Consider the following 72,089-nt stretch of genomic DNA (forward strand, 5'->3'; position numbering starts at 1 on the left):
GTTGGTGAGTTAGGTAATGCTATCTCCATTTTACTGATGATGAAATTTAGTTTCGTGTTGGTGGATGGCCTGGTCCAAGATGGTAAACAAATATGTGTCTCAAATTTTCTCTGAATCTTAGGGAAAAATCATTTCTTTATTCATTGCTCTGTTATTTATTTTATTCATCTATCCATCTATCCATCCACACACCTATCCATTTGTTCAACAAATACTCACTGAAGACATGTTATGTGCCAGGTAATCTGTCAGGTGCTATAGATACAAAGATAAGCAAGGCTCAAATTTCATTTTCAAAGACTTTATAGTGTAGAGAGTGATGGGGTAAAGTGAGAAAAAGTTAAAAAAAGACACAAAAATAGGTACAGTCTATTTTCCTTGTTTTGTTAAGAGTGGGCTGCTGGGCATCATTATATGGTGAAATGGAGTTAGTTCTTACCCACTCACTCTCCCTGTCCCTCCCCCCACCCCACGTGCAAACGCTGGGGACTTCCCCTTTCATACCATCATCATAGCTTTAGGTATCTAGTCATGTTATCCATCACAGGGGCTTAGGAGTATATACTGGTCTTTGGTTTTTCAGATGTGGCTAAGGCATAGATAAAGCTTATTGTTGCTGGACAATCAGCAGGCAATTTACTGTTAGCTGTTCTTCCTGGATGACAGTGACAAGGGCAGTAATTATTGCTTCTAAGCACATATGATACATAGAAACTACTTAAATGGCTACTAGGTGTTCTGCAAGTCTTGAATCATCTGCCACGTGCTAGTAGCAGCTGGCATTCACCAGGTAGAGGGTCTGCAGTTGCTTGATGTCAACTCTTCTGGCCCTTTCATGTGATCTCTGTTCTTCCCTTTAATCTGGTGGAATTATTAGCCCCTCTAGAGGCAGGGAATCCAGGTCACTTTCTATTTCCCTCAATCTACTAAGCTAAGTCACACCACGGAGTTGCTGATGTTTGCAGATGGGCAAGAATATCATCTTTTTGGTGCATTTTCTTTTTTTGTGCCTGTATATGCGTTCTTTTTTTTTTTAACATCTTTATTGGAGTATAATTGCTCTACAATGGTGTGTTAGTTTCTGCTTTATAACAAAGTGAATCAGTTATACATATATATATGTCACCATATCTCTTCCCTCTTGCATCTCCCTCCCTCCCACCCTCCCTATCCCACCCCTTTAGGTCACAAAGCACAGAGCTGATCTCCCTGTGCTATGCGGCTGTTTCCCACTAGCTCTCTGTTTTACGTTTGGTAGTGTATATATGTCCATGCCACTCTCTTGCTTTGTCCCGGTTTACCCTTCCCCCTCCCCGTATCCTCAAGTCCATTCTCTAGTAGGTCTGTGTCTTTATTCCCGTCTTGCCCCTAGGCTCTTCTGACCATTTTCTTTTCTTTTTAGATTCTATATATATGTGTTAGCATACGGTATTTGTTTTTCTCTTTCTGACTTGCTTCACTATGTTTGACAGTCTCTAGGTCCATCCACCTCACTACAAATAACTCAGTTTCATTCCTTTTTATGGCTGAGTAATATTCCATTGTATATATGTGCCACATCTTCTTTATCCATTCATCTGTCGATGGACACTTGGATTGCTTCCATGTCCTGGCTATTGTAAATAGAGCTGCAGTGAACATTGTGGTACATGACTCTTTTTGAATTACAGTTTTCTCAGGGTACATGCCCAGTAGTGGGATTGCTGGGTCATATGGTAGTTCTATTTTTAGTTTTTTAAGGAACCTCCATACTATTCTCCATAGTGGCTGTATCAATTTACATTCCCACCAACAGTGCAAGAGGGTTCCATTTTCTCCACACCCTCTCCAGCATTTATTTTTTGATTATGGCCATTCTAACTGGTGTGAGGTGATACCTCATGGTAGTTTTCAAATGCATTTCTCTAATGATTAGTGATATTGAGCATTCATTCATGTGTTTGTTGGAAATCTGTATATTTTCTTTGGAGAAATGTCTATTTAGGTCTTCTGACGAGTTTTGGATTGGGTTGTTTATTTTTTTGATACTGAGTTGCATGAGCTGCTTGTAAATTTTGGAGATTAATCCTTTGTCAGCTGCTTCATTTGCAAATATTTTCTCCCATTCTGAAGGTTGTGTTTTCATCTTGTATGGTTTCCTTTGCTGTGCAAAAGCTTTGAAGTTTCATTAGGTCCCATTTGTTTATTTTTGTTTTTATTTCCATTTCTCTAGGAGATGGGTCAAAACGGATCTTGCTGTGATTTATGTCATAGAGTGTTCTGCCTATGTTTTCCTCTAAGAGTTTTATAGTGTCTAGTTTTACATTTAGGTCTTTAATCCATTTTGACTTTATTTTTGTGTATGGTGTTAGGGAGTGTTCTAATTGCATTCTTTTACATGTAGCTGTCCAGTTTTTCCAGCACCACTTATTGAAGAGGCTGTCTTTTCTGCATTGTATATTCTTGCCTCCTTTATCACAGATAAGGTGACCATATGTGCATTGGTTTATCTCTAGGCTTTCTATCCTGTTCCATTGATCTATATTTCTGTTTTTGTGCCAACACCATAGTGTCTTGACTACTGTAGCTTTGTAGTATAGTCTGAAGTCCAGGAGCCTGATTCCTCCTGCTCCGTTTTTCTTTCTCAAGATTACTTTGGCTATTCGGGATCTTTTGTGTTCCCATACAAATTGTGAAATTTTCTGTTCTAGTTCTGTGAAAAATGCCATTGGTAGTATGATAGGGATTGCACTGAATCCATAGATTGCTTTGGGTAGTATAGTCATTTTCACAATGTTGATTCTTCCAATCCAAGAATATGGTATATCTCTCCGTCTGTTTGTATCATCTTTAATTTCTTTCTTCAGTGTCTTATAGTTTTCTGCATACAGGTCTTTTGTCTCCTTAGGTAGGTTTATTCCTAGATATTTTATTCTTTTTGTTGCAGTGGTAAATTGGAGTGTTTCCTTAATTTCTCTTTCAGGTTTTTCATCATTGGTATATAGGAATGCAAGAGATTTCTGTGCATTAATTTTGTATCCTGCTACTTTACCAAATTCATTGATTAGCTCTAATAGTTTTCTGGTAGCATCTTTAGGATTCCCTATGTATAGCATCATGTCATCTGCAAACAGTGACAGCTTTACTTCTTCTTTTCCGACTTGGATTCCTTTTATTTCTTTTCCTTCTCTGATTGCTGTGGCTAAAACTTCCAAAACTATGTTGAATAACAGTGGTGAGAATGGGCAGCTTCGTCTTGTTCCTGATTTTAGTGGAAATGGTTTCACTTTCTCACCATTGAGAACAATGTTGGCTGTGGGTTTGTCATATATGGCCTTTATTATGTTGAGGTAAGTTCCCTCTATGCCAACTTTCTGCACGGTTTTTATCATAAATGGGTGTTGAATTTTGTCAAAAGCTTTTTCTGCATCTATTGAGATGATCATCTGGGTTTTATCCTTCAGTTTCTTAATATGGTGTATCACATTGATTGATTTGCAAATATTAAAGAATCCTTGCATTCCTGGGATATACCCCACTTAATCATGGTGTGTGATCCTTTTAATGTGATGTTGGATTCTTTTTACTAGTATTTTGTTGAGGATTTTTGCATCTATGTTCATCAGTGGTATTGGCCTGTAGTTTTCTTTCTTTGTGACATCTTTGTCTGGTTTTGGTATCAGGGTGATGGTGGCCTCATAGAATGAGTTTGGGAGTGTTCCTCCCTCTGCTATATTTTGGAAGAGTTTGAGAAGGATAGGTGTTAGCTCTTCTCTAAATGTTTGATAGAATTCACCTGTGAAGCCATCTGGTCCTGGGCTTTTGTTTGTTGGAAGAATTTTAATCACAGTCTCAATTTCAGAGGTTGTGATTGGTCTGTTTATATTTTCTATTTCTTCCTTGTTCAGTCTTGGAAGGTTGTGCTTTTCTAAGAATTTGTCCATTTCTTCCAAGTTGTCCATTTTATTGGCATAGAGTTGCTTGTAGTAATCTCTCATGATATTTTGTATTTCTGCAGTGTGAGTTGTTACTTCTCCTTTTTCATTTCTAATTCTATTGATTTGAGTCTTCTCCTTTTTTTCCTTGCTGAGTCTGGATAATGTTTTATCAATTTTTTTATCTTCTCAAAGAGCCAGCTTTTACTTTTATTGATCTCTGCTATTGTTTCCTTCATTTCATTTTCATTTACTTCTGATCTGATCTTTATGATTTCTTTCCTTCTCCTAACTTTGGGATTTTTTTGTTCTTCTTTCTCTAATTGCTTTAGGTGTAAGGTTAGGTTGTTTATTTGAGATGTTTCTTGTTTCTTGAGGTAACATTGTATTGCTATAAACTTCCCTCTTAGAATTGCTTTTGCTGCATCCCATAGGTTTTGGGTCATTGTGTTTTCATTGTCATTTGTTTCTAGGGATTTTTTAATTTCCTCTTTGATTTCTTCAGTGATCTCTTGGTTATTAAGTAGTGTATTGTTTAACCTTCATGCGTTTGTAATTTTTACAGATTTTTTCCTGTAATTGATATCTAGTCTCATAGCATTGTGGTTGGAAAAGATACTTGATATAGTTTCAAGTTTCTTAAATTTACAGATGCTTGATTTGTGATTCAAGATATGATGTATCCTGGAGAATGTTCCATGAGCACTTGAGAAGGAAGTGTATTCTGTTGTTTTTGGATGGAATGTCCTATAAATATCAATGAAGTCCATCTTATTTAATGTGTCATTTAAAGCTTGTGTTTCCTTATTTATTTTCATTTTGCATGAAGTGTCCATTGGTGAAAGTGCGGCGTTAAAGTCCCCTACTATGATTGTGTTACTGTAAATTTCCCCTTTTATGGCTGTTAGTATTTGCCTTATGTATTGAGGTGCTCCTATGTTGGGTGCATAAATATTTACAATTGTTATATCTTCTTCTTGGCCTGATCCCTTGATCACTATGTATTGTCCTTCTTTGTCTCTTGTAATAGTCTTTATTTTATTTTTATTTTTTTTTTATTTTTATTTTTATTTTTTTTATTTATTTATTTTTTATTTTACAAATTTAATCAGTTATACATATACATATGTTCCCATATCCCCTCCCTTTTGCGTCTCCCTCCCACCCTCCCTATCCCACCCCTCCAGGCGGTCACAAAGAACCAAGCTGATCTCCCTGTGCTATGCGGCTGCTTCCCACTAGCTATCTACCTTACGTTTGGTAGTGTATATATGTCCATGCCGCTCTTTCACTTTGTCACAGCTTACCCTTCCCCCTCCCCATATCCTCAAGTCCATGCTCTAGTAGGTCTGTGTCTTTATTCCTGTCTTACCCCTATGTTCTTGATGACATTTTTTTCTTAAATTCCATATATATGTGTCAGCATACAGTATTTGTCTTTCTCTTTCTGACTTACTTCACTCTGTATGACAGACTCTAGGTCTATCCACCTCATTACAAATAGCTCAATTTCATTTCTTTTTATGGCTGAGTAATATTCCATTGTATATATGTGCCACATCTTCTTTATCCATTCATCCGATGATGGACACTTAGGTTGTTTCCATCTCCGGGCTATTGTAAATAGGGCTGCTATGAATATTTTGGTACATGTCTCTTTTTGAATTATGGTTTCCTCAGGGTATATGCCCAGTAGTGGGATTGCTGGGTCATATGGTAGCTCTATTTGTAGTTTATTAAGGAACCTCCATACCGTTCTCCATAGTGGCTGTACCAATTCACATTCCCACCAGCAGTGCAAGAGTGTTCCCTTTTTTCCACACCCTCTCCAGCATTTATTGTTTCTAGATTTTTTGATGATGGCCATTCTGACTGGTGTGAGATGATATCTCATTGTAGTTTTGATTTGCATTTCTCTAATGAGTAAAGATGTTGAGCATCCTTTCATGTGTTTGTTGGCTGTCTGTATATCTTCTGTGGAGAAATGTCTATTTAGGTCTTCTGCCCATTTTTGGATTGGGTTGTTTGTTTTTTTGCTATTGAGCTGCATGAGCTGCTTATAAATTTTGGAGATTAATCCTTTGTCAGTTGCTTCATTTGCAAATATTTTCTCCCATCCTGAGGGTTGTCTTTTCGTCTTGTTTATGGTTTCCTTTGCTGTGCAAAAGCTTTGAAGTTTCATTAGGTCCCATGTGTTTATTTTTGTCTTTATTTCCATTTCTCTAGGAGGTGGGTCAAAAAGGATCTTGCTGTGATTTATGTCATAGAGTGTTCTGCCTATGTTTTCCTCTAGGAGTTTGAGAGTGTCTGGCCTTACATTTAGGTCTTTAATCCATTTTGAGCTAATTTTTGTGTATGGTGTTAGGGAGTGATCTAATCTCATACTTTTACATGTCCCTGTCCAGTTTTCCCAGCACCACTTATTGAAGAGACTGTCCTTTCTCCACTGTACATTCCTGCCTCCTTTATCAAAGATAAGGTGACCATATGTCCGTGGGTTTATCTCTGGGCTTTCTATCCTGTTCCATTGATCTATCTTTCTGTTTTTGTGCCAGTACCATACTGTCTTGATTACTGTAGCTTTGTAGTATAGTCTGAAGTCAGGGAGCCTGATTCCTCCAGCTCCGTTTTTCGTTCTCAAGATTGCTTTGGCTATTCGGGGTCTTTTGTGTTTCCATACAAATTGTGAAATTTTTTGTTCTAGTTCTGTGAAAAATGCCATTGGTAGTTTGATAGGGATTGCATTGAATCTGTAGATTGCTTTGGGTAGTAGAGTCATTTTCACCATGTTGATTCTTCCAATCCAAGAACATGGTACATCTCTCCATCTATTTGTATCATCTTTAATTTCTTTCATCAGTGTCTTATAATTTTCTGCATACAGGTCTTTTGTCTCCTTAGGTAGGTTTATTCCTAGATATTTTATTCTTTTTGTTGCAATGGTAAATGGGAGTGTTTCCTTGATTTCACTTTCAGATTTTTCATCATTAGTATATAGGAATGCCGGAGATTTCTGAGCATTAATTTTGTATCCTGCAACTTTACCAAATTCATTGATTAGCTCTAGCAGTTTTCTGGTAGCATCTTTAGGATTCTCTATGTATAGTATCATGTCATCTGCAAACAGTGACAGCTTTACTTCTTCTTTTCCCATTTGGATTCCTTTTATTTCCTTTTCTTCTCTGATTGCTGTGGCTAAAACTTCCAAAACTATGTTGAATAAGAGTGGTGAGAGTGGGCAACCTTGTCTTGTTCCTGATCTTAGTGGAAATGGTTTCAGTTTTTCACCATTGAGGACGATGCTGGCTGTGGGTTTGTCATATATGGCCTTTATTATGTTGAGGAAAGTTCCCTCTATGCCTACTTTCTGCAGGGTTTTTATCATAAATGGGTGTTGAATTTTGTCAAAAGCTTTCTCTGCATCTATTGAGATGATCATATGGTTTTTCTCCTTCAGCTTGTTAATATGGTGTATCACATTGATTGATTTGCGTATATTGAAGAATCCTTGCATTCCTGGAATAAACCCCACTTGATCATGGTGTATGATCCTTTTAATGTGCTGTTGGATTCTGTTTGCTAGTATTTTGTTGAGGATTTTTGCATCTATGTTCATCAGTGATATTGGCCTGTAGTTTTCTTTCTTTGTGACATCCTTGTCTGGTTTTGGTATCAAGGTGATGGTGGCCTCGTAGAATGAGTTTGGGAGTGTTCCTCCCTCTGCTATATTTTGGAAGAGTTTGAGAAGGATAGGTGTTAGCTCTTCTCTAAATGCTTGATAGAATTCGCCTGTGAAGCCATCTGGTCCTGGGCTTTTGTTTGTTGGAAGATTTTTAATCACAGTTTCAATTTCAGTGCTTGTGATTGGTCTATTCATATTTTCTATTTCTTCCTGAGTCAGTCTTGGCAGGCTGTGCATTTCTAAGAATTTGTCCATTTCTTCCAGGTTGTCCATTTTATTGGCATAGAGTTGCTTATAGTAATCTCTCATGATGTTTTGTATTTCTGCAGTGTCAGTTGTTACTTCTCCTTTTTCATTTCTAATTCTATTGATTTGAGTCTTCTCCCTTTTTTTCTTGATGAGTCTGGCTAATGGTTTATCAATTTTGTTTATCTTCTCAAAGAACCAGCTTTTAGTTTTATTGATCTTTGCTATCGTTTCCTTCATTTCTTTTTCATTTATTTCTGATCTGATTTTTATGATTTCTTTCCTTCTGCTAACTTTGGGATGTTTTTGTTCTTCTTTCTCTAATTGCTTTAGGTGCTAGGTTAGGTTGTTTATTCGAGATGTTTCCTGTTTCTTAAGGTGGGATTGTATTGCCATAAACTTCCCTCTTAGAACTGCTTTTGCTGCATCCCATAGGTTTTGGGTCGTCGTGTCTCCATTGTCATTTGTTTCTAGGTATTTTTTAATTTCCTCTTTGATTTCTTCAGTGATCACTTCGTTATTAAGTAGTGTATTGTTTAGCCTCCATGTGTTTGTATGTTTTACAGCTCTTTTCCTGTAATTGATATCTAGTCTCATAGCATTGTGGTCGGAAAAGATACTTGATACAATTTCAATTTTCTTAAATTTACCAAGGCTTGATTTGTGACCCAAGATATGATCTATCCTGGAGAATGTTCCATGAGCACTTGAGAAAAATGTGTATTCTGTTGTTTTTGGATGGAATGTCCTATAAATATCAATTAAGTCCATCTTGTTTAATGTATCATTTAAAGCTTGTGTTTCCTTATTTATTTTCATTTTGGATGACCTGTCCATTGGTGAAAGTGGGGTGTTAAAGTCCCCTACTATGATTGTGTTACTGTCGATTTCTCCTTTTATGGCTGTTAATATTTCCCTTATGTATTGAGGTGCTCCTATGTTTGGTGCATAAATATTTACAATTGTTATATCTTCTTCTTGGATTGATCCCTTGATCATTATGTAGTGTCCTTCTTTGTCTCTTCTAGTAGTCTTTATTTTAAAGTCTATTTTGTCTGATATGAGAATTGCTACTCCAGCTTTCTTTTGGTTTCCATTTGCATGGAATATCTTTTTCCATCCCCTTACTTTCAGTCTGTATGTGTCTCTAGGTCTGAAGTGGGTCTCTTGTAGACAGCATACATATGGGTCTTGTTTTTGTATCCATTCAGCCAGTCTGTGTCTTTTGGTGGGAGCATTTAGTCCATTTACATTTAAGGTAATTATTGATATGTATGTTCCTATTCCCATTTTCTTAATTGTTTTGGGTTCATTATTGTAGTTCTTTTCCTTCTGTTGTGTTTCTTGCCTAGAGAAGTTCCTTTAGCATTTGTTGTAAAGCTGGTTTGGTGGTGCTGAACTCTCTCAGCTTTTGCTTGTCTGTAAAGGTTTTAATTTCTCCATCAAATCTGAATGAGATCCTTGCTGGGTAGAGTAATCTTGGTTTCAGGTTTTTCTCCTTCATCACTTTAAGTATGTCCTGCCACTCCCTTCTGGCTTGTAGAGTTTCTGCTGAGAGATCAGCTGTTATCCTGATGGGGATTCCCTTGTGTGTTATTTGTTGTTTTTGCCTTGCTGCTTTTAATATGATTTCTTTGTGTTTAATTTTTGACAGTTTGATTAATATGTGTCTTGGTGTATTTCTCCTTGGATTTATTCTGTATGGGACTCTCTGTGCCTCCTGGACTTGATTAACTATTTCCTTTCCCATATTAGGGAAGTTTTCAACTATAATCTCTTCAAATATTTTCTCAGTCCCTTTCTTTTTCTCTTCTTCTGGAACCCCTATAATTCGAATGTTGGTGCGTTTAATGTTGTCCCAGAGGTCTCTGAGACTGTCCTCTGTTCTTTTCATTCTTTTTTCTTTATTTTGCTGTGCAGCAGTTATTTCCACTATTTTATCTTCCACCTCACTTATCCGTTCTTCTGCCTCAGTTATTCTGCTATTGATCCCATCTAGAGTATTTTTTATTTCATTTATTGTGTTTTTAATCGATGCTTGATTCGTCTTTAGTTCTTCTAGGTCCTTGTTAACTGTTTCTTGCATTTTGTCTATTCTATTTCCAAGATTTTGGATCATCTTTACCATCATTATTCTGAATTCTTTTTCAGGTAGACTGCCTATTACCTCTTCATTTGTTAGGTCTGGTGGGTTTTTATCTTGCTCCTTCTCCTGCTGTGTGTTTTTCTGTCTTCTCATTTTGCTTATGTTACTGTGTTTGGGGTCTCCTTTTTGCAGGCTGCAGGTTCGTAGTTCCCGTTGTTTTTGGTGTCTGTCCCCAGTGGCTAAGGTTGGTTTAGTGGGTTGTGTAGGCTTCTTGGTGGAGGGGACTACTGCCTGTGTTCTGGTGGATGAGGCTGGATCTTGTCTTTCTGGTGGGCAGGTCCACGTCTGGTGGTGTGTTTTGGGGTGTTTGCGGACTTTTTATGATTTGAGGCAGCCTCTCTGCTAATGGGTGGCGTTGTGTTCCTGTCTTGCTAGTTGTTTGGCATAGGGTGTCCAGCACTGTAGCTTGCTGGTCGTTGAGTGAAGCTGGGTGCTGGTGTTGAGATGGAGATCTCTGGAAGATTTTCGCCGTTTGATATTATGTGGAGCTGGGAGGTCTCTTGTGGACCAGTGTCCTGAAGTTGGCTCTCCCACCTCAGAGGCACAGCACTGACTCCTGGCTCCTCAATTTGGGATGATTTGTTGTCTATTCATGTATTCCACAGATGCAGGGTACATGAAGTTGATTGTGGAGCTTTAATCCGCTGCTTCTGAGGCTGCTGGGAGAGGTTTCCCTTTCTCTTCTTTGTTCTCACAGCTCCTGGGTCTCAGCTTTGGATTTGGCCCCGCCTCTGCGTGTAGGTTGCCGGAGGGCGTCTGTTCTTCGCTCAGACAGGACAGGGTTAAAGGAGCAGCCTCTTCAGGGACTCCGGCTCACTCAGGCCGGGCGGGAGGGAGGGGCACGGAGTGCGGGGCGAGCCTGCAGCGGCAGAGGTCGGCGTGACGTTGCACCAGCCCGAGGCGCGCCGTGCGTTCTCCCAGGGAAGCCGCCCCTGGATCCCGGGACCCCGGCAGTGGCAGGCTGCACAGGCTCCCGGAAGGGCGGTGTGGACAGTGACCTGCACTCGCACACAGGCTTCTTGGCGGTGGCAGCAGCAGCCCCAGCGTCCCACGCCCGTCTCTGGGCTCCGCGCTTTCAGCCGCGACTCGCGCCCGTCTCTGGAGCTCCTTTACGCGGCGCTCTTAATCCCCTCTCCTCGCGCACCAGGAAACCAAGAGGGAAGAAAAAGTCTCCTGCCTCTTCGGCAGCTCCAGAGTTTTCCCGGACTCCCTCCCGGCTAGCTGTGGCACATTAGCCCCCTTCAGGCTGAGTTCTCGCCGCCAGCCCCAGTCCTCTCCCTGCGCTCTGACCGAAGCTGGAGCCTGAGCTCCAGCGCCTCCCGCCCCGGCAGGGGAGCAGACAAGCCTCTCGGGCTGGTGAGTGCCGCTCGGCACCGCTCCTCTGTGCGGGAATCTCTCTGCTTTGCCCTACCCAGGTATGTGGGGAGTTTCTTGCCTTTTGGGAGGTCTGGGGTCTTCTGCCAGCGTTCAGTAGGTGTTCTGTAGGAGTTGTTCCACGTGTAGCTGTATTTCTGGTGTATCTGTGGGGAGGAAGGTGATCTCCGCGTCTTACTCTTCCGCCATCTTACCCGGAAGTCAATAGTCTTTATTTTAAAGCCTATATTGTCTGATATGAGAATTGCTACTCCAGCTTTCTTTCGATTTCCATTTGCATGGAATATCTTTTTCCATCCCCTCACTTTCAGTCTGTATGTGTCCCTCGGTTCAAAGTGGGTCTCTTGTAGACAGCATATATATGGGCCTTGTTTTTGTATCCGTTCAGCCAATCTGTGTCTTTTGGTTGGAGCATTTACTCCATTTACATTTAAGGTAATTATCGATATGTATGTTCCTATTCCCATTTTCTTAATTTTGGGGGGTTTGTTATTGTAGCTCTTTTCCTTCTCTTGTGCTTCCTGCCTCGAGAAGTTCCTTTAGCATTTGTTGTAAAGCTGGTTTGCTGGTGCTGATTTCTCTTAGCGTTTGCTTCTCTGTAAAGGTTCTAATTTCTCTATCGAATCTGAATGAGATCCTTGCTGGGTAGAGTAATCTTGGCTGTAGGCTTTTCCCTTTCATCACATTAAATATGTCCTGCCACTCCCTTCTGGCTTGCAGAGTTTCTGCTGAAAGATCAGCTGTTAACCTTATGGGGATTCCCTTTTATGTTATTTGTTATTTTTCCTTTGCTGCTTTTAATATTTTTTCTTTGTATTTAATATTTGATAGTTTGATTAATATGTGTCTTGGCGTGTTTTTCCTTGGATTTTTCCTGTATGGGACTCTCTGCTCTTTCTGGACTTGATTGACTATTTCCTTCTCATATTAGGGAAAATTTCAATTATAATCTCTTCAAATATTTTCTCAGTCCCTTTTTGTCTTCTTTTTCTGGGACCCCTATAATTAGAATGTTGGTGTGTTTAATGTTGTCTCAGAGGTCTCTGAGACTGTCCTCAATTCTTTTCATCTTTCTTCTTTATTCTGCTCTGTAGTAGTTATTTCCACTATTTTATCTTCCAGGTCACTTACCTGTTCTTCTGCCTCAGTTATTCAGCTTAATTCCTTCTAGAGAATTTTTAAATTCATTTATTTTGTTGTTCATCATTGTTTGTTTGCTCTCTAGTTATTCTAGGTACTTGTTAAACGTTTCTTATATTTTCTCCATTCTACTTCCAAAATTTTGGATCATCTTTACTCTCATTACTGTGAATTCTTTCATTCTTTTTCACATAGACTACCTATTTCCTCTTCATTTGTTTGGTCTGGTGTATTTTTACCTTGCTTCTTCATCTGCTGTGTGTTTGTCTGTCTTCTCATTTTGCTTAACTTACTGTGTTTGGGGTCTCCTTTTTGCAGGCTGTAGGTTCGTAGTTCCTGTTATTTATGGTGTCTGCCCCCAGTGGCTAAGGTTGGTTCAGAGGGTTGTGTAGGCTTCCTGGTGGAGGGGACTAGTGCCTGTGTTCTGGTGTATGAGGCTGGATCTTTTCTTTCTGGTGGGCAGGACCACATCCGGTGGTGTGTTTTGGGGTGTCTGTGACCTTATTATGATTTCAGGCAGCCTCTCTGCTAATGGGTGGTGTTGTGTTCCTGTCTTGCTAGTTGTTTGGCATAGGGTGTCCAGCACTGTAGCTTGCCGGTCGTTTAGTGGAGCTGGGTCTTATTGTTGAGATGGAGATGTCTGGTAGAGTTTTCGCTACTTGATATTACATGGAGCCAGGAGGTCTCTGGTGTACGAATGTCCTGAACTCGACTCTCCCACCTCAGAGACACAGGCCTGACTCCCGGCCGGAGCACCAAGACCCTGTGAGCCACCCCTTTGGGAAGTCTGAGGTCTTTTGCCAGTGTTCAGTGGGTGTTCTGTAAGAGTTGTTCCACACGTAGATGTATTTCGGATGTATTTGTGGGGAGGAAGGTGATCTCCATGTCTTACTCCTCCGCCATCCTGATGGTCTGTCTACCATATATAGCTTTTTGTATAGTTATGATTGTGAGGTGCAAAATTTTTTCTGAATGTAATAGTGATTTTCTACATTATTTGCCTGTATGATTACTTTCAGTCAATGTGTCAATTTTCTTTTCCCTATGTTACTTTTGTTCTGATTATTTTATTGAATACAATGTTATTCTGTTGACTTTAATAATAAAAATATATTTGTATTTTGCATATCTTTTAAATTTTTTCAAATTATTTATATTTTCTTTATAAAATATTGGTATGTGACTGATTGTTATAAATTGAAAATAAAGTGGGTCCTTCACATTAATTAGAGAAGGACTGATCTAGAATACAAAGGAACCAAAGAAAATTACCAATAAAACAAAAGATAATAGGAATATTGGCAAAAGTTACAAACAGGCAATTTTCAGAAGAGATGAAAATTCTAGCATGGGGGCTTCCCTGGTGGCGCAGTGGTTGAGAGTCTGCCTGCTGATGCAGGGGACACAGGTTCGTGCCCCGGTCCGGGAGGATCCCACATGCCGCGGAGCAGCTGTGCCCGTGAGCCATGGCCACTGAGCCTGTGTGTCTGGAGCCTGTGCTCCGCCACGGGAGAGGCCGCAATAGTGAGAGGCCCACATACCGCAAAAAAAAAAACACCACAGCAACTCAGAATAACATAACAGATAAAGAAAGCTCTTTCATGCTGAAGTGACTATTCTCCAAGTCATCAGAGACTGTAGCAAATCATTTCGGGGGAAAAGGCAAAGAGAGAAAAGACAAGAGAATTGTACTGTTCAGCTTTCAATAAAAAGTATTGTTCAGGTTTTTTTTTTTTTTTTTTAGTATTTAGCTAACAAAATTAGTTCAGGAACACACTTCTGGACAGATTATCAAATACCTTGCCCACTTCTGTTTGACAACTCCTTGCTTTCCTTTGTTTCAGTGCAAATTTTTCATTTTCATCAAGTGAGTCCATGAAATGGGATTGATAATATGTTTGACTAGGACTCATTGTGTCTGATAAAACAGATTTCAGTGCTCTGTACTAGCATGCTGCATTACAGAAAAGTCACTTGCACTCAGATTAAGTAATATTTATTGGGTGGTATACTCTTAAAATGGAAGTAAATCCCTTTCTTTCATACCTGTTTCTCTGCCAGTTTTTCCTCTTCTTTTCTGTTTTTGTTTTCAAAAAACTGAGCACCTTTTCCCTAAATGGACTCCGGTAACCTGTCAATGTGAAGAAACAGTCCATACCCTGGTGATGGAAGGTCTATTCTTATCCCCAGCCTATTGGGATATACCCTCTGACCTGTCACTCTTCTCTGTAAAACTAAGACTAATTTAAAGATAAATTGTCCGGAGGTACTGTGAAGCAGAAGCAAAGATAAAGTTAATGGGAATGTGATTCGATTTATAAAAATCTGATTTACGCACAACTTTTCAGTAGCACATTTATAACATCAAATGAGGAACATCTGTAGTAAAGGAAACAAATTCCTTGAGATTTCATTATGAAAAGAAATCAAATTGTGAGGAAAGATGAGATATATAGGCAATTACTCAATATCAACATGGCTGACAAGTTCAACTATAACTGGTTAGAAAAATATAATTAAATTCCTTGAACCATAAGCTTGTTCACTTTTTTTTTATCTCGACTGTCTGGGGGGAATAGAATAGTGATTGTATATTGTGAAGCAAGGACAGGTTTTGTTACTAGAAACTTCACATCTTTCAGAAGAGCTGTGATGGTGAGAGTTACACTTTATTATTGGATGATATCAGCCTCTTAGCAGAGACATTTATTGTTCACTAAGCATCCTTGTTCTCTCTCACAGTCTTGGCTTCCTTCCAGTTACCTGCAACCATGTGACTTTCTAGCCAACTGGTTGGGGTGGAAGTGACCTTGTCACTTCTGGGCCAAGGCATTTGTGGACAGGTATAAGTTTTCTACTTTTTTGCCACTGTGAACACCAAAGCAGAATCTTCACCTGCTGAGATCCCCAAGTGAGTATATGGAACAGAAGCCTTCACTGACCTACACTGACCTGTAGATGAATCAGAAATAAACTTTTGTTGTATTGAGCCACTTAAGTTTGGGGATTAATTTGTTACTGCAGCGTGAATCAGTGTGTACTGATTAACACAACTGCATAGATATTGCTAATTCAGACTTCATACTAATTTTATTGCTCTGTTATAATTTTTTTTTTTTTTTTTTTTTTTCAGTACGCGGGCCTCTCACTGTTGTGGCCTCTCCCGTTGCGGAGCACAGGCTCCGGATGCGCAGGCTCAGCGGCCATGGCTCACGGGCCCAGCCGCTCCGCGGCATATGGGATCCTCCCAGACCGGGGCACGAACCCGTATCCCCTGCATCGGCAGGCGGACTCTCAACCACTGCGCCACCAGGGAGGCCCCTGTTATAATTTTTTGAAGTATTTAATTTTACTTTTTAAAAGCAGAAATATTTTAGAGAGGTAAAGAGAGTAGGAAACTACCATAGTTTCTAACTTTTAATTCAACTTTATTTTAAGGCTTTTATTTTTGTTCCAGGAGTTGTTTAATGGTATCATATTCAATATCACTAGATACAGGTAAAAATGTGAACACTTCTACCAGGGTTTCAGTAATTTCATCAACTTAGCGTTTTATTTCTTTAGGTAGAAACATCTTTCAATCAAGGCATCTTTCAATCAGTCCACATTCTCCAGGGTTGCTATTAAATTTGTGGAAGAGGAAGGAACAAATTTTTTGAAAGAGCTCTGAAAATTTATAAATAGGCACTGGGTTGTTAACTTCAAGCCAAGTGAGAGAATATATAGTCTTGCTAAATTTATATTTCAGATATTCTAGTAAACATACCTATTGTTTAGATATGAATTTTTATTCTGCTGCTGAAAGAGCCAAGAATTTAGGAAGTGATTTTTAACACAAAATCCAATGTAAAAGGCAAAACCTTGACATAATAATTTCAAATGTGGATGCAGTGTACATTAATTTGGTAATGTTAGGTTGCAAAATGTACATTTAATTTCTTAATAAGTATTTATTGAAGTTCTCAAGAATATTAATTGTTTGAACTCATCATCACCAAATTATTATAAAGCCCAAAGTCAGGGCATTATGTGCAACGATTCTTTAAATTCCACAACAACATGAAGAAAAATTTATCATCATTAGCCTTAGGCTTAAATGAAGACCTTGAAGCAGAGGAAGGTATAGTAACTTGCCTGAGGCCACATGGCTAGGAAGTGATGTAGTCAGGCTTTGGATCCAGGATACCCAGTTCCAGAGCCCTGTCTCTTAATCCCTACACCTTACTAAATCTATTACTACTTGTCAGGTATTGTATTACACATTCATGGATAATATTTTGATTACTTCACTTATGAGGTATGTATTAATATCCTAATTTTCACAAGTAAGAAGACTGAGGGAAGAAAATGTTAAGGTAAAATCAGCTATACTCCAATAAAAATTAATTAAAAAAAAAGAGAAATGTTAAGGAGCTGGATCCTAATCATACAACAGCAAATATTGTGGTAGGAGTTGACTTCGAACCATGCTTAAAGAGGAATGAATTTGATTTCCAAATGATGATGCAGATAAAAACTCTGTGTTCAGATATATACACATGACACAATGGAAGGTCCTGTGCAAACAATAAATTTGGCAATGACTTTGTGGCCCTCTAAATACATTATAGTTCCCATTCATATATTTAGTAGGGCTGTCTGATTTCAAAACAAAAACAAAACAACTATATTCCCATTTAAATTTAAATTTTAGATGAACATAATTTTTTTTAGTATAAGTGTCCATACAGTATTTGGGACATACTTATATAAAAAATTGTTTGTTTATCTGAAATTCAAATTTAATTGGACCTCCTCCATCTTATCTGGCAATCCTATTTTCTAGAAGTTTCATTACTTGTACTTTCATTTTGTGATTATTTACCACATTCAAGGTACAGCTCCCTTTTGTTATGTCTTTGGAGTAAAGGTATTATAAAACTCTATAGTTCATTATTGCTGTTTATTTACCTAAAACAAATGGGGAAGGTGGGATGAAACAGTTTTTAATCTTTCCTTTAGTATATGAAATATATAAACACGGACATTCATATAAATTGCTTTTTTGCATTATTCTGTAGTTACAGTGTGTCAGTTCCTCCTTCATCTACTTATAAAATGTAGATATAGATGCTCATAGAGCAAAACCCCACATATTTATTAGTATTTCATACACATGTACTTGAAAGATAATATGATCCTCCTTGAAGTCAAATACATTTAACAATAGATATTATTAGATTAGATTTTTGATGGTCTGACTGTTGTTTTGAGAACATCACTGAGAAATTTTGTTTATGGATCAGATTCTGAGACTGTCTCTTAGTTTGAATATAATTTTTCTTGGAAATCTTGACTGCTGTTCTTGTATGCTCTTTCCTTTTTTTTTTTTTTAAATTGCGGTACACGGGCCTCTCACTGTTGTGGCCTCTCCCGTTGCGGAGCACAGGCTCCAGACACGCAGGCTCAGCGGCCATGGCTCACGGGCCCAGCCGCTCCGCGGCATGTGGGATCTTCCCGGACCGGGGCATGAACCCATGTCCCCTGCATTGGCAGGCGGACTCTCAACCACTGCGCCACCAGGGAAGCCCCTCTTTCCTTCATTTTTAACAAATCACAACGTAGTCAGAGTACAAAAACACTTTAGAACAAAAGTTTGATGAAAAATAGTAAATTATCATTATCTTGGATTTTTTTTTTCATTTAAAAACCTGTCCTTTCTCCATTTATGGAGTTGGGGGCTGTAGAGGGCACTAATTTCTGTGTCATAGCAACAAAAGCCCAATATACCTGACAAAGGAACAAAAAGTAGGATTGGAGACTTGTGGTTGTTTTGGAAAATAGTTTCCAAGATGTGCTTCATTCATCTCTGTTAATTATTAAAATCAGCTGACTGACCCTGTGACAAGAGTGACTAATTTCCAATTTTCATTTGTTCTGGCTCATCTTCTTCTCTGAAGTTCCTTGTTAATGTGTGAAAATAACTGGTGATGCTTTTCATTTTCATTGGAATGGTTAAGCTCATTGCTTGGACTGATGCAAAGTTTGTGAAAAGGAATACATGACGCTATATAAATGTGAACTTTATAATAATGAAAGTACATGAGGAGAAGAGAAAAGAACCCCAAATTTTTCATTGCAGAAGTAAGAAAGGGAAAAGGTGAAGCAAGTGCTTTAATCCCAGAGAGTTGCATCTTACTCCTTCCGTCATCTGCTCTCCCTCAAGTGGTCTTGGGCTGTGAGAGGCTAAGAGTGGAGTTTCTTCTTATCTACACAGTATCAAAAATCCACAGATTTAAAAATCTGGTGATCCTCCTCCCTGTCTTTTTTTCTGGAATTTCCTTGATGGTCTGTGAAATTTACTGGGCTGAAATTGAAACTCAGGAATGTTAATTATTTACCTAAGAAAAAATATCTGAAAATAAGATTTTTCATATAAATTACAGAATAAAATGTATCTAAATACCTTTTTGTTTAATTTTAATACTTCAGGATTGCACTTTATCTGCACATTGTATGTATTTCCTTATAACTATGACTGAGTTTGTTAAGAAGAATTCTAATGATGGCCTGTTTTATTCAGAGAAAAAGGTCCCAGAACAGTGTTTGAGAGCACCTCTCCACAAAAAGGGAGAAATCCCTGTTAAGTACAACGTCTGTTCATCTTCACTAGGAAAGCGTTTCCTAGGCTCTTCTCTTCACTAATTCTGGGGAGATTGGTCAGAAGGAGGTTAAATTGCATGGCTGTATATTTATATCAGTGTCTTTATCATCTATATCTAGATTTTGCCATAGTCAGTGCAGGTTTACATAAACCTTTTCAGCTCTGAAAGGATTCTTCACATTAGGAAAGGAGGGTAAATCATCCTCATTGCTACTTAGGAGAGCTTCTTTTCTACTTCTGTGACCCAGTTAGTAGGCTTCATCGTAGCACACCAGAGACTGACAGAATTTGGGAAATTCACTTCCAAATGCATGGACTCAAGAGTAATCTTTGCAAGTCAGAGTACATCGGTACCTGGGGAAACATTTCGTGAAATCATGTGCACTGGGTAGCTTTTATGGAGCTCATTTTCAAATGGGAACATTAGGCAGGAATCTGGCAGAGAAAATGTAATCAGGATTTATAATTAAATGAGAACAGAATTTATAAACTTGATTATAATTGTAGGGTTTCTAGGCCCTTTTCCAAATATCGGCCACATGCACTGCGACTACAAAATAAGAATTTGTATACTAAGAATTCTTTATTATGATTTCAGTTCTGAAAACTTTGACAGGTTTAATCTCAAACTGAAAATATTGCAATCCTTCTAAGGAAAGTTTGGTTATGGGATATTTCTGGTAGATCCAGTCTGGAAGTATTTCAAATAATTACATAACTCAAAATAACTTCTCAAACAAAAATTCATTGTTTTTCTTAAGAATGTTAGTACTGTTCTCTTTAAATGAAAGAATTTTTGAAAGATAAAAAGTTTGCTTATTTTGTAGGTACATCTTATTCTGGTAGGACTAAAGACAGCTCCATCTCCCTCTTTCATTTATTTTATTGTTGATCTTCTTAGGAGTTTAGAAACAATAATAGAATTTTTTGGAACTAGCAGCCAGGGAGTTGTGGGCCTTGGGCATTGTGGCTGCTGAGAAAGACAGATAAGCATGGCCCTGACTAGCTGCTGTAGCAGGTAGGGCTTGGAATTAGGTGACTCATTACTCAAGACTGGTAGTCTAGCTTGTATAGCATTAGCCAACATGGTGAAAGAACAGTTTAGTGGTTGAGAGTTGGGTTTTATACCTAGCCTGACCTGGATGTGAACCCTGGCTATAATACTGACCAGCTGTGAGAATATGAGTGTTACTCAACTTAAGACTCAGTTTCCTCATGTGTAAAATGAGGCTAATAAAGCCAAATTTCATAATTATAAAAATTATAAACCTCATAAAGAGGTTTAAAATTAACATGTAAACATATATCCCTGATACATAGTGGATGGTCAAATAATGGTACCTATTTTCATTTTTGTTATTTCACTGAAAAGTCCTTGGCTGAGTTTCTAGCCATCTATATATCCCATGTATTCTTTTAAAGGACATTATATTTCCTCTCTGATTACATATAGTGTGTGTGTGTACCTACTTGTTAAGATATACAAGTAGGAACTAGTGTTTTACAATGGGGACAGAACAAAGTATAGACATTAATTATGGCTCTGTTTTTAGATTAAATATAGGAAACACCTTTAAAACTTAAGATCCTTGATTTTACTTGTAAATAAAATCAAAATTATTGATCACCTCAAAGTACTCTGACTTCAGGGGCCTTAAAATCTGTTTAGTGAGGCAGAAGGCATGAACTCGTGAAAAGTTAAAACAGACAGAAGACAGTACATTACCAGTGGCCAAAGGAGTGGATGGGAGTGAGAGACCTTCATGGCCACAGGCAGAGCCCTGGGCTAGAGAAACCTGGGGGCCCTCGACAGCAGCCCTGAACTTAGAACTCTGCTGGGGTATGTGGGTAAGTGTGGAAGTCAGGCATCGGGGAGCTCTCACAGACAACCTCTTACCCAGCCAGGACACTAAGTAGAACATTCATAGTACAAACCAGTAGTGATCATGAAGATCTAAATAAACTTAATGGAAATTAATTAAAAATATATCAGCCTCTTTATAAAAAAGAATGTGGATTCATGCATTTAAAAAGATTTCTTATGGCCTATCTTGGAAATGTGATGCTGAAATAGAATAGTTTTTGAAAAGTATTCTGGCTACTCCCACTGCAGCCTGAAGTGCAGAGACTATAGGAATCCCTGGGCGGGGCTGGTGGAGCTACTATCACAGCAGGAAGACCCTGGCAGGGAGAGTGCTGTGGGTTTTGCTGTCTGTCACACTTTATTGATGGGATTCTTGCTACCAAACAGAACATTTCATGACATATCCAGTTTTTGTTTTATTTTGTTTGGCTACCGGGAATATAAGGGTAAATTATATAGAGCATGTTGACTTGGTGTTTGTTGTTTTCATTTCCTGTACCTCTCAGGTTGTAGTGATTCCTTTCTATTACAGTGGAGACACACGCACATACACACACCTTTCTAGAATACATATATTATGAATAATTTATTAGACAGATACATAAATGTGAGGGTGGCAGGAGTAATAAAGAAGAGTTCCTGGAGTTTTGCATAGTTTGTATCTGAACTTCTGAGGAATCTGTCCTGTGAGTTCTTTCAGGCAGTTCTGTGTCTTATTCGACATTGTATCCCAGCACCTAACAGAGGGCTTGGCATATGGCAAGTACTCAACAACTAGTAACAATAGTGAAAATACATTTTAATAGAGTAAGTCACCAATAAATGAATAATAAAATAAGAATGAACATTCACTGAATGCTTACTCTTCTTAGTGTGGGTGGGTACTGTGTAAAATAACATGCACATATTATTTCATTTAATCCTGAGGTAGGTAGTTTTGACCAAACTTAAATGATTAAGTAATCATTTAAGAGCCTTTAATTAACCTGTCTGGAGAAACATAACTAGGATGTGCCAGAGGAAGATGGGAACTAAGTCAGCTCGACCAGAGAGCCCTGGACTTAACTAGGCAAACCCTGCCTCCCTAAACAGATAAAGAGATTTCATTAGTGAATCTGTTGATGCAGAGGAAGGTCTGTCCCTATAGCTGCAACTTTTCTGGAATGACAAGTAAGGGTCCAAACATAAAAAGTACGATTTAAAAATTATATATATAATACTCTCCAGTTTATTATGTAGACTTTTACTTTAACCTGACCTGAAATTTGTGTTATTCATGTTGACACTAATTTTTTCTCTATGTATATATATATAGATATACACACACAAACACATGCACGTATAATATATGTGTGTGTGGGTGTGAGTGCGTTTACGTGTGTATGTGTATTTGTGTAAATACCATCCCTAAAAAAATTATAGACCAAGGACTCCCCTTTAAGTGGCATTAAATTTAGAGAAAAAATGAAATAGGAAAACTGGAGGTAGGAATATTTGCATAGTATTTTGCCTTGTTTGCTAACTTTTAGTTCAATTTTTAGAAATATAGATAGTTACAGCATGCTAAGCTTGGAATTACTCTTTTCTCTATGCCCTTCTGTGTGAACAGAGCAGAAAGTGTGAGAAGGTTTATTTTGATCTCCCAACAGAGGGACCAGTATCTCTCATACAGTCAATTGTTCTCTTCTTCTTGGAACATTTTCTGAGGTTCTGGAACACTGTATTTTCTGTGTTCTCTGTCTTATTAGCTATTTCATCTAAGTTGCCATTGCTGGCTCTGTGTCCTGGGCTTGAATCCTCTCGGGTTGCTGCCGGACTCTGTCCTACACCACCTCCCTCCCTTCCCTTCTCCAGCTGTGCTCTCTCTTTGGGTGGCCTTGTGAATCTCATAGCTTTCAATGTCATCTACATCTTCACAAACTCTATTTCCAGTCAGTGCTTTTACCACACCTCAAAAATGTAAAAATATCTTACTGTGTATTTGACATCTCTTTAACGCAGACAATGAGAACTTTTGTTTTTCTCCTGAAACCTGCTTCTCCCTTAGTCTTTTCCATCTCATTAAATAGCACCACAGTATACCCAGTTAGTTGCTCAAGGCACAAACCTACGAATGATTCTCAGTTCTCCTCTTTTCCTTCTAAGCCAACATGAAGTCCTCAGTAGGTTCTGTTGTCTTTCTCCTTCATATCCTTAATTTTCATTTCATTTCCAACACTACTTCCTTGGTCTAGGCCACAATCTTCTCTTGCCTAGAATAGCCTCTTATGTACTTTCCCTGCGTCTGTTTTTCCTCATTATCATTTAAGTATCAGGAGTAATCTTTTAAAATGAGTAATAGACTCATGTCTCTTCCCTGTTAAATCAACTCAAAGGCTTTCATCAGTCTTAGAATAAAATCCAAACATATCGCCTCGCCTGGTTTAGAACACCCTGTATAAATCTGCTCTCTGCTTACCTTGTTTACTTCATGTCATACTAATAACCTCCCTCCTCCTTCCCTCCCCATCTTGGTCACTGTTTTTGCCATACTGGTCTTCTTTCTGTTCCTCAAAAACACTGTGTCTCTGCCTGACTTAGGGCCTTGATCCCAGCTGTTACTTATGCCTAAATGCCCTTTCACCCAACCTTTGCTTGCCCACCTTCTTCTTGTCATTCAGATGTTATCTTAAACATCTTTGGTTTTGAGAAGACTTCCCTGACCACACAAACTAAAGTACACACCCAGTAATTCTCTCTCACACCACCCTGTTTAAATTCTCTCCATAACACTTAACATGTTCTGACAGTTTCTTACTTACATTATTTGTACATGTATTTGTTTGTTCATCAGTGTTGTCTCCACTAGAATATAAACTTCTTGAGAGCACAGACCTTATCTATCTTGTTCACCACAGTACCCAAAGGCCTAGTTAGTGCATGTCATAGTAGACCCTTGGTATGTATATGTTAAATATTGATAGAATGAAGGCTTGCGTGTTGAATTCAAGATGTTTTTGAATGGATCCTCTGTAGCTCTTAGCTGGCTCCAGCCCTTTAAACCATGGATCTTGGTTTATAAAGGAATAGATGGAATTGGGTGAGTTTTCTGGCAGGTACTAAGTATCCCACTGTGGGAGCTAACAGGCAGTTTGCCTTATGCCAGCCTGAAAGGCTACATAGAGTTGTTGACTCTGTGATCCACCCATAATTCTTGAATTATGATCCACCCATAATTCTTGGCATCTGGAGTACAGAATGAGAAAGTAATGATAAAAAATTGATATTCACCAACCATTATGTACTAATACAATATCCCAGGGAAATTAGGCTGATAAACACTCTGATTCAAAAATCCTCATAATCTAGCCCTCTAGGAATTCAAGAAAATCATCAGGCAAACAAACAAACATAAACTTAGTTACCAACATACTAATATTAAAGAGTCTATAGTCACAGTTTTCTTGTTGTAAGGGTTGTTCAATCAATAATGTGATCTAAAAGGCATCCTCAGTAAGAGTTGACTAAAATGAAGCTCTGTGGTTGGTAGAATTTGATGTGGCTTTTGCCACCTGCTAGTAGTCCTGTGATTATGTTTTCTTTAAAAAAAGAGCTCTTGCAGCTGTATAATTAGTGGATTTTAATCCTGAGGGATTATCTAGGTGGGACTAATGGGATCCCATGAGCCTTTCAATGGCTGGGAGTGGCGGTAGAAGGGGAAGTCAGAGAGATTCAAAGTATGAATAGGACTGATGCCCCATTCCTAGGTTTGAAAAGGAGGTGAAGGGACATGTGAAGAATGTGGGTGGCCTCCACAAACAGAGAGCAGTCCTCGGCTTACAGCCAGCAAGGCAATGGGGATCTAAGTCCTATAGCTGCAAGGAACTGATTGCTAATCTCCTGTTCCCCCTCTGCGCTCTGGAGGATGGCCTCCTGCTTGCTAGTAGCTGCAGACTACCTCTGGCCTGGCCAAATCAGTGAACTTTTCTGTTATCTGGTGGGCTGGACCACACCTACTTCACCCCATCCCAAGTTTATTCTTCCCTGAGTATTCTCCCTCAGCCCTAGGCAGCATATAAAGTTCCCTTACATCTTATAGTTAATCTTTTATCATAGTTAATCATTCTTTATATTAAACTTCCACTGTTTAACCTACTGTGTGATTTCTACTCCTGATGAAACTTAGAATGATATAGCTGACCACAATGAAATCACTCATTTTAGGGCATTTAAGACCTGTTTTTGAATACATGATTTAATCAAATCTATATTTAAAGTTTCTATAGGTCATTGCCCACTATAATAGGAACAGGAGTTCAGATTATACAGATTTTATCACAGGGAAGGAAATAGTCTTGTATTTGGATTTTTATTCAGAAGGTATTTTATCTCATATAATAGAAATCACAGGAGCCTTATTACCTATGTAGCAAAAATTTCCATGCCTATCTCTGCAGTGCAAGGCAAATTTTCAGAACAAATACATAAATAATTGCTGATGTTTAGAAAGAAGCTTAGCTTACTTACTAGACATAATTTCCAGGTTCTACTTATTTTATAACAAAGTAATTTCTACTTTAGAGTACCAAGTAATGATTGTTTTAAGTAATATGACTTTTATTGCACCTTACTTCTTCAAATTTTACAACTTATTTACTCTTATTTTTAACTTAAGGTCTTGATAGACCTCCTGCTTTTAACATATAAAGTAAGAATGTTTGGGGTCAGTCCTTCTTCTGCCATTTTGTGGTCAATATTGAAAATGCTTTGTGTCCACTCACATGTACTACTTGGGGCTGAAGTTGTCCAGCTGGGGAGGAGTTCAGTGGGAGAATGTGGATGGGATGCAGTGGATACAGTAGGAGAAGGTGGGCTGAAGCCCATTCCATCTTCACTGACACCTGCAATGTTTCTAAGACACGATGCACAGGGGCATATGAAATGAAACTCTCATCAAAAGAGCATATGCAAATAAATGAAATTTCAGAATAACTGAAATCTTCCATTTGTACTTAATCATCACGAAGGGGACACAATGCCCAGTAATAACTCTTACCATCTCCTTTTTTCTCCTTTCCCATCCATTGTCTATGTGTCTGCTTTCAGCCTTTCACTCCCAATATCTCCCCCCAAATGCCTCAGCTTCTATCAGTGTTTGCCTCTTGCTCTCTCCTCCATCTTCCTTCCTTATTCTCCATTCAAGCAAGGGATCACCTTAATGGAAGGTGGAGAAGGAGAAGAAATTTGAAGCTGGCCAAGTTGGAATCCATTTTAGTGGTAGAGTTTTGACTTAAGGCTGGGAGATCTCATTTATTCTTCATTTTAAATTCCGTCACTGATGTTTACCAACAGTACTAACTGCAATGAAAGACAACTGAAAAGTAATTTCCAGTCTATATTGAGTCAAAGTTCTAGAGCAGGAAGGTGTACTGTTTCTGAGCCAGTTAATCTGTGATCACAAAATCTGTTGCCTGGGAAACAGATTTTGAAATGGAGATTAATGGGCAGGACATCCATTAGGGATTGCTGTTGAGTTGTGGGAGGGAGCTGAAAAGCGGGGTTGGTTAGGAAGGAGTTGAGCTTCAGTCAATCTCCATAATTGTGTTAGCTGACTCTTTGAGGAGCTCTAGGGCTGGGATGGCCCTTTAGAGCTTTCTTGGGTGGGGATGAGAGAACATGGTCTTCATGTTCCCACACTGATGTGTGGATGTGAACTGACCCTGGAAGGAAGTATAACTTTGAGCAAGGCAGTTTTCTTCATCTAAGGCAGTCCTCAAAGAGGGCTAGTTTTTTCGTCTTCTGTCAGCATTCTCAACAGCTGGGGGAACAGGCCCTTCATTCCTTAAGAGAGATCCAGGCAGTATATCTGCACATCCATCACATGGGACCATATGATGGCATTTGTCAGCCAGACATGTGCTTGGTCAAACGTGTCTTTACTATTTGTAGGAAATCTTAATAGAGATTTATCATGGAACCCTCTAGAAAAATCAGATTTTATTTCTAGCTGTCAAGGAAATTTATAGAACAGCTTTCCTCGGCTGACCCATTTGTAGAACGAGAGAGGCTACTCCAAGGTTGGAATAGAAAAATTAACAAGATAAAGATATAAATGAACACAGACTGGGCCTGGAGTCCATGACTCCTAGACTATTAGGAAATACTGCTTGTGCAGCTGGAAGGGTGACAGAAGACAGAGGGCAATGATCCTAATTTGGGATAATTTTCTTTCAGGCTTCTCAGGTGACTCCTGTGCCTCCACATCAATTTCTTCCTACAAATGAGCAAGGATTGGTGGTTCAGATGAAGGTGTCTATGTCCCTTCACCATTAGCTGGAAAAGTGGGCACTCTGGAAAGTCTGAATAATAAATATACCCCGCTTTGCTCCCATCCTACATTCCTGAAAGTTTTGTTTGGAATGCCTTTCATGTTTTGGAAAATGTGATCTAAAATTCTGAAGGTCTAAATCTTTCTCACAGAGCTATCAGAAGACACATCATAGTCAATGGTTCTGTTGGCTCAGTTCCTTGTTCAATTATGAGCTCCTTGTGGGCAGAAGCCATGCCTCTGTTCTCTATCCTTCCTGACCAGCATTCCAAGCAGAAAGCAGATTCTCATCAATGTTTGTTGAGTGATTGGATGAGTAAATGAATGGTTATTCTGTACTGCTGTTATGGTCTTGCTACTCAGTACTTTTTTCTCTGAGAATTTAAAAGTATTTTACTAACTGGCCGCTAGCCTCCTGCACAACAGACACAGCTATGTTGGGGCTTAGTATCAGAACATACCAGGAATGTCTACTGTGTATCTAATTAGCTGGAAGCAGAGTATCTTTCCTTAAAGACCATCTGCATTTTTTAAGAGCAGAGGGAGCTTGTGTGGCCGAAGCCTCCAGATTCCAATTCAATTAGGTGCCAGACTGAAGAGAGCTGTAATTGGAATCTAATCAGGCCATCAATACTGGTAAGAGTAGAAATCAGTCAGAGCAAACACATCAGCCTGAAGAACAGAGAGTGCCTGATTTGACCTTTATTTAACCGGAAGGTGATCATGTTGCAGCTGCATATGAGTACAGAAGCTCTGTGTGGCTGTGTTGGGAAGTGGAGGACAGAGTAGAAGTTGCAGATGTGAATGTGAAGTGGAAAGACCACATCCTACTGGAAAAGACTAATAGTGAACATAAAGTAAGGTTAAAAGGAATAACCAAATGGGGATGGCATAAGAACTCCTGAAGTAAGAGTAAGGGTAATGCGGTGGCTCTGTAACTCCTCAAGGGAGAGCTCATAGCTCTATAGATGAGGCTGCAGACACATGACCACAGCATATAGAGAAGTTCTCTCGGTTAAGAAGGTGGTCCTTCCTTATACTTTACAAAGAAAGTAAAACATGTGAGGTGCTTCTTAGGTTTTGCTCTCCCACTTTACACTACAGTGATTCAATCCTCTTGGTATTTACCTATATACATCTAAATAACATGCTTATATTGCTAGCCACTGCCCCCATTACAAAAAAAAGTTTGGTTTCTATCTCCTGACTTTCAGCTATAGAAGATGAGGATTTAACCCTCTTTCATTGCTCCCTTCCCTCACACACATGAATAGGTTGCATTACAAACATTGTAATTTCAGTTAGATCAATACACATTAATATTATTTTGATTATGTAAGAAGATTTACAATGAAGCCATGCAGTACGCTGTGATAAATTTTCCTTTCCTGTCTATATTTTGTCCCTCACCCCATGGCTTGGTGCTTATATTTGTCATGGTTTTTTTTTTTTCTGCCAGTTTTCTTTGCTGCAACTGTTAAAATCTACTCTCAAGGTGTTCAAACACTTTAAATATCATATCAATTTCATTTCCTTGAAGATATTTCACCTGAGACCTGTAATCTGCTCCTGACTGGCTGATGCTTTCTCAATCTGCATCTCATAACCTCTCTGTATTTTGCCTTTCTCCTTGTTTTAATCTCCATGTCCTAGATCCCATATCTTTCTCTTTCCAGGTTTACTCCCTCATTTTGGTAGATCACATTGTCCATAGCTTCCTGAGACTGGATACATAGTAGGTAGAGTTTTTGACAACTCAGTTGTTTGGAAATGTCTCTATTTTACTCTTACCTATAATTAATATTTGGCTGGATTTTTATATTAGAGACAATTTTCTTTCAGATTGTTGTTGAGGAGCCTGATGATGCTCCAATTCTATCCCCCCCAGCTTTATTGAGATATAATTGACATACAGCATTGTGTAAGTTTAAGGTATACAAGGTGTCGACTGAATACATGAATATATTACAAAATGATTACCACCACTGGGTAAGCTAACACCTTCATCATGTCACATAATTGCCATTTCTTTTCGTGGTGAAAATATTTAAGACCTACTCAGCAACTTTCAATTATATAATACAGTTTTATTCATTATAACCACCATGCTGTATATTAGATCCTCACTGATTCTTGATCCTTTGTATAAAGCCTATTTTATTATCTCTGGAAGAATATATTATCTTTTTCCTGAAGTTATGAAATGTCGTGAGGATGTGCACTAGTGTGAGTCCATTTTAATCCACGGTGCTGGATTCTTCTCAGGCCTTTCCAATAAGGCAACTCAGAGCCTTATTTCTGGGAAAATTCTTAAATAGTTATTTGAAGAATCCCTTCCCTTCAGTTTTCTGTTTTTTTTCCTTTTGGGGCTCTTTTTATTATCTTTTCTCTATTTCTGTCGTTTTGTCTTTTTGCAACATATCCTTTATCTTCCAAACATTCTACTGAGATTTTTTTTTCATTTCTGCTGTCACATTTTGAATGCCAAGAACTCCTTTTGTTCTCTAAATACCCACTCCCCCTTTTAAAAATAGCATCATCTTCTTTCTACACAACTATGCTTTTTATTATTTCTTTCTGGCTCATATTGATAGTATTTGTTTGAATATTTTTCCTCTGCATGGTTTCTTTTCCCTTCAGATTGCTTTCTTCCGTTCTTTTTTTCTTTGTTGCCACTTTTCATACTAGATGTTGCCTCAGATATGTAGTGATATCTGCCTCATATTTAAAGATGGGACAATAACAAGCTGATAGGAGCTCTGTGCTTGTGGATGGGCTTCCTTAAATGTGATATTTACTCCTATTGTGATCAGGCTGGCCCTTGCCTTGGGTAACTTGGTAACCCTGGATGTCTGTTTCTTTAGGTGTTTTCTCTTGGGCTGGTCAGATTTCCAGGAGAAATCTCCTCCAGTTTCTTTTTTTTTTTTTTAAGATTTTTCTTTTTAATTAATTTATTTATTTTTGGCTGTGTTGGGGCTTCATTTCTGTGCGAGGGCTTTCTCTAGTTGCGGCAAGCGGGGACCACTCTTCATTGCGGTGCGCGGACCTCTCACTGTGGCGGCCTCTCTTGTTGCGGAGCACAGGCTCCAGACGCGCAGGCTCAGTAGCTGTGGTGCACGGGCCTAATTGCTCCGCAGCATGTGGGATCTTCCCAGACCAGGGCTCGAACCCGTGTCCCCTGCATTGGCAGGCAGATTCTCAACCACTGCGCCACCAGGGAAGCCCCCTCCTCCAGTTTCTTGACTCAAGGGTTTATGTCTGATTGCTAGCATTCTGAGAGGCTAGAGGTGGAAGAAAGCTGAAGGTCTGAATGTTAGTGTGTCTACATTGTAAACTATTTTAAATTGAGCCCCACGCCCACACCCCAGCCAATTGCACTGTAGCTGTGGTTAGTGTTCTACAACCCTGAGACCTTCTGTTACCTTTCTAGAAAACAAACCTCTGGTCTTCTGTCAGGGTGACAGAGGGGCACTGGTTTGTGCATAAGGCTTGTTTCTTACATTTTCAACCAAACTTTGTTTTTAGCTCCATCTTCACCCCAACTTTCCAAGATACCCAGAGCCACCAATTTCTGAGACTCTGTGGGTTCTGCAATGTACGTAATTTTGCTCCTCAGCTTTCCCAATTCGGGATTCAAAAAATATCTCAGGTTGTAATGTCGGTTACCACACAACTTTCTGCTCTTAGGTTTCTGGATCTCTTCCTTTCTCTCTATCCTCGTGGGTTTATGCCTTTAAAAAAATTCACTTACAGTCAATTTAGAGCTAAATCCCTGTGCTCAATACACATTTAGCCAGAAGTTTTCAACTGTGTTACTACGTGTTGTTATAAGCTATCTCTGTACAACTAAGCCATTTCTGTTCAAAATTTATAATCCAAGATTATATTAGACGTCACTGAAGAAAATGAACGGAATTTTCTTTTGGTTTTTGCTACTCTACAAACAAGGAAAAAAATATAAAAATGACTTTGTGCTTCTCCTATGACACACTATACTTGTATTTCTGCTGCTAATATATTAACTCTTTTGTAGTGGAATAGAGTATCTGAGTCTCAATTTCTATCCACATAATGACAAAGATCATCCTGGCTGGGATTTGTGTCTAAGGAGTAGATGCTTGACACTGAGTCTTAAGGGCTAAAAATTAAAGGAAAATATTTTACTTTAGGTAGCTGGAGTCAAAAGGGAAAAGAGAGAGTGAGTATGTGAGCTAAAGTTCTTGTTAAATGTTGAGGGTCAGAATCAGGTAAACCAAAAGCAAATTTTAAGTCCATGGGTAGAAAATTAGTCTGGGATTATATCTGGAAAGCTTTAAGTCATATGAGAAATTTAAATTTTAAATAGAGATGAAGGGGTATTCTTTTAATAGAGTCAACTTTAATGAAATTTAAAATATGGAACTAAATTTTCGTGGATCATTCAGAAACCCCAGGTCAAAAATGAGGGACAGAGCTGAGTGTCAGTGGCCAGGTAGATCTAAAGCCTTATGGAGCAAGGAGACCTCTGTGGATGAATTTGTAGGGTCTGAGATTTGCTTGATATTGGTCATTAACAAGTTGTGCAAGGAGGGTATGTCTGCTTTAAAGGCACAGATGAAAGATATCACATCTGAAATGCTCTCAGTACTAATCTGAATGAGAACAGATTCATGATATCTTTTAGGACACTCCTGAGTGTAAGATGTGTTTAGTCCTTAGCATCACAGCCAGTGAATATAGAAAGAAACCTAAGGCTGATAGAAGGATGGGAGTAATCTACATAGTTCTGAAGTCTGGCCTCTGAGGGGCTAATGGGCTGTATCATTCATTGATTTATTTACTCATTTATTCTTTTAAAAAATGCTTATTTATTAGTTTCTATTTGTCAGGCCCTGTCCTTGGTACTGAGGATATAGTAGTGAACAAGATACATTCTTCTGCCTTTAAGTATCTTATAATTTCTTGAAGAGCTCAGGAGTGGATCAAGTGAAGATTATAATGGGGATTCAGTCCAACAGATAGGAGAGTAACAAAGGGATTCCAGGAAGGAAGTGATACAGGCTAGTGGTAGCGTCATGGACTAGGAGGGCATCCCATTCATCCGAATTCAATCCAGAGAGAAGTGTTCATTTACTCATTCCTTCATTCCTTCACAACATTACTTACTAAACATCTTACAGAGTACCAGGCACTGTGCTAGGGGTTCGTAGATAGACTCTTTAGTTATATATACATGAGAAAAAATGGTTCCTGCCCCCAAAGAGCTTGCATCTAGGAATAGAAGAAGGCACGTAAATGAACAATTATAACATAGGATGTGAAGTGCTACAATAGAGGTAGTACAGGATGCATATGAACATTCAGGAATGACACTTAAACTAAACCTGGGAAATGAGGGGAGACTTCTTGGAGGAAGTGGCATTTATGCTGCGACCTGAAGGGTGAAGAGCTCCTGAGGCAAGGGTGCAAAGTACAACGAATACCCGACTTTTCCTGGCTGGAACTTACATGCCCTTCTGACTGGTGGCTTTTCTATCTTGGCTTATAGGAACTCAAAGAAAGGAAACCAATATTATCCAAGATGTGTTTAAGTTTGTACCTTTCAGAGTTTCTTAAACAGAACACAGGACTTCCAGGTTTCTTGGGTACTGCAGTACAAATAAATCTATCTGTAATATGTTTGTCTAAGAAAACCAGGACTGGTTATTATAATTCATGAAAATTCCAAATGTTTAAGCAGGCATTTGATGAAACTTTTGGAAAACAACTACAACAAAGGCTAATGGCGTGTAAACGATGTTAAATTGCAAGATCTATTTGGAAGCTTTAAAAAAAAAAAACAGTCTATACCATAGTGATATCAAGGGGGTTGTTTGGGGGATTTTGACAATCCTTGCTCTCCCCTTATCCATCGATCCTCAAATGAACATTAGTAGCAATGTACTTACTATAGTAAGCCCTGCTTCAAGTCAAGTCCCCTTTTTTGGACTACGTAGCTGCCCATAAGCTCTTTTTATATAGAAATCTAGAGCTGCCACTGAGTCTGCATAACATAAAACCTATGAAAGAATTTGTCTCAGCAGAAAACTCTGCAGCATTTTCTGATGGAGAGGATTCAAAAGAATACTTACCTACCAAAGCAGGTTTTAATGGATAAATCTAGTTTGGGTTTGGTAACAGATGATTCTAGAGAGTTTGCTTACTGCTTTGAAGTTGTATTTATTGCCATTTTATTGTTTATCTCTTAATCCCATATTTTATGTAAGACCGTTATCTTGCCAAACAAGTTTTGCTAACCATAGTACTTTTTAGCAATACAACTTTCAAAATAGAGGGACAATTACTAAATTCCTGACCTTGTCCAGATGAGCTTAGGAAATGTGTAGGGTCAGAATTGCAAATGTTGAGTAGGGATTTAGAATAACAGCATGTGTTGTATTTTATTGTTACAGTAGCCGACCCCCAACCCTCTTTTGAGTTTCCCTAAACAATTCTATCCTTTTGTCAAAGCAATAGTAAACAATGTAGAATAATATAAAGTGAAGGAAAAATGAAGGATCAAGTTTACCTAGTACCCAACACAGGAAGTAACTTGAAACACTTTCTTAGATATTTTGGTTCTCCAAAGAATCTCTGAGGTTGCATCACTTACTGGGGATCCTCTTTTCTCTCAGTCACTGGCCACACCCTCACTTCTCCCTGCATGCCACAGAGTTCAGTACAGTTATTCCTCTCTCTGTTTTCTTACTTATGGATAACCTCTTTCTTCTATGGTAGGAAAACCAGGCACAGCCAGGAGAGGTATGCTTTAATCCTACTAGAGTGCAGCAAATCTTCTTTTCCATAAAACTCTTCTCTTTGCAAAGGAATTAAGTCAAACCAGACACTAAGAGGGTTCTTGAGGAGTGGCCCACAGGTAGAAGTTGACTAGGCAGAAATGTTGAGAGAGATTGACAGACAGGCAGTGTGACTGCAATGCTTACCTGAGTAGAAGTTTATACCTTTGTGGAATATTTGGAGCAGTAGAGAATCTGGTCTTAGCAAGAGTCTCTGTTTATTACTCTATCCAAACTTCATGCAATCTTTTTTGCATGCTTTGTGTTTAAACAAAATTTTCAAATGAACCTTTGAACTGAATGCATAATTCCTAAGGAATGGAGTCAGAATTTCTGAACCTCATTCCAAGTGATCACGTTTGAATTCATTCCAGAATATCAGGAAATTGGAGAAGCTGGAGCAGAGAGCAGAGAGGTGCTCATTTAGGAAGGTGTGCTTTGTCCCCTTTCCACCTCTGACCTAACCTCCCGGAACCAAGAAAGAGAGTGGGCATGTTAAATAACATTTCAAGAGAAAAGGAGAACGCTTAGTTTACTTGCCTTAAAATATTGTAAATTTGGCATTTTTTCCTATGACTTTCTTTTTTGATTGTCCTACTTTGATTATTATTTATTGAATTACTTTTAGCAATCTCCATTTATCTACTCACTGTGCTTTTTTGGTACATTACTTAAATAGCTCTGAAATTATAACATATTGTGCTAAAAGAAAATGGCAATTTCAATTTGCCCATGTAATGAACATAAATTCCAAGGACAATAAATTGTCACAATCATTTGAAAATTCAGTAATATGGTAATTTAACAATAGGGACTTTTCTGTGACATAGACTGTTCTGCATTATACATTTTAGTGCTACCATCAATTTGGAGAGGAAGCTATCTATAAGAATATAGCACTTGTGTGCTTTTCCTGTCTTTAAGCATGTGACATTAATTTATAGGAAAATGGAATAGTTTTATCTGCTTAAGGAATGAGCAAAGAAGGAAATATTAATGAGTAATGTGAGTCAGGTTACTAATGACTTATTATCTTTATTAGATTTTGTGTTCAAGAAGGTTTACCTAATGACCTCTTAGAGTTCAAAATTATTAAAGAAACTGTACCTGACCTTTCTTTTTTTCTTGTTAGCATTAAGCAGTCCAGTGAAGGCACTCAATACATGCTGAGGTTCTGGCAATATTGCCATTTTCCTATTTTGTTATCTATTTTCTCTCAGTATCTTGATTATTACAGGTGCCTAACAATGACATATTACTTGTGACCTTGAAATCAGTTAAGTTTCAGAGCCCAGAATTCACAGGCTATCAGCTAAAACCTATGGAAATATATTTTTTCACTGCTTCTTCAATTTCCACATTTTCTGTTAGAGGAGATGTGCTTGCTTAAATATCTATTTTGCTAAAGGACAAGCAGGCATTCTAATTTCTGGAAATCTGTGTTTTCGAAATGTTCATTGATGGTGTGAATTGGTGGGACACCGTGAGTGAAGTGGTGACCAAATGATGATGGCTCAGAGGTGATACATAAACAAATCCTCATTACTTTTCATATTTAACCTTGATAGGAGTTTTTACTCTATGATCCATGAGAAGAAAAAAAGTATTTCACTCACATGTTTCAGTAGATTTTCACTGCATGGTTAGTGGAAATTTTAATTGACTTGAAATCAGCAGATTTGGGTCACAGTCCTGACAGCATAATTTTCCAGCAGATCACTGACTGTATGAAGCCCAGTTGTCTCATTTTCAGATCAGGAGTAAAATGTGCAAAGCCTTGCAGAATTTTAGTGAAATTCTGAGAAAATAATGACCTTTAAATATTTTTAAATATCCAATTTAAAATCTATTATGATACATAAAGAGTGCTATGTATTTATTTATGGTGTAAACATTTCCATTAACTAATTTACTTGACTAGAACGAGTCATTAAAAGTTAAGATATGATAAAGACCTATTATTTCTGGAGTGTAGAAGGCACTATACCAGGCACATCATTTGCCTTATTTGACTTGAAAATTTTTGGCTATACATGTTACACTTGTAAATCAATCAAAACAGAAATATGTAGAGTGATTAGTGAAGGCTCTTTGTTACAGAAACGTCTATGACTGCTCTATTTTCTTTATGACTTGAACTCCGTAATGGTTTTTTATCAAGGTAAACATAAATACTGTAATGTGCACAAATCTTCAGTGTATAACTCATAGTTTTATAAATATACAGATACCCATGTAAACACCAAAGGATCACTTTCCAGTAGTCTCCCTTATGTTATTTCTTAGTTGATATTCTTACCTTTCAACAATATACCATATGCTGACTCCTTTTCATCATTGATTAGTTTTGTCTGTCCTTGATTCACAAATAAATGGAACATATGTACTCTTTTGTTGCTGGCATTTTATGACTCATCACTAAGTCAGTGAGATTTATCCACAGTGTTATATTTAGCATTAGTTGATGTTTTTGAAAATGCTATTTAGTATCCATTGTATAAATACACCAGGATTGATTTATCTTCTCTCCTGTTGAAAGACATCTAGGTTGCTTCCAGGTTTTGGCTGTTATGAATAAAGCTTCTGTAGACATCTTGGTACTTGCCCTTTGGTGGACATATGAACTCACGTCTCTAGAAGAGAATTACACTTTTTTTTTTTTTTTTTTTTTTGCGGTATGCGGGCCTCTCACTGTTGTGGCCTCTCACACTGTGGAGCACAGGCTCCGGGCGCACAGGCTCAGCAGCCATGGCTCCTGGGCCCAGCTGCTCCACAGCATGTGGGATCCTCGCAGACTGGTGCACGAACCCGTGTCTCCTGCATCGGCAGGCGGACTCTCAACCACTGTGCCACCAGGGAAGCCCCTGGAGTATAATTGATTTATAAAGGTGTGTTAGTTTCTGCTTTATAGCAAAGTGAATCACCTATACATATACATATATCCCCATATGTCTTCCCTCTTGCGTCTCCCTCCCTCCCACCCTCCCTATCCCACCCGTCTAGGTAGTCACAAAGCACTGAGCTGATCTCCCTGTTCTATGCGGCTGTTTCCCACTAGCTATCTATTTTACATTTGGAAGTATATATATGTCCATGCCACTCTCTCATTTTGTCCCAGCTTACCCTTCCCCCTCCTCATATCCTAAAGTCCATTCTCTAGTAGGTCTGTCTTTATTCCCTTCTTGCCCCTAGGTTCTTCATGACCATTTTTTTTTTTTAGATTCCATATATATGTGTTAGCATATGGTATTTGTTTTTCTCTTTCTGACTTACTTCACTCGGTATGACAGACTCTAGGTCCATCCACCTCACTACAAATAACTCAGTTTCCTTTCTTGTTATGGCTGAGTAATATTCCATTGTATATATATGCCACGTCTTCTTTGTCCATTCATCTTAGGTTGCTTCCATGTGCTGGCTATTGTAAATAGAGCTGCAGTGAACATTGTTGTACATGACTCTTTCTGAATTATGGTTTTCTCAGGCTATATGCCCAGTAGTGGGATTGCTGGGTCATATGGTAGTTCTATTTTTAGTTTTTTAAGGACCCTCCATACTGTTTTCCACAGTGGCTTTATCAATTTACATTCCCACCAACAGTGCAAGAGGGTTCCCTTTTCTCCACATACTTTCCAGCATTTATTGTTTGTAGATTTTTTGATGATGGCCATTCTGACCGGTGTGAGGAGATACCTCATTGTAGTTTTGATTTGCATTTCTCTAAAGATTAGTGATGTTGAGCATCCTTTCATGTGTCTTTTGGCAAACTGCATGTTTTCTTTGGAGAAATGTCTGTTTAGGTCTTCTGCCCATTTTTGGATTGGGTCGTATGCTTTTTGCTATTGAGCTGCATGAGCTGCTTGTAAATTTTGGAGATTAATCCTTTGTCAGTTGCTTCATTGGCAAATATTTTCTCTGATTCTGAGGGCTGTCTTTTCGTCTTGTTTATGGTTTCCTTTGCTGTGCAAAAGCTTTTAAGTTTCATTAGGTCCCATTTATTTATTTTTGTTTTTATTTCCATTTCTCTAGCAGGTGGATCAAAAAGGAGCTTGTGTGATTTATGTCATAGAGTGTTCTGCCTATGTTTTCCTCTAAGAGTTTTATAGTGTCTGGTCTTACATTTAGGTCTTTAATCCATTTTGAGTTTATTTTTGTGTGTGGTGTTAGGGAGTGTTTTAATTTCATTCTTTTACATGTAGCTGTCCAGTTTTCCCAGCACCACTTATTGAAGAGTCTGTCTTTTCTCTATTGTATATTCTTCCCTCCTTTATCAAAGATAAGTTGACCATATGTGCATGGGTTTATCTCTGGGCTATCTATCCCATTCCATTGATCTATATTTCTGTTTTTGTGCCAGTACCATACTGTCTTGATAACTGTACCTTTGTACATAGTCTGAAGACAGGGAGACTGATTCCTCCCACTCCATTTTTCTTTCTCAGGATTGCTTTGGCTATTCTGGGTCTTTTGTGTATCCATACAAATTGTGAAATTTTTTGTTCTAGTTCTGTGAAAAATGCCATTGGTAGTTCGATAGGGATTGCATTGACTCTGTAGACTGCTTTGGGTAGTAGAGTCATTTTCATAGTGGTGATTCTTCCAATCCAAGAACATGGTATATGTCTCCATTTATTTGCATCATCTTTAATTTCTTTCATCAGTGTCTTATAGTTTTCTGCATACAGGTCTTTTGTCTCCTGAGGTAGGTTTATTCCTAGATATTTTATTCTTTTGGTTGCAGTGGTAAATGGGAGTGTTTCCTTAATTTCTCTTTCAGATTTTTCATCATTGGTATATAGGAATGCAAGAGATTTCTGTGCATTAATTTTGTATCCTGCTACTTTACCAAATTCATTGATTAGCTCTAGTAGTTTTCTGGTAGCATCTTTAGGATTCTGTATGTATCTGTAGTATCTGTAGTATCTGTATGTATCTGTAGTATGTGTATGTATCTGTAGTATCTGTATGTATTTGTATGTATCTGTATTCTGTATATTCTGTATGTATTCTGTAGTATCATGTCATCTGCAAACAGTGACAGTTTTACTTCTTCTTTTCCGATTTGTATTCCTTTTATTTCTTTTTCTTCTCTGATTGCTCTGGCTAAAACTTCCAAAACTATGTTTAGTAATAGTGGTGACAATGGACAACCTTGTCTTGTCCTGATCTTAGAGGAAATGGTTTCAGTTTTTCACGATTGAGAACAATGTTGGCTGTGGGTTTGTCATATATGTCCTTTATTATGTTGAGGTAAGTTCCCTCTGTGCCTACTTTCTGGAGGGTTTTTATCATAAATGGGTGTTGAATTTTGTCGAAAGCTTTTTCTGAATCTTTTGAGGCGATCATATGGTTTTTCTCCTTCAGTTTGTTAATATGGTTTATCACGTTGACTGATTTGCATATATTGAAGAATCCTTGCATTCCTGGGATTAACCCCACTTGATCATGGTTTATGATCCTTTTAATGTGCTGTTGGATTCTGTTTGCTAGTATTTTGTTGAGGATTTTTGCGTCTATGTTCATCAGTGATATTGGCCTGTAGTTTTCTTTCCTTGTGACATCTTTGTCCGGTGTTGGTATCAGGGTAGTGGTGGCCTCGTAGAATGAGTTTGTGAGTTTTCCTCCCTCTGCTATATTTTGGAAGAGTTTGAGAAGGATAAGTATTAGCTCTTCTATAAATGTTTGATAGAATTCACCTGTGAAGCCATCTGGTCCTGGGCTTTTGTTTGTTGGAAGATTTTAAATCACAGTTTCAATTTCAGTGCTTGTGATTGGTCTGTTTATATTTTCTATTTCTTCCTGGTTCGTCTTGGAAGGTTGTGCTTTCCTAGGAATTAGTCCATTTCTTCCAGGTTGTCCATTTTATTGGCATATTGTTGCTTGTAGTAATCTCTCATGCTCCTTTGTATTTCTGCAGTGTCAGTTGTTACTTCTCCTTTTTCGTTTCTAATTCTATTGATTTGAGTCTTCTCCCTTTTTTTTTTTTTGATGAATCTGGATAATGGTGTATCAATTTTGTTTATCTTCTCAAAGAACCGGCTTGTAGTTTTATTGATCTTTGCCATCATATCCTTCATTTCTTTTTCATTTATTTCTGATCTGATCTTTATGATTTCTTTCCTTCTGCTAACTTAGGGTTTTTTTGTTCTTCTTTCTCTAATTGCTTTAGGTGTAAGTTTAGGTTGTTTGAGATGTTTCTTGTTTCTTGAGGTAGGATTGTATTGCTGTAAACTTCCCTCTTAGAACTGCTTTTGCTGCATCCCATAGGTTTTGGGTCGTTGTGTTTTCATTGTCATTTGTTTCTAGGTATATTTTAATTTCCTCTTTTATTTCTTCAGTGATTTCTTGGTTATTTAGTAATGTATTGTTTAGCCTCCATGTGTTTGTATTTTTTTACAGATTTTTTCCTGTAATTGATATCTAGTCTCATAGCATTGTGGACAGAAAAGTTACTTGATAGGATTTTAATTTTCTTAAATTTACCAAGGCTTGATTTGTGACCCAAGATATGATCTATCCTGGAGAATGTTTCATGAGCACTTGAGAAGAAACTGTATTCTGTTGTTTTTGGGTGGTATGTCCTATAAATATCAATTAAGTCCATCTTGTTTAATGTATTATTTAAAGCTTGTATTCCTTATTTATTTTCATTTTGGATGATCTGTCCATTGGTGAAAGCGGGTTGTTAAAGTCCTGTACTGTGTTTGTGTTACTGTTGATTTCCCCTTTTTTGGCATTAGCATTTGCCTTATGTACTCAGGTGCTCCTATGTTGGGTGCAGAAATATTTACAATTGTTATATGTTCTTGTTGGATTGATCTCTTGATCATTATGTAGTGTCCTTCTTTGTCTCTTGTAATAATCTGTATTTTAAAGTCTATTTTGTCTGATACGAGAATTGCTACTCCAGCTTTCTTTTGATTTCCATTTGCATGGAATATATTTTTCCATCCCCTCACTTCCAGTCTGTATGTGTCCCTAGTTCTGAAGGGGGTCTCTTGTAGACAGCATATATACGGATCTTGTTTTTGTATCTATTCAGCCAGTCTGTGTCTTTTGGTTGGAGCATATAATCCATTTACATTTAAGGTAATTATTATATGTATGTTGGTATTACCATTTTCTTAATTGTTTTTGGAGATCTTTTCCTTGTTTTGTGTTTCCTGCCTAGAGAAGTTCCTTTAGCATCTGTTGTAAACCCGGTTTGGTGGTACTGAATTCTCTTAGCTTTTGCCTGTCTGTAAAGGCTTTAATTTCTCTGTCGAATCTGAATGAGATCCTTGCTGGGTAGAGTAATCTTGTTTGTAGTATTTTCCCTTTCATCACTTTAAATATGTGCTGCCACTCCCTTCTGGCTTGAAGAGTTTCTGCTGAAAGATCAGCTTTTAACCTTATGGGGAGTCCCTTATATGTTATTTTTTGTTTTTTCTTGCTGCTTTTAATGCTTTTTTTTTCCATTTAATTTTTGATAGTTTGATTAATATGTGTCTTGGCATGTTTTGCCTTCGATTTATCCTGTATGGGACTCTCTACACTTACTGGACTTGATTGACTATTTCTTTTCCCATATTAGGGAAGTTTTCATCTATAATCTCTTCAAATATTTTCTCAGTCCCTTTCTTTTTGTCTTCTTCTGGGACCCCTATAATTAGAATGTTGGTACATTTAATGTTGTCCCAGAGGTCTCTGAGACTGTCCTCAATTCTTTTCATTCTTTTTTCTTTATTCTTCTCTGCAGTAGTTATTTCCACTATTTTATCTTCCAGGTCACTTATCCGTTCTTCTGCCTCAGTTATTTTGCTATTGATTCCTCTAGACAATTTTTAGTTTCATTTATTGTGTTATTCATCATTGTTTGTTTGCTCTTTAGTTCTTCTAGTTCCTTTTTAAACATTTCTGGTATTTTCTCCATTCTATTTCCAAGATTTTGAATCATCTTTAGTGTCATTTCTCTGAATTCTTTTTCAGGTAGACTGCCTATTTCCTCTTCATTTGTTTGGTCTGATGGTTTCCTTGTCTTGCTTCTTCATCTGCTGTGTCTTTATCTGTCTTCTCATTTTGCTTAACTTACTGTGTTGGGGTCTCCTTTTTGCAGGCTGCAGGTTTGTAGTTTCCATTGTTTATGGTGTCTGCCTCCAGTGGGTAAGGTTCGTTCAGTGGGTTGTGTAGTCTTCCTGGTGGAGGGAACTAGTGCCTGTGTTCTGGTGGATGAGGCTGGATCTTGTCTTTCTGGTGGGCAGGACCGTGTCAAGTGGAGTGTTTAGGGGCGCCTGAGACGTTATTACGATTTTAGGCAGCCTCTCTGCTAATGGATGTGTTTGTGTTCCTGTCTTGCTCGTTGTTTGGCATAGGCACAAGCAAAGTAGCTTGCTGTTCATTAAGTGGAGCTGATTTTAGCGTTGAGATGGAGATCTCTGGGAGAGCTTTCGCTGTTTGATATTACGTGGAGCTGGGAGGTCTCTGGTGGACCAGTGTCCTGAACTTGGCTCTCCCACCTTAGGGGCACGGGCCTGACTCCCAGCCGGAGCATCAAGACCCTGTCAGCCCCACTTTTGGGAAGTCTGAGGTCTTTTGCCAGCGTTCCGTATGTGCTCTGTCAGAGTTGTTCCACATGTAGAAGTATTTCTGTTGTATTTGTGGAGAGGAAGGTTATGTCCATGTCTTACCCCTCTGCCATCTTGAAGGTCTCCTTGCCTTGACTTTTGAGTAAGAACTTGTCTTTGGTGATAGTTACAGGCTACCTGGGAGCAGTTTCTTTTTTTTTTTTTTTTTCCTGCTCTACTGCTTACTCCATAGGTATTCATTTAATGTCACATTTTCTAATTTGGAAGCTATTCTCATGATTATATCCTCAGGGTAGAAACAAAAGTCAGCTACTCTGTTCTTCACCTAATTACCTGGTGAACAGCTCCCTGGCCATTCTTTCTCACAGCTTTAATCATGCATGAGGCCATTCTTGGGTTCTGCTGTCAGTATTCACTTTTCAGTGCTGTCCTCATGTTTCTGTATGGTTTTCCTGTGTGATCTTGCTGTCCTGTATGGCCTTGGCTCTCTTTGGTCTTCTGTCCTGCTGTCATCTGCCTTATCTTTTCTGGAAAGTTAACAATTCTGATCAACTGATGACACCATCTCAGACTTTCAGCGTTGCTGGAAATTTATTTTTATTTGTGTTGTGTTATTTTGCTAGAATGTAGGGTTGAGGAGAGGCAAATGGTTGAGCCTAGTTAGTTATCTTGAACCAGGTATCTCTTGTGTGTTTTTTCAATAGCTCTACAAATTGTATAACAGGAGAGAGATTAAATAATATATCAAAGTTTATATTACTGGCATGTGGAGAAGTCTGACTGATTTCAAAATCCAAGTTCTTTTCAGTACCCCCACCTTATTTTAAAATAATAGGGAACCAAATGCCCAAAGGATCAGGTCAATGTGCTGTTTTTTAGGATTTTAAAATTTTATTTTCTGATTTCAGTAGCTTTGTGTTTAATGCTTGGATTACACTTGAATAAAATATAATTGCCAATAATGGATCTGACAGCATGAGTGGATTAGTGTATTCAACAGTGGTTTGATCATGAGAGGGAAATACTAATTTAAAACTCCACATTCCATTCTTTAAGCCTATTTCTCATTATTGTAATAATATAAACAGTTGATTCCCCTTTAAATATTATTTAAAGATATAACTCCACTTTTGGATAAAGAAGGAGAGGAAGAAAGTTATGTGCTTATTTTTTTTCAGGAGTTTTCTGTTTAATATTGTAAGGTTAGGTTATCAGAAATAGAGCTCATAATAATGTTTAAGTATTAGAAATATATACAAAGTTGTTTATGTAGAATAACACTATTTGTGACAAATATTTTTTCTTTCTGAAAATTACATAATTGGAATGCTAATTGGTAGTTTTATATAAGCTTTGAATATTCCTTACATTTTTCTTTGAATAGAAGACCCTGTAGGTGAAAGAAATAATCACATCAAATATGTTTGTTTTATTATAGTTGTTCAAATAATAAAACTTAATTTTATTTGTTAGAATATTGAAATTATATTAGACATTCATTATCTGGTATACTGATGTTGTAGTTAAAAAAAAGCAAAATTGGTTAGCTTAATTTCACTTGAACAAAGAACAGCGAAGCAAATAGGCTTTTCATTAGTAACACTGAAATATGTGTTTTCAAAGGACATGAATTACAAGAGGGCAATGTCACTGTAGTTGAGTGGAGCTTTGTTAAGTCATATTTTTTATGTCAGTTTCTGGTGATCACTGATGGTCGTGGTAATTACGGCAGGGGCACTATTTGACAATGAGACATGGAGCACGGAAGACTCCAGCTTTTTTCCTTATTCTAAAACTGGACTCTTGAGTTAAGGCTTTTTTTTTTTTTTTTCCCAAAAATTTGATGTGATGGCATTATTGAAAAGGATATTTTTCCATGATAATTTGCAGTTATTAATAAAACATCTATTACACAATAATTGAATACATTTAATTAAAGTTGATGCAATGACAATAATAGAAAAAGGCAAGACTTTCCACCAGTGGGTCAGAACTGAGTGATGGTAATCAGTCTAGATAGTGCCAAAGAGGAAATAATTCCAGGAGATGAGCTTGATGGCCCTTATTCAGGGACTCTTGGTTCCCTTACAATGAAATTTTAGTAGGAAATGCTAAGTTATGCACCCTCTTAATATACAGTGACAGTAACTCAATATGTCATAATCCTCCCCATCGTCTGACACATCTTGACACAGATCAGCAAATCCTGACTTCCTTTCAACTCTCCATTGGTTCTTCTAGACAAACTCTAAAAATGTCTTTCTGTATCCCAAACAACCAACTATGGACAGTCTAGCCTTCCACCTAGAAGGGATGATTTTCACTCAAAGGCCAAGAAAGTGTATCTGGAAACAGTTAATGAATACACATTATTAAATTATCTGTTCCTAATGATTATTCTATTAGCTAGAAAATGATTGTGGTAATTATAAGCAGAACAGATATATGAGCTCATAACAATTGTGTGGATTTAAATTTTTACTCATGGTCTCTTTCATAAAAAATTCCAAACGATGATTATGTTTCATTTTCTATATTATTAGCATTTAGCAGCTGTTTTGCATAGATACTGAGGAATCAAAATCGACTCACAGTTCAGGAAGATTGAATTCTCCAAAGCACACAATGATGATCCATATAATGAATTTTTGGAGATTTGATGTTAAATGGACATTGCTGTGAATTCTGAAGCAAAGAAGATGCACTTAGGGGAAAAAGAAAGGAAAGTGCTGTGTTGAGAAATAGATAAAAAGGCAAGGAAAGAGTAGACACTTTCAAAATGATAGTTTTTAAAACTAAAATTATTCACATTTAACTTTTCCCCTTATTCTTTTCCATCATGTATTCACACGACAACCCACACAAACCATGCAGATCTCCAACAGATGTCACAGACACTGGAGTGTCACACTGTTACTCCTTGTCATCCACTCCTAAGGGCCATAATCATTTACATAATAAGGAAGCATCATTTTATGAGACCATGACTGCGCTCTATTCATGGGTGAAAAAAATTCAACTCCTCTCCTGATTATGTTAGTCAGAGAACAGTTATTGTTTCTTCCATTTCATGGCTCTTATGAGTTTTTAGGAGGTATGGCCTTCAAATATATTAAGCAATATCAATTGGATAGAAAGTGCTTCTAAAATTTTTACAGTTGGTAAAAATATTTTTTTGTGCTGTACCCAGCAACATCACACTTGTGTGTGTTTACCTGGAAGGTTGCATGACTCAGATCCCAATTATGCCAATGCAGCAGCTCAACCTTAGGTCACCATAGGTCATAGAAAAGAAGAGTTGGTGGTATAAATGAGTGAAGGGAAGCATGGAACATTAATATCCACAATGTTTGGGTTGTCTACGTCTGGATGAAAAGAGTAAGGCATTTTTCCTCATAAAATCAGCAAGGTTGTTTCTACTTGTTGAATATGAAAAGATATATAGAAGGTTAGTTTGGCTGAATGTGAAAAAAACTGGACCTAAAAGATCTGGCTTTACCATCTGGCTTTGTCAATTACTAGCTTCTTTTTTCAACAAATTACATAACATCTGAACTTCAGTTTAATCCTCTTAGATGTCTCACTTCAAAATTCGTTTAGAATATTTGAGAAGTCATAATTTATAGTATAAAGTGATTCAAACATAACATAATAGAAAATAATCACAATAATATCACTTCTATATATGGGAAACTTAAAAAGTTTTGGGGAACTTAGAGAGTTTTCACACTATTTACGCCAAAAAAAAAGGCTTTGTGCTTCAAGGGCTTCTGAACAACCTCTATCATCTGCTGTTCCACAATCCTCCACATGTTTGGACCAAGTGGAAAGGATTGGTGTCAGGTTTGGGGCTTTTCGTCTTCCTTCAGTGTCTTTATTCACTAATACTCAGATTAGGCATTGCTGACAAATCAAGCTCACCAAGCCACTGTCAGTGGCACAAAGCTATGACTGTTGCAGGAGTGGTTTGACTTAAAATCAGAAATTCTTTGAATTTTGCAACATGCTTAAGACAATCCTGTTCGATATGTTTCTTCATTAAAGATTACTGGACCTTTTCCATAGAAATATAGGAACTTTGGAGAAATTATGCTGAATAGCCTAGCATTTTATAAACCTTTACAAATGTCTTCTGAGTCAAAATTAATTCTGGTCCCTTCCCCATATGTTTATGCAATAGATGGCTCCTAACACTTCGATGGGAACAATTCTGCAAAGAAAAACAAGTTCATTGGTCAAGATTCTGTAATGGCTGCTTTCTAGAAAAGAAATAAGATTCCCTTTCTTTTATATGCTATTAACTCATGCTGATGTCTTGTGACCAGTGTGAATTCCTCAGGCACTTTCTTACCTTCTCAGCCATCCACCTTCAGGCACAAGTTACTGTGATTTGATCAACCAGAGAGCTTGGTCAGGGAGGTCTTGTAACATAACATCTTCTAATGGAGAGAATACAACATAATTGGGAATCTGCAATGGCAGGTGGCCCAGGGCATCATCTTTCAATATTGCTTTTCTAGGCTTGTAGATAAGCATGTAGCTGAGTGCACAGAACTAATCAAGACCCAAGAGCAGCATATGTGCTGTTATAATTAACTGAAAAAAGGTAGTATACTATTTCAGACCTTCACTGTAAAGCTATAAAGCTTTGCTTCTCATAGTGCGATCCTTAAACCAGCAGTCTGCATCACCTCAGAGCTAGTGGGAAATGCAGCTTCTCAGCCCCAACCTCATATGTACTGAATTAAAAACTGCAAGGTCCCCGGTGATTTGTATGAACATTAAAAAATCACCACTCTAAATTTGTGGCACATGGTGCCATAAAAGTTGGATTTCTGGCCTTCCTTGGATATGACACTTCGGTTTTGTTTCTGTTTTCTTCCTTAGCTTGATTTTTTTTCAATAATGATGAATCCAGAGACTTCTAATACTTAGGTGTCTTCTTTTATTTGCTGTTAAAGCTTATTATCTCCTAGAAGTCTTCCTTATCAAGGTTTTCATAACATACCAGTCATACTGGGCCAGCTCTTAAACAGAGTCCTTGGCCTTTAGAAAAATTAAAGCAGTTAGCGTCCCACATCTTGATGTCATGGTCCTAATAATCCACTTCAACTTTTGGCCTTGACCTATGTGGTTTAGGTGAATGGGGGCACTGGTATAGATCTTTGCAGATGCCCTGCACATTTGAGGAGATGTGTACTAATTGGGCTAAATTCCAACCCATGTCAAATGTTATATTGTTTATTATTGGCAATTGGACTTAAGTGGTATCTGACCAAACTACATATATCATGCCTTGTGTACTAATGTGTACAGTCAAATATAAGACAGGAGATCAGGAAGAATTTCCTAATGTATTTAGCATGCAGGTTGTGGTAGGGGAATGGAGGACTGGCATATGAAATATCAACAGTTTTGACTTTGGATATTCCCTGACACTTAACGAATAAAAGAGAGCTAGAGAAGTAGCTGAGGGGTGGTGGTGAAGATATTCCTTCTTCTTGAGTAGAGTATGGTCTGCTTGGAAGGGGAGCAGCACCATATAGAGATGAGTCCCTGTGACCTTATAGGAGGGAATCCATGAGGATTCAGTGACTTAATGAATCGAGATGAGTGGTCTTTAGTTAATGGTATTAAGGTTCAGTCACTGCTGATGGTGGTGGTTTAAAGAGGTTTCGTGGAATTGAGATGGTTATATATTTCTAAAGACTGAAAAAAATATTGAAATCTGAATAGAACATGATACTGCAAGTTGAGGGTATATTTACCTGCTGGGTAGAAAGCCAGTGATTCAATGACCAGTCTTTTATTTAAGGTGTTTCTATTAAGAGAATGAAAAGGAAAAAACAAGACTCCATTAAAATGAATTTTCCAGTCCTGGAGGTTCACCTGCATGTCACTGACATCCCCAACCATCCCCCATCATGGAGCATAAACTATTTGGAAGTTCTGGTTTATTTGGATAAGGAAATTGTGTGATGGCAATTGTGTGTTGGCAAGCCTTTGCAAAGTGTGAGAGCTTTTAATTACCTTGAGGGATTATGTGGAAATTGTCACTGGTCAGATGTTTTTTCTAATGATTTGAAGGGTATGGAACAAAATATCTCTGAACAAGATATAAACACAAGTCCAGAAAATACTTTTTATCCCCTGTATTCATTACCTGTGATTGCTGTAACAAATCGTCAAAAACCTAGTTGCTTAAAACAACAGAAGTTTAGTCTCCCGCAATTCTGGAGGCCAGAAGTCTGAAATCAAGGTGTCGGTAGGCCTGCTTTCCCTCTGAGGCTCTAGGAGAGAATTGGTTCCCTTTCTCTTCTAGCTTCTGCTGGCTGACCCAGCATTCCTGGGCTTATGGCTGCATCACTCACTCCAGTCTCTGCCTCTATGGTCACACTGCCTCCTGGATAATCCTTTCTGTTTATGTCTGCGCTCCCTCTGCCTTTGTCTCATATATATAAGGATGCATGTGATGGCATTTAGGACCCTACTGGATAATCCTTTCTGCCTATGTCTACACTCCCTCTGCCTTTGTCTCATATATATAAGGATGCATGTGATGACATTTAGGGCCCTCCTGGATAATCCAGGATAGTGGAGTGATACTAAGTAATACTTCTTAGAAGTTGATATCCACTCTTTAGCTATATAATGTAACAAAAGGTTCCATAGATTAGGACATGGATATATTTTTTGGGGGCCCACTATTTAACCCACTATATGCCCTACTGTTCTTTATAACAAACTTTAGATCATTACATTTTGGAAGATTCATTAATTACTGTGAGTAGAGAGTCAAATACAGACTTACATTCCCAAACTTCTCACTCTTTTGACTCTAGGTTTGTATCCTGGCACTCAGATCCTTTGCCAGATAAGGAATGACCAGGATCAGCTTGTGGCTTGGGAAGAGAAACATGGCACTGGCCTATGGACCTAGGGTATTATTGTCCAGGGAACCTAGGATCGAAGCAAGCCTTTTATATACACAGTGACATCCATGTGGATAGCCTGATGTGGAGTTGTATCAGTCTTCTGGGGAAGGGTCTAGCCACTAGTTACAGTCTGTCAGATAATGCAGCTTGATATCTTATTTATAAACTTAATATTTACACTAAAGTGGTATACATAAGTTAAAAGACTTTTAGGGGTAGGTTTCCTTCTAAGTGAGGACTGATAACTTCCTCACAAATGCCTTTGGATGAATTGGATACTATGGGTTACAGCAAGTGGCTTCCTTAGTGAGTTGTATTTTTCATATTGATTACAGATGGGTTGAGCATCAGAGCTGCACATGCTCTGTCTCAGAGGCCACTTGTGTGCACTGACACCATATCTAATAGAGAGGTATATGCCAACTGGGAGAGCAAAGGTGCTGCCTATAGGAAAAAAGAGAGTACGACTAGGAGCTTTGGGCTATCCCCTGAGCTGTCGCCGTAGCATTAGTGACTCCTATTTTCTTACTCCCTTTGCTGCTGTTTCCAGATGAGGGGGACAGATTGGAGGGAGGTGATTCAGAGCACTATGAGATGATTCACAGCTGCAGCCACTTGTGGAGGGAGGAAAGGAACCCTGACGGTGGTAGGGATGCAGGTATCCTCCAACTTCAGGAAAACTCTGCTCTGTATGTAAATGGGTGGAATTTCACAAACTGATAGCATACTGTATGTGGTATTGCTATGGAAGTAAGTTTTCTTTTCTTAGAAAAAATGCCTGAGGTGCTGCATTAGACTTAGGACTTTCGAAGAAGGGATAGAGGCCAGGGCGAATTAGACGTAGGTTTTTCCTCTAACCCAGGAAGATAAAGGAAGTTCAAGCAAAATATGTTACTTGTACCTAATGCATTCAGTTACATTATTGCTCCCCAAAGCAGTCTCCTCAGAAATGCTTACCTAAATTCCATTTCTTTCTCTAAAAGTAGACATTCAGAATATAAGCATTGCTGGTCACAGGCACTTTACATGTTACATCAGAACATTTTCTGTCCAGGCAGAAAAAATCACTGTGAGTGTTTTGAGACAACTTCACAGGTATGGACAACTTGCTTAGTTCTAGATTTGTAAATTTCCTAATCATATCCATTCTTAACAAAAAAGAAAACTGGAGAGTAAGTTGCTACAGGAAATTATTTCAGTTGACAAAAATTATCATCAAGGGTCTAAGAGATTTGACAGAACTGTTAAATATTAGAGGAGTGTCTAATGATTTCCTAATAGATGAACTAAGTACATAGATGTACTAGCAGCAAAGTGGAAACACCAAGTCAATTTTGGGGAATAGTTTTATAACTGTATATTTGAAAGAAAAGGTTCAAAATAATAAAATCGAAAAATAAGATTAAGTTGAACTTTATTTTGTAGTGTACTGATCACTTTTAATTTGACATATAAACAGGTGCTCACATAATCTTTTCAGTGCTTAGGTTCTCTAAAGATATAATCGTAGCATTTTCTGGACTCCAGATGTCAAGGTGCTATTAAGAATGAACTAGTATGCGAGCTTCCTGTGCCAGGCATGCAGTGCTACTAGTATAATGTTATCAATTGCCCTCCTTGTTTATTGATACTCAGGATGGATCTAAAGACACTCATTGGCCAGGGAGGGAGGCAAGAATAGATAGCTATAACAGTTCTACAGTTAAAATAAGGAGCAACATCCAAGTTACTCACTACCTTTGGATGCATAGTGCTGTGTACCAGCAAAGACACCTTAACTCCAGTGACGGGCAAGGAAATGCAGCCCAGAGACCAGGTCCTACTGTTAATTTTGGACACATGGTATATATAAGCTAGGGGAACATGGAAAGGGCTTCTATCTAGTGGTGAAATAGTGAAGATCCTTAGTAGTTAATGGTGTGGAGTGGCTCCCCAAAACTGAAGCTGTTAAAATAATGGCTCCCAACAATAATTCATAAATTAGATAACTTGGTGGTGAGGTGTTGGTGACCGTGGAAGCATCTGTGGTAGTAGAAGTCACCCACTGCCGCCTCCTAACAGTAACAGCCATGACTGGATGAGCTGCAACTCCTTCAGTGGAGTGAGTCGGGAGTAAAGAGTAACCTGGAGGGGAGAGAGGGGTCTGACAGCATATGGAGGTGGAGACCCAATACTTCTCCATTTTTGAAGAGTTTCCAAAGATGAATAAATACCCGCTAAAAATGATGTCAAAGATGGTACAAATGGGACAACTCCTCCCAAAGGGCACAAGGAATTCCACCCAATATTAAGGCTGACAAAATGCCAGAGAGGATACGTCCCATGTGGTTAAGTATTTCCCAGTGTGTGAATTGCCATAGTACACCCCAGGGTGGGAAATCTTCATTAAGAATGGGTCTGGAGTAACTGGACAAAATAGACTCTCTTTTATGCATAGCTCAGGTGAATGTTTGAGCAAGTGTCAGAGTTCATTAACAGCAAGTAACAAAAAAAGAACTCTTGTTTTTTTAAACAAGGAATTAATTAGCTAAAAATTCAGCCTAGAGAAAGATCAGGAACCAGGCAGTTCTGGGGATCTTGGGAGGAGAAACTGATGAACAACCTTTTCAGGGTTTTGCCATTAAGATGAATTAAGTTCAGCCACTCTCCAGCTGTGTGACGTTCTGCTTAAGCTACAACTGTTCCAGGTTGTCCATGTCTGTTTGTCCCAGCTGGGCCACGTGTAACTGCTTGTCCAGGAGAGAGCAGAGCAGTATACTGAGAGGTCTGGAGACATCTTAAAACAGGAGAGGGCTGTCTCCTCAACGGGAAAAATAAGGTGATGGTTGCAATATGAGAGGCAATGCCGAACAGAAAAAACAAAAGTTGTGCCCTGTAGCCCAGACCTTGCCTGCCCATATTCATAACATCTTTACATTCATATCAAAAATTAACCATCAACATAACAACATAACTATCCTATGTACAAACATAAACCCTAAACTAAAGTCTAATGTGTTTATTTAATTTCAGTTTAAAAATAATTGGATGATGAACATTTTGTTCTAGTTCAGTCTCTTTCCTGTCACAAGGTAGAAGCGGAAAAAAAAGAATATATATATATATATAATAAATATATATATATATATATATATATATATATATAATATCTGAATCACTTTGCTGTACACCTGAAACTAACACAACATTGTAAGTCAGCTATACGTCAATTAAAAGAAAAAAGTGGAAGCAGAGACAAGCAGGCAGTGTTTCCCCACAAGCTGTAAATGGGTCATAGCCTACCATCCAAATATGACTTATAGCGCCTCCAAAATTCTCGATGAGCGAGCCCAGTCTCCCAGCCCCCCATTCCTTCAGGGGTTAGAGGTAAATGATGTTATTTGTCTTTTATTTTGGAATTTGAGGGAAGTTCTCTTAAATCTTACTGTGTTAGTTTTCTTCTGCTGCTGTAATACCTTTCCACAAATTTAGTGGCTTAAAATAGTGCAAATGTATTATCTTATAGCTCTGTAGGTCAGAAGTCTAACACAGGTCTCATTGGGCTAAAACCAAGGTGCTGGCAAAGCTGTGTTCTTTTCTGGCTGCAGGGGAAACTCTGCTTCCTTGCCGTTTCTAGCTTCTGGAGGTTGCCTTCATTCAGTGGCTTTTGACTCCCTTTCTCCATGTTCAAAGTCAGCAAGATCACATCCATCTGACCCTTATTCCATCATTACAACTCTCTCTTTCTAACTCAGCCAGAAAAAGTTCTCTGCTTTTAAGGACTTTTATGATTACACTGGACCTGGCAGAATATCTGGGCTAATCTCTCCATCTGAAGGTTCATATTCTTAATCACAACTACAACGTCCCTTTTGCCATGTGAGATAGCATATTCACAGGTTCCAAGGATTAGAGTGTAGATATCTTTAGGGGAGGGGACATTAGTCTGCCCACCATAGTGATTAATCCTGATAGTGGTGCCTTGAAGAGATAATGCCATAGATCCAGATGTCAGATACCAGGAGCTGCCTGGTTCCTGTTTATTCTGAAAGCTATTGTTCAGTTATTCCCTTGGTTTTATGAATCACCATCCACTATCCAATAAATTCCTTCTTTTCCCTTAAATTAATTAGACTTAGTTTCATTTGCTTACCTAAGAAATTTATACCGTGAGTTGGGAAGGGATATTGGGCTTGAAGAAAGAAAAAAATATCAACTTTCCATTAAGACAAATTGGTAAAGTTTATAGTGCAGGGAAGAACCAATGTGGAGCTGTGATTCACTTTGGATGGGTGGCAGGTAATAAACATAGGTAGACAGAATTAAGCACAAATAGGAGCTAATCCTTTTGACTTAATGCCCTTGGGGTGGGGGGGCAGTGATCAGAGATTGAAACAAAGCAGGGCTAAAGCATATTTAATTTGGTCCACTTGGGGAATTGAGAATCAAGAGACATCTTTCAGTAGGCCCTGTGGTGGCTTGGTGTAAAAATGGAGGTTATAGATTTGTTTGATGCAAAATAAGTTTGTTCCAGAAATTCAAAGCCAGGGGACCAGGGCAAGACCTCTAGGTAAAAAAAGCTAACAGGAAGCAAATAAGAAACAGATTTCAGATACACAGGGATAACAGTTGACAATGTTATGGGCTTTGACAGCAGCGGGAGGGTATTGCACAGAGGTGATGGGTAGAATGTCTGGTTACTCTCTACATATACACAGAAGTGCAGATATAGTTCCTGGAACATGAGGCTTCAAATTTCAACTGAAAATTTAGATATCGTTTCAAAGCATGCTGATATCTGGGGTAAGGGTTATTATTATGTTGACCTGATATTTTCTCATGTACCTCAGGAAAGGGTTGGGTAGATGGCTTGCAAATATCTGGTCTCGTAGCAATAAATTAAGGATAAATGAGGTAAGTTAGAGAGCGAAGGCTAACTTCCTCAAGACCTCACATTCCCTTAGCACTCTGGTAGGTGTTTTTATGAAAGTAGTTAATGAGAATGATATCAATAAGTACTTGGTTTATTTTAGTAGAATCTTGTACTATTTGGACACATAATTTTTTTTTTTTTTTTTTTCCTTTTTGTGTTATGTGGGCCTCTCACTGTTGTGGCCTCTCCTGTTGCGGAGCACAGGCTCCGGATGCGCAGGCCCAGCGGCCATGGCTCACGGGCCCAGCCGCTCTGCGGCATATGGGATCCTCCCAGACCGGGGCACGAACCCGTATCCCCTGCATCGGCAGGCGGACTCTCAACCACTGCGCCACCAGGGAGGCCCCTGGACACATAATTTTTGATGGTAGAAAAACTCATTCTGTACTCATTGAAATGCTATGCCATAGATATATACCTTTTTCTAATTGTTGATGCCATCTTGTTTTACCTGTAGTCTATTCTAGATCTGCTATTAACTACCTGCTTGACCTGGGGTAGATCTTTTAGCTGTTTTGGATTTCACTTTCACATGTATAAACATAAGCAGATATTAGGTGGCCTCCATCATTCATTCACTGGATAAATATTTATCAAGCATCATGGCTAGGGATGCAAAGATAAAAAACACATCCCCATACCTGTGAAACAGACAAATAAAAGCTTAATTTTAAAAAGTGTGATTGACTTCTACATAAAGGGAGACAAAGGGAGCTAAGGAGGTACTGGGGGGTGGAGATAAGGAATGGAAAGGGCAAGGAAAGAGGGGCTGTCCCTAAAAGTCTTCAGTACATGTGACATTGTATCTGAGTCCATTGGTTCAGGAGTGAGTCAGGCAAAGGTGGCCTCATATTGGAAAGATGGAGGAATCAGTGAGGGCTTGGTGCCATCTAGGAAGAGTAAATGCTTCTGCACAGTTACAGCCTAACTGTGAGAATCTAGATGTTGCTGCTAGATAAGGTCATGAAAACTAGCCTAGAAAAGTGCTAGATAAGATCATGAAAACTAGCCTAGGAAAGCTGCTCGGCTAACCATCCCTCTCTCTGAAAACATCTGATGCAAGCATCCTCAATTTCTAACCTCTGGAAGGCACCAGAATGCACAAATCTACAGACAGATACGTCCACAGCCTCACCTCCTCCAAATCCTGTTCAAAGGTTGACTCTTCATGGACGCCTCCACCACCTATTTATTGAATTAAATTTCTTTAATTTGAAATTAAAGCTGCCAGCTTGCCTTCTGACATTGCTGTCTTATTCTGCTCTGTTTTTTGTTTTTTCAAACAATTATCATATTCTAAAAGTGTGTCATAATTTACTTCTTTATCACGTTTGCTGTTTATTAAGTATCTCTCTTCCCAGAATGAAAAGCTCTATAAAGACAGAGATTTCTCTCTTTTATATTTTCTTTTTTTGTGATTCTCTGTATAGCAGTACGTGGCACATAGTAGATGCTCAGTTGAAAGAATGAACCACAGAGGAGTTCAAGCCTAAAGGACATGCAGTGTTTAAAGAATGGACATAGAGGAAGATTGGAGGCAGTGGCATGTAGGTAGATGAATATACATCGAATTTGGGGTGATAATTGACCAGGAAAGCTTAGGAGAGCAGTGGGAGATTGAAGGCACCCTAAGGGCTTTGGTTGCCTGATTAAGAAATTTGGATTTCACTTATATCCATGTTGTTATGGGTAAGAAAGAGTCTAAATAAAAATTTAAAATCAGAGTTCTGGTAAGAAATTACAGAACTGTGAGCCTAATCTGAGCTTTCAAATATTAGTGCTAATGGTGAGACCCTTCCAGAATTCTAAATATACTATAACCTTCTTGCAGTGTTAGGTCAAAAGGAAAGGGACATAAATAAGATGAAAATATAATGCTACAAAAACAAAATACAGTATTTAGGAAAAAAGGAAAGAACACCTAGACATACAATGTCATCTTAGAGAAAAATTAAAGTAAAACAGAAGCAAATAAAAAGAACATAATTGATCAAAGAAAAGAAAATGTTTTAAGGAATGTAAACTTTGATGGACAGTGTAACAGGAAATGAGAAATCGAGTGAAAAGGTTGGAAGATGTTTGACATTAACAGTACAACAAAACCTATGAGGCAAATTTGATTAAAAGTATTCTGAAGGCCATTTTTGTTCTGTTTCATCCATTTTCCCCACTATACTCACTGGAAAAATGTCACTTTCCTTGTTCTGTATGTTATTAGAATCATAAAGCCTTGGGTGACAAAACTCATTCCCCCCTTCCCCTTATTTGTTCAGTGCAATGCAAACTGTACATTGACAAGCACAGAAGATCCTCTCACTAATGACAGGCACAGTGTCATCTGGAAAGAACTGGAATGATAATCTAGTAGATTGGTTATTAACCTGAAATTCATGAACAGGTCAATGACCTTCTGACATTTTATGGAACATTTTGTGAGTATGTACATTTTTCTAAAGGAAGGGTTCACTCTTTTCATTACAGTTTTGAAAGAATCTATGGTACCCAAGATGTTCATGGTTATTAGAATGACCAACTATCTCGGTTTGCTTGGATGCAGAACTTTCAGTTTTAAAACTAGGAAACATCCCAGGCAAACTGGGACAAGTTGGTCACCCTAATGACTACTGTAATCCATATATATATATATATATATATATATATATATATATAGACACTTAAACCCAGAGAATGGCACTGATTTCCAAGGATTCCAGATTTGTTGGAAAAGCTGGGGTTCAAGGGTTCTTGTCTTTTCCTTGTGAATAGGTAATTCACATGTTACAATCTTCGCCTCTCTATAGTAATACCATTTTCTCCTCTAAACTGTTGAATGTGAAAGAGTTACCACAGGCAAAAATATACATCCTACACTTCTCTATATAATTTCTCTCTATAAGAACACATATATTTAGTATATTCTCTATTTAGATACTGAACTTCAAATATTTAAAAGTCTGGTATAAACGAATAGAAATGGAGAAATATGATTTGAAAAGAAAGTTTTAGCAAGGTTTTACCCTGTTTACTTCTTCAATGCCAGCCACTTTAATACTGGTTTACCGCAAGGTTAATTACAGATTAATTACAGGTTAATTAATTATAGGTTAATTGCAGAACTACAAAGTGTATCATTCACTCTTCTATTAAAAGAGAGTTAATTGCCTCCTTTGACTGGATATCATTGCAGACACTAATTTTCAACTACAATGAGAGTTTTAGAGCAAGTTTGAGCACTGTGTAATTTATTGCTCTTGATGGACTCATCTACAATGGCATCATCTAAATCATATTTCACGGGATATAGTCTATGTTTTTCAACATGTGGGTTTTTTTTATTCATAGAGAAGCTGTATCATGATAAATATTATCTTAGAGTAGTAGTTTGGTTGTTTGGCTGACACGCATATGACAGTACTGAGGTTTCAATTATCCACTTGCATCAATCAGTCTTTTCGTTTTCAACACTGTTGCCTGCAGTAATATCACAGCTTTTCTGTCAGACAGAAGAACTTTGTGGGAAACGTTATTCATTAAAGCTGCAAATCTGTCACCGTGCCTGGCATGGCTTGTTAATGACAACATTTATTTCAAAGAGCCACGTTTCGCTTTGTTGCAGGAGAGTAGACTTTGTGATCGTAAAGTGTAATGAAATGCCAAGAAGATGAAGTGAACAAAGTTTTCCAAAAATATACTAAAGTGATCCAAATCTGTTTTTTAAAAAAGAAGACTATGTTTGCATTCTTATTTTTATGCCCTCACTTGTATTTGCAAATGAGCACCCTTGGAATCAGGAGGGCTGTCTGTGTTTGTGTGGCTGCGGAGAGATCCAAAGACTGTTCTTCCTCTGTCTTAAGATTTCTGGTGGACACAAGCTTTGTGAAAGCTGCATAATGACTAATAGCAGTGCATAATGATTCATGAAAACTAATATTCTTACTAATTTATGTGTGGTATTAAAAAAGTTGAGTGCTAAAAGGGATATGGGTTATTGAGGTGAGTGCTAGGAAAAAAATGGAGGGATATAACTCAATTTAAACTGAGAAAGTTAATTTCTGGTTTTTTCAATGGCTAAACTGACATGTAGTTTCACATGCTTCAAAGTGAAACTAACACTGCTGGTCATAAAACTTCTGTTTGGCAGGTAGGTTTTAAAAGAAGTGCCGTAGTTCCTTGCATCTCCTTCCATCCAGAGATGGGAGGTGGAGCCTATTTCTCTACCCACTGAATCTAAGTTGGCCTTGTCACTAGTTTTGTTCAACAGAATGGGAGAAGCAAAGTTGAACTGGTTTTAAGCCTGGGCCTCAAGAGGCCTTGCACACTTTCTCCTGCTCTTTTGGAGCCCAGCCACCAACCTGGGCTGCTCTGGTGGAGAGACCAGGTGGATATTAGATAAGCCATAGCACTAGGTGAATGATCTTAGCCCAGTCAGCACCCCCTTCATCCTGGTGGCTCCCCCTAGAGCCATGAGTGACCCAGCCTAGATAAGTAGTCAATGCAGAAGACCTGCCAACCTATAGATTCATGAGTTAAAAAAAATGGTGCTTGTTGTAACCTACCAAGTATCAGGATGGTTTATTATTCAATTTCTTTATATGGAAGATGAAAGTATTGAACCAAATGATCTTTCAGTTTGTTTCAAGATTTATCTTTCATGGATCTTGTGAACCAAGGTGAAAAGACTGTTAAAGAAGATTAAGATTGCAGGTGTGATGTAAAAAATTCATAATATCTTTGTAAGAAAGTAAAGTATCTATATGCATATAAGTACTATTATCTGTTCCATCTACCTTTCACCTTATTTCTTTCTCTGTATACACCTCTCTCTGTATATACCTATTTTCTAAAAACCTTTACTGGTTTCCCTCTGCTTGTAGCATAAATTCTAAGTTCTTTAGCAGGTGGATTTTTTCTTCCAGTTTCATTGATATATAATTGACATATAACATTGTGTGAGTTTAAGGTGTACAGCACAATGATTTGATATATGTATATATTACAAAGCAAGTGAATGTTTGTGTCCCCCCCAACTCCATTCATATGTTGAAACCGGACCCCGAGTGTGATGGTATCAGGAAGTGGGACCTTAGGGAGGTAATTAGAATTAGATGAGTTCGTGAGGGTGGAGCTCTCATGACTGGGATAAATGCCCTAGGAAGAGTCACAAGAGAGCTTGCTTTCCCTCTCTACTCTCTGATATGTGAGGTTACCATGAGAAAGTGGCCATTTGCAACCTGGAAGATAACTCACCAAAGCCCAACTATGCTGGCATCCTGATCTTGGATTTCCAGACTCTAGAAATGTGAGGGAAAAAAATTCTGTTGTTTCTAAGCTACCCAGTCTACTGTACTCTCTTATAGCAGCCTGGACTGAGACATCAGGACACGTAAACCACTAGGATACCCGTTCTCTTCTGAATATGCCAAGATTTGTCATCCTTCTTGGCTTTGTACATGCTTTTTATCTTCTTTCAATATACCCTTCTCCTCTTCACCTGATGAACAGCTTCTCATTCTTCAAAACTTATTTGAAAACTTATCTCCTCTGTAAAGTCCCTCCTAAGTTTCCTAGTTGGAGATATTTGTTACAGTGACAAGCATCCACTGCAGTGGATTGTGATTTTTTGTTTATATGTTTGTTTCTTCTCCTAGATTATGCAACCTTGCAGAACTTCAGATATTAGGGAGAGCAAATATTTACCACCTACACTGTCCTTGCATAAAAATATGCATGTTAATAATCACATGGATGAAAAGAGAGGGAGTAACTGATTTGCCTTTTAGATACTATTCAAGGAGGTTTCTAAGTTCAGTATAGATAAAATTCATGTACCACTTTTCTCTATGATCTCACTGATTTGTCTTAAGTGCATTACTAAAGCTAAGTGCTAAGAACAAAACAACAGTATATTAAAGGAGCAGTTTATTCAGCATAAATAGGTTATTCTTCAGATCCTTAAACACTGAATATTCTTTCTATCAGTAGAAAAATATTAAAGTCTGAAGAAAACCCAAGGTAGCAGCCTCATTGGTAGTAGTAACTGTGTACATGCAGAGGATACCTTGAAATCAGTTAACATGGAAGATTATCATCGATCGATTTGTCATCTTCCAAGAGTTTGAGTTACTGAAACTGTTGAAGCAACCTTTGCAAAAAAAGTGGACAACCTTCATATTTGTTGCTTGCTAATTTTCTTGGGAGAAAAACATGAACTCACTTTGTCTAGACATGCTGATTGTAATCCATCAAGCAATGATTAAAGAGTAATACTCTTCTTCATTATACAGAACGTTAAAGAGACCCTTGAATAACAATTAGAATTCTTGAAACACAGAACGTAAAAGGTCCCAGCCCATTATATATTTTCTGTGAAACAAAGGCTTTATAGAAACTCATATGCAAAATAAAAGTGAGGATAAATTCTTCATTCTAAGAAAAAGATAATGAAATAACAACCATGTTATAGGAACCTGATTCCAAGGAATTTAAAATTAGGTATTTTATAATCCAATTTTGGGAATAATTTCAATGTAAATATGTAAGTAAAATCTTAATACATATTAAAATATATAATATCTAATTATATTATATAATAATTGTATATATTTTAGATATAAAAAATTCAACCCCATGTGGATTAATCATGCCATTCACTCCAGCACTGATATTGTAGGTTCCATACAAATGTACAAGTTTTTATTTAATTATCATCTCATCTGTTTTTTTCATATATATTTCTTTGGTCTCTTCTGCTGGGTTTTAATCTGTTTAGAGAGCAGAGTATTTCTTTTTTTTTTTTTTTTTTTTTTTTTTTTGCGGTACGCGGGCCTCTCACTGTTGTGGCCTCCCCCGTCGCGGAGCACAGGCTCCGGACGCGCAGGCTCCGGACGCGCAGGCCCAGCGGCCATGGCTCACGGGCCCAGCCGCTCCGCGGCATATGGGATCCTCCCAGACTGGGGCACGAACCCGTATCCCCCGCATCGGCAGGCGGACTCTCAACCACTTGCGCCACCAGGGAGGCCCGAGTATTTCTTTTTCTAGGCCTTTTGTTGTCATCACAGCTGAGTGAATGTCTGTTCAATTCTAATCAATAATTTATTGATTGAAGAAGAAATGTTAGAGAATGTAAATTATCAGTTTCTATTGTTCCTTACACATGTAATTTATCATTTTATGCAGTTAAACTATCCCCACCAAGCCTTGCTCAAATACTTCCTCCCCCAGAAAAACATTCTCATCTGAATCTTAAAAATGTTAATCAATCTCAGCCACCTCAACTCATAACATTAACCCTCTACGAATCTTCTCTATTATTTTTTTCCAAAGACATAGCAATATGTATTGCTATATTTATTGTATTTTTCTTCATCTGTTACTAACAAGTGTTTATCTCTTTTTTTTTCATTAGATTGGGAACCCTTTGAGTGCAGGGAATAGCCCTTATTTATTTATGTATTGTCCATAGTGCCTTCCTCAGTTCCTGTCATATGCCATAAATGATGCTCAGAAAAACATCTGTTATTTCTAAAAACAAATGGTGATAGCTGATCTATCAGTTTTCCACTAATACTTTCATAAATCCTGACCATGTTTACCTCTGCCAACCTCATTCTAATTGTCTCTTTTCCTCCAACCTTTGTGGGAGGAGGTTTAATATTACCAGTATAGGATAAAAAATGCTTCTGTCCCTCCAAAATGAGCAGGAGTGTTTGGGAAGCAAAAAGTCACAGTAATAAACATACGAATTACATTATTGGGGCTTCCCTGGTGGTGCAGTGGTTGAGAGTCTGCCTGCCGATGCAGGGGACAGGGGTTCGTGCCCCAGTCTGGGAAGATCCCACATGCCGCGGAGCGGCTGGGCCTGTGAGCCATGGCTGCTGAGCCTGCACGTCCGGAGCCTGTGCTCTGCAACGGGAGAGGCCACAACAGTGAGAGGCCCACGTACCGAAAAAAAAAAAAAAAGAATTACATTATTAATGGAGAATGGATTTTTAAAATATCTATTATATTTTAGTGTTTGATACCTTAGACTAATATGTACTCAGTGGTATCAGGAGTAACACCCAGAATAAATGATTTGTTGGGTGCCCTCTGGATACATGCAAGAGTCTGTTGGCCAATTCCATTGTCTCGTCTTTGAGTATGCCTCACTTTAAGACAGTAGCTGTACTCAGGATCTGACTGAATGACAGTTATCAACTGTCACCAGACCATTTAAAAGTGAAATACACTTGCAGCCAACTGTCAGTGCCAGATGCAATGGCAAATCACTTTACAGGTTGCTGACAAATTGCACTGATATAATTTCTGAAGAGCCTCAATAATTTACACTAATTAGGAGTGGGCCAGTCTGAAAAGTGAGACATCTGAGATACTTAGGGAATCTTTATAAGAAATGCAAGTTCTTAACTTTTACATTCAATGAGTCACATAAACTTGGTTAAAGAAGGATTTCAGGGTGTATCTGCATTGATGAGTGATTTTTCAGCATATTCATAAATAAATGGAGAAATGATGCTGGAGGAATGACCGCTATGACAGAATCAGAAATTTAAGTGACTTTCAATAGGCTGAAATATTGAGTTAAGTATAGTAAAATAAAATTCTTTAGGAGTAAATCTGTAGCTCTATATATTTTTGGAAAAAAAACCCAAACTACTAGACATGTGGAAGTTGGGTAAGCCACAGCTAGACAGTAGCAGTATTAACAGACAGACATAAAAAGACAAATAAACAAAAATAACAAAAACTCTGAAGTTTTCATTAACCAGAAGCTTAATATGAAGCAACAGTATCATGTGGCTGCTTCCTCAAAGTAAAATGGTGAGTTACACTAACAGAAGACTACTGTTTTCTTCAATGCAGAAGTAATAGTTTTAGCCTCAGCACTGGAGAGACCTTGAAACTATAGTACTATGTCCAGTTTTGGGTACCACTGAGGACAAGATGAGTGGCAGATGAGTGGAGGTCCAGAGGAAAAGGACTGGACAGTGAGAAAGCAGGAAATCATAGCCCACAATGCAGAAACTGGAGACGTCTAGTTTAGGCCGGAACTAGTTTAGGATTGACTACAATATCTTGAACTCTCATGTGGGAGAGTTGATTAGATGTCTTATCTTTGTCTCCATAAAACAGAACCAGGGCAAATGAGTAAGAGTAAATGAGAAACAGATACCAGCACAATAACTGGAGTGATTGAAGCAGGGATGCTTAGGACATTATAGAAGACCTTCATCCATGGACCCAGATCCTTTCAACCATGACATGTGGTTAATGTGATAGTCTCAAAAATTTTATTAATCAAACCCATATTTATAAGGCTCCTTTGCATCATTTTATGTTTATCTTGGCGGTAAAATAGAAACTTCCTGCTTTACATTCTTACTCTCTCCTGATCTGCCTGCCTGCAGGCTCTTTGCATTCTTCACTCCCCTCTCTTGTCTAAGGCTGAGTCTATAAAGCTCTTGGAGCAGGCCTTACTGCTAGCATCTCTGTGTCTGGTGTAGGTTAATCTAGGGAAGAGCAGATGTCCCATTTCAGACTCCAGTACCACGCAGTTTTTCAAATCCCCTTTACTCATAATATCCTTCTGTTTTTGTTTCTGTTTTTGTTCTTTTCACCTGTAAACAGGGCATAATAGAAGTACTTATCTCATGGGTTGTTGTGATAATAAAATGACTTAATTTATGTAAATCATAGTGAATCAACCTGTCACATGCTTAGTGTTAGCTATATTAGTAATATTTTGGACTCAAAAATTCAAATTTGAGTTGGAGAAACAGTTAAAGGTAGACATGAAAGAGCTCTACTTCTGTTTTGGGTGTGGTGTGGGAGGCCAGGGTTAGTTCATGGAGAAGATGATAGATGATCTAGCAGGATGGGAGGAGAAGTAGGAGAACACGTATGGGAGTAGAAGAGAGAATTTCACTGAGGAAGTTACGGTAACGCCACAGAGAGGTTAAAGGAGCCTGAGGCAGCTGGGCAGTTGGGAGGCCATGATGATCTTGCTGGAGCAGCTTCCTTGGTGAAGTGGGGACAGTCACATTGCAGAGGTTTTAAGACTGAACGGAAGTGAAGAAATGGGCATCAATTGCATGTGGATTGTCTTCATAAAAGCTGGCTTTGAAGTCGAGGAGAGACAATGGGTGGTAAGTTCAAGGAAATGGAGTGTAGAGACACCTTTAAGTTTGGAGTTTTTAATGACGTAGGGTGAATGTGTTTATAGGTAAAGAGTAACAGTGTTGGGGAAATCAGCCAAACACGTTTCAACCTGCCAGTGACCATTCTACGGAAAAATAACATCTGTTCTTACCTTATCCCTGAACTTTGGCATTTCCTGTCTCCTTAACTCTGCTTTATTTTCCTAGATTTCATTTTTCTAGATAAAAGCCATATATTTACAGCTATTTTTTTTATTCCTTGTCTCTCCCCTCCAAACGCTATCTCCCTTGGGGCAGGGTTTCTTGTTTACTTGTTTGTTTTCCTCAATACCTAGAAGAGTACCTGGCCCATAGGAGGAATACAATATTATTTTTGTGGAATAAATGAGTACAACATCTGTGCTACTCTAGCATTTTTACTGCCTTTTGAAAGAGTGAAACATGTTAAAAAGAAGTAGGGTAGATCAATTTATTTTTTAGCTAGAAATAACTGGGACAAAATGTGGGTATAAGATTTATTGAGCTAAGCCTGATTCTCCTGATTACAAAAAATGAAGTACAGTTTGCTAAGAAGATTCTTGTAACCATATGGCAGGGACAATAAATGTCGCTTTTTTTGCAGTCTGTATAACTTGGCTTATTTTGTTGCTTCAGTGTGTATGCCTCTCCAGTTTCTTTCCCTAAACTCCTTAAAATGTAAAAGTCCATGTGCCTAATTTTTATCTAAGAGATTAAGGAATTGCTAGGAATGCTGTCTAGTTGGAAGAAAGGGAGAGGCCATGTCAAGAAGCTTATTAATACATACATATTTTTTTTTTGTTTGGTTGGTTTTTTTGCGGTATGCGGGCCTCTCACTGTTGTGGCCTCTCCCATTGCGGAGCACAGGCTCCGGACGCGCAGGCTCAGCAGCCATGGCTCACGGGCCTGGCCGCTCCACGGCATGTGGTATCTTCCCAGACCGGGGCACGAACCCGTGTCCCCTGCATCGGCAGGCGGACTCTCAACCACTGCGCCACCAGGGAAGCCCCATACATATGTTTTTAAAATTACTTTGCAGGCTCTACATCAAAAGCTCTGTTAAGCCTTGGTGAACTTCATTTCAGCTTTAGGTGCTAGTTGGAAGTTATGGTTATTGTACACTAAAGAGTTAAGAAACAAAGGGGAAAATGGATACGGAAAAGAAACAAACAGTGATGTATGATCCCTAACTCCACAACCTCAAATTAAATGAGCAGGTGAACATTATTCAATGAGGAGAGAAAAATCAATGAAGTACAAACAGTCTTCCTCAGAAAGTGAATGAGGCAAAAATGGACTCTTCCCTTTATTGAGTTTGGGTGCTGCTGGTATCCTGTTGATGTGTTGATGCTAATTTTATTAGTTTTTAACATCGATTTATTTATTTATTTAATCTGGGTCAGTGTTTCTCACACACCTGAGGATAGAGTCCAGTATGACCAGGGGCCCAGAGATAGCAGAGTGTCGGTCTGTTAGAGATGCCGTGAAATATGTTGAGTCACACACAGAAGGTATGGATGCACCAGTTACCTCCGATTCTCTTTAGATGCACAGTTACTTATAAATAGAAATGACTTTTCTCTCTTCTAAATACATATTTATTTTGAAACAAGGAAAGGTATAATACTTGATTCTCATTTATATTCCCCACCTGGAGGAAAATATTGATCAGGAGTGGGTGCATATCTTTGTGGACTCTTGAATGCATTCACACCCATATGCATATATCCACATACATACCAACACATAACCAAGCACACTTACACATTTTCATACTACAGATGCTGTGATGTAAACTCCCTTTTTACTTTGATGTTGGTCTGGAATAAAGAAGATAGAGAAATACAGCTTTTTATTGGGAGCTAAAATTTAGGAGGACATGATCCTAATGATCCTAATGGATGATCCTCATCAGAGGGAAAAATTATATTACAATTAAGAGATTTTGATACACTGATTAATGTTTTGGCAAGTGCACTTTCTAGGTGGTTCTGTAGGTGGTCATACATGTCAGGGAACCTATTATTTAAAATGTTATATTTTGGTGTGCAAAACAGAAAGGGTTAAATCAGTAGAATAAAAAATATGACTTGGTCATTAAGAAAAGTATATTTTGGTCAACAAGCTATATGGAAACAAAGATATGGTACAGGAGGAAAGAATGGGCAGACTTGAAATTCTTGAGACTATGAGAGAGAAGGGAACTAGAACAGAATGTGGGAGGAGTCTGTGCAGAGGACAAAGACTGAGGTTCTGTGGGAAAGGATTTAGGTCAAAGGTGCCAGATAGGTGATATTCTGAATACTTACATGCCTGCTGTTTCCAGCTGGCACTTTCACAATCTGTGTAAATAAAGCAAATATTTTCTTACCCATCCTTATTGACTTAACTATCTGGAAGAAATCCAGTAGTGGGAGATGATGGAGTTCACATTACCTAGCACTTCATTACATAAATCTTTCCGCATCACCTTTCCATGTCATAAAATTTTTGGATTTTAATGGTTGCCAAGAAATTCATTGTAAGATTATACCATGGTTTATTAAGTCATACCATTCTTGATAGTCTTAGGAGTGTGGTAGGCAGAATAATGACCTTCCAAAGATGTCTCCGTCCTAATCCTGGGAACCTGTTAATGTGTTAGTTTACATGGCAAAAGGAACTGAAGTTGCAGATGAAATTAATGTTGTTTATCAGCTGATTTTAAAAAGAGGGAGATTATATTGGATTATTAGGGTGGGCCCAATGTAATCACAAGGGTCATTAAAAGAGGAAGGGGAAATCTGAAGAAAGTCAGAAGGGTGGCAGCATGAAAAGTACTTGGCCAGATGGTCTGAAGTTGCTGGTTTTGAAGATGGAGGAAGGGGTCCATGAGCCAAGGAAAGCAGGCAGCCTCTAGAAAATGAGAAAGGCAAGAAACTGATTCTCCTCTACAGCTTCCAGAAAGGACTCTACAACTAGATCTTGGCCCAGTGAGGTGCCTGTCAGATGCTGACATATAGAACTATAAAATTATAAATCTGTGTTGTCTAAGCACCAAAGTTTGCTAAGTTGTCACAGCACCAATAGAAAACTAATATAAGGTCCAATTTTAGCTATCTAATGGCTTTCCAGATTTCAATCTAGACCAATACAATTCTCAGAATAGTCTTTTAAAATGTAAATTTTTTCACTTTACAGCTCTTCTTAAAGCTCAAGTGACTTCAAATTGCCGTTAAGGATACAATTTAAACTTTTGCAAGGACCTATAAAGCCCTGCATGAACTAGTCCGTGTTGATAAACTTTCCTACACCCTTCAAGCCATTTTTCTCTTCACTCTTCCCTCATCCTGTCTTTCATTAAGGTCCTTAAAGAAGCCAAGCTCTTCATATCCATGGTGGTAGGCATAGTGGTTAAGCACATAGACTCTGGAACAAAAGTGCTTGAGTTTGAATCTTTGCTCTCTTGCTTACTAGCTGTGTGACCTAAGGAAAGTCACTTTACCTCTCTTTCTCTTTCCTCATCTGTAAAATGGGATTAAATATATTTTTATGTTTAGAGTACATGGAACAGCTCCTGGCACACAGTAAGCACTTTGTGTTTGGTATTATAATGTGTAAAAAAGCCTGTTCTTGGAGCACTCTTCTCCCTGCTCTTTGCATAGATGGTTCTTTTTCATCCAACAAGTCTCATCTTGAATGTCATCTCAGAGGGTATAACTGCCTCTCTGCCTTTGTTATTCATCATCCTGTTTCCTGCAAGTACCCTGTTTCCTTCAAGGCACTTATCGCCTTTTGAATTATTTCTGCATTTGTTTTTGATGTATCAACTATGCTTCTACCTTTATATTGCAATTTATGTAAGGGTGAGAGCCATGTCTGTTTTTTTAAACTTTGGTGTGTCCTGTGCTGAGCATGTAGTTGGTATGGGGGTGTTGTTTTTTTCTTGCTCTTCTTGGACACAGGATGCTTATCTTTATCATCTCCCTTACACTTGGAAAACTGTTCTGGGCAATGGCAGAAATGACATTTAATTGCTGTGTGAGACCCTCCAAGGCTCTCTCCCATGTTGTGGAAAATCTTAAAGTAGTGTGTTGGACTGAAGGTGTCACAAGATGGAAACAGCCTGAAATGCTGAACCATTGCATAGAGGACAGCCTCCCTGGAGAGTTGCAGAGTTTGTGTGAGAGAGAAATAACTCTTGTTGGAATAAGATCCTGTGGGTGTCATCTGTTACTGCAATATAACCTAGTCTCTGTCAGTCATACAGGTGGTAATTGTATTAGTTTGCTAGGGCTGTTGTAATAAAGTACTGCAAACTGGGGGGTTAAACAAGAGGCATTTATTGTCTTACAGTTCTAGAGGCTAAAAGTCTGAAATCAAGATGTCGGCAGAGTTGGGTTTTTTTTGACTGTTGTGAGGGAAGGATTTCTTCCAGACCTCTCTCCTTTGCTTGTAGATGGCTGTCTTCTACTTGTATGCATGTCTCTTCATATCATTTCCTCTCTATGCCTGTCTGTCTCCAAATTCCCCCAGCCCACTCCAGTATGATCTCATCTTTATTTAACTAATTACGTCTGCAATAAACCTATTTTCCAATAAGGTCACATTCTAAGACAGTTAGGACTTCAATATATGAATGTTGAGAGACACAATTCAACTCATAGAAGAGATGATTATATACGTACACTCAATGGAGAATAGATGAAGTTTTTTCCAAGGATCTCTGTAACTCTTTGCTTAGTATCTTTTGCCTCATATTCTCTGTCATAACTAAAATTTCAAAAGAACGGAAGTATGTCCTTTTAGATGGCAAAAACTTAGACAAAAGGTCAACCATTTATGAAATAAGCCTGTCCAAATGACACCACACACTCAGCCTGTCCAAATGCTTGTCTCTGAAGACTTTGTTCTAAACCATTAAGTGTAATGCCCTTCTCATCCTGTGGTCAATGTCTAATTGCTACCTTTTCCTCTATTCTTTTTTTTTTTTTTTTTTGCGGTATGCGGGCCTCTCACTGTTGTGGCCTCCCCCGTTGCGGAGCACAGGCTCCGGACGCGCAGGCTCCGGATGCGCAGGCTCAGCGGCCATGGCTCACGGGCCCAGCCGCTCCGCGGCATATGGGATCCTCCCAGACCGGGGCACGAACCCGTATCCCCTGCATCGGCAGGCGGACTCTCAACCACTTGCGCCACCAGGGAGGCCCTTTTCCTCTATTCTTAATTCTTGTTAATTAACTTATTTTGATCTGGGGACTGAGGGCTTCTGGATTCACCATTTACTAATTGCTTTACTTTGGGCAAATTATTTATTTTTTGAATCTCAAGTTTTATATCTACAATATGAAGACAGTAATACATCATAGGATTTCTGTGGAGATGAAAAAAGATAACAAATCTAAGATGTCTAACACAGAGGTATGCACACAATGGATGCCTGAATGCTAGCTATTAATAATAATGATGCTAATAATAACAACAATAATAAGAGTAACTGCTAACATTTATTAAATGTTTTCTATGTGCTAGAAACTGTTCTAAGTGTTTAATAAATATTAGCTTATTTTTTAATCTTCACAATTACCTTAATAATATTGGTACTGTTGTTTCTCTTAATTTTCAGATGAAAGTGAGGCACAGAGAGTTTGAGTAATCTGCCCAAGGGCACACACATAGTAAGTGGCAGAGTTAGGGTTTGAACTCATATAGTCTGGCTCTAAAGCAATGAAAAAAACCAAGCTTATTAAAAATTATACAGAAAAATAACAGAAATAAAAACAAACAAACAAAAAAAAAACCCTAAAGAACTCCTGAAATAGCTGAAGTAAACTTTGGAGGTGAAACACTTTTAGACTGCCAAAATTTTGGTCTCAGAGGAACTTTTTCCTTCTATCCAAGTGGAATTCCATGTTTCTGAGGTTAGATAGCCAGTGCTGTGACCTCAGGGAACATAGCTTTTTACTCTGTGCCTTTTTACTAAAAGCTTAAATCCATTTCCCATCTGCCAGACAATTGCAGTCGGGGAGAAGAAGTGGTGAGTCAGCAAATTAAAAATCACAGGAATTAACCATCTGAGGAAGGCGTCGATGTGGCAGGGCTTCAGGCAGACTTGGAGGAGGTTATGCCTGATGATGGTCCTGAGGTCAGGGCTGTTCTGCTTTCTTCTTATGGCTCCAGTGCATAGCCTAGAGTCAGGTCAGCACTTGGTGAATGTTTGTTGAACTAATTTAACCTGAAGTTTATCTCTGTGGCCTCCAGCCAGTCTTGTCCCAGCTGACATTTCTCATCTTCCCAAAATTAACCTGGACCAAATTCTTCCTTACAATCTGGGTTTAAATCCTTATCATTGAATAAAGCCTGTCATCTCCTAAGAGATGTGAACATTTTTAACAAGGAACTCTAGATCAGTGATCCTCAGCAAGGGGCGATTTTGTCCCCCAGGGGACATTTGTCACTGTCTGAGGACACTTTTGGCTGTCACCATTGGGATGATGATGTGCTCTATCTAATGGATACAGGTTAGGGGTGCTGCTTAATGTCCTACAATGCATAGAACTACCCTCTCCACCGCCTGCCTCCAGCAAAACTAAGAGTTGCACGTCAAAGAGTGGGACTGATATTTTGAGGATGGCTAGTGACTTGAAAGCATAGCACCATGAGATCCATGGCTTCTTCCTTGTTGGATCAGGCTGGGGCAAGAGAAAGAATATGAAGTCTTCTAAAACCCATCCATCTGATGCATGTGTCAATTGATGACTCATTTGAAAAACCAACAAATCCTGGAGTGATTGTAATAAAATTGGAGACAATAGTAAGAATAGTAAGGGTTTAAGCTTTTAGGCAACATGGCTTGTGTTCAAACCCTAGCTAAACTGAATGACTTTGGTAAACCTATTTAGGTTCTCTGGGATTCTGTCATTTCCTTACTAAAATGCAGATAAGACTATATGATAGCAGCAAGGATTAAAAGGGCTAACATATATGAAAGGCTCAGCACATTTAAGTACCGTGTAAGTGCTAACTGTATTAGCAATAATAGTAATGTTTGCTATTATTAAAACAGTATGGTGTATCAGAAAGAACACAAAGTCTACAGTTAGAAAAGTTTAGTTTTCTCCTATGTAACGATGGGATAATAAAGTTATAGGGGAGTATAACAACTAATAGTAATGACGGCAATAATGTTAACATGTGTAATAAATATGTAATATTGTATGTACTAGGCACTATTTCAGATTCTTTGCAAGTTTTAACTGATTCAATTCTCACAGCAGTCCTACGATGTGGGTAATATTATAAACCCTATTTTGCAGAAGAAGAAGGTTAAAGCGCCTTATAAACTGCAAATCCCACCAAAATGTTGATCGTTACTACTAGTCACGTATTACAAAGT

The sequence above is a fragment of the Mesoplodon densirostris genome, chromosome 12 (assembly GCF_025265405.1).
Source record: "Mesoplodon densirostris isolate mMesDen1 chromosome 12, mMesDen1 primary haplotype, whole genome shotgun sequence".
Taxonomy (NCBI): Eukaryota; Metazoa; Chordata; class Mammalia; order Artiodactyla; family Ziphiidae; genus Mesoplodon; species Mesoplodon densirostris.